This window comes from Clupea harengus, chromosome 4 (genome assembly GCF_900700415.2).
Source record: "Clupea harengus chromosome 4, Ch_v2.0.2, whole genome shotgun sequence".
In the NCBI taxonomy this organism is placed as follows: domain Eukaryota; kingdom Metazoa; phylum Chordata; class Actinopteri; order Clupeiformes; family Clupeidae; genus Clupea; species Clupea harengus.
This window is the reverse complement of record NC_045155.1, coordinates 1432317-1499488: the sequence shown is the minus strand read 5'-3', so window position 1 is coordinate 1499488 and position 67172 is coordinate 1432317. Positions and strand designations below refer to the sequence as shown.

The window sequence follows — 67172 nt, the reverse complement described above, 5'->3', positions numbered from 1 at the left end:
ATGGGTTAGAATACATGCCGCTAACAGAGACAACAACAGATACACCTCAAAATAGACATGGATAAGATTTCACGTATCTCAGTTTTAGTTCAGTTTAATTCATGACCCCAAGTAGTCTGTGAGTGTCTCAGGTCACAACCACTGGCTCACTTTTTCAGCAGCCTCAGACAACTCCTTTAAAGCTCCTTTAAGTGACCTTCCTCGAAAACCAAAATCCAACAGAAGTGTTTTGGTTGATTTAGCTACAAAGCCTCTAACACCCATCTCTACTGGTCTTGTGTGTGCTTCCCAACCTCGTTGCCTTGGTTTCGCTACCATTTCCGCATACTTTAGCTTCTTCCTTTCAAATGCTTCCTCAATCACATCTTTAAAGGGAATTCTTAACTCAATAAAGTAAACAATGTACAAGTACTTACACTTAGAATACAACACCATGTCTAGGTCTCAATGAATTCACAACAATACATTGTGGAATATGACGTGGTCTACTGCCACCCACCAGTAATCTCCAGTCCCACATGGACAAATACTGATGAAGGTCCTTACAATTTTAAGTTTTAAATCAGTCTAGTGTGTTAAAGGAAATACATGTGTCTTCATAATAGTGAAAAGACAAACAGACAGCACTTCAATCTCAACAGTTTTACAAACCGCTGAGACCCAGCAACTCCAGTTTGGGCATTTCTTCAGCTGTGTTTATTTGTCATGCAAGATGTGTTGAAATGGAGGGACACAGACCTGAGAAATGATTCACTCCTTCACTGATCTTCTACTCTACTTCTCTACTCTACCATTACTCTAGAATCTAGTATGGCAACCAATCTCTTCACCTGTTCACTTTTAAGAGATACTGTCTATTTTGGCTACAGGCCAACAGCTCCATGGAAGTGTAGAAAGACAACTGGCTACACACAGTCAAGCACTGCCCTTGAGGGGACCCTGGAAAGTGCTAACGAGCTGAACCAGTTTTTCAACAGGTTTGACCTCCCAACCCCAATGAGCTCAGCACGGCAGACTGGGTCCCCATTCATCAACTCCACCAGTGCCCCCATTCACACCTAGTACGGCAATCTAGACTATTGTCATTCGTAGTTCCACATTGGTGGAACAAGCTGCCTAGCACTACCAGAGCAGGGCCGTCCCTCTCTACCTTCAAGAAGCTCTTGAAGACCCAATTCTTCAGTTCCTAAATTGCACTTCTACTAGTACTTAACTTTAATATCATAATTGTCATTAGCTTATTATTATTTTTGGCATCAAATTACTGACAATAAGAATATTAATTGTTGTTTTTAGGAGGCTAAGTTAGAAAAAGGAAACATGAAAATTCTTTCAGAAAAAAACCCATCTTTTTATTAATGAGGACCCAGGAAAGATACAGAAATTTACTTGGTAACTAGATTTTGTAGTTATTTTCCTGCCAGCTACAACCCGCACATAACATGGCAGCAAGCTAAAGAACTACAATCCCTATGAAGAGTAGCCACAAGGTTATCACAAAAGGTTGGAATTCAAACCTGTACCTTTAACACTTGGGAGACCAAGTCCTGTTAGACTCTTTTAGGAAGCCTGACATGAATCACTGCTTTTATATATTTCACCTCACTAAAAACATAGATTCAAAAGTGGCATATATGATTATGTTCTAGAAGACCTCAACAATAATAACATTAGAGTAAAAGGAATGTAGTAAAATAAAATTGTATTTAAATCAAATGTAAAATCACCCTTACGAAAACCTTCATTCAGAGGTGCTCAGAATTTGTACAAAAAAACATTGTAAAGATTTCAGACCGAGACTTTTGAACTATGAACCTTGTAAACATAGGTGTTGGCTATACATATATGAGTTTAGCATTCAGAAAGTGTGTGTGGTTTCACTACTACATATTTATAATGCACTGTCTCGCTGATATATCCACATGGATGAAAAATCACCACCTTCAGCTGAACCTGGCCAAAACGGAACTGATGGTCTTCCCAGCCAAACAGGTCATCCACCACAACATCAATATCAATACTGACTCTTTATCTCTTGTTCCATCCAAAACAGCAAGAAACCTCTGGGTCATTATTGATGACCAACTGACCTTCACGGCCCACATCGCCTCTGTCTCCAGGTCGTGCCGCTTTGCGCTATACAACATCCGCAAAATCAGGCCGTACCTAACCCAGTATGCCACCCAGCTGCTGGTGCAAACCTTGGTGAGTTCCCGCCTTGACTACTGCAACGCCCTCCTAACGGGCCTGCCGGCTTGCGTGGTGAAACCACTACAGATGATCCAGAACGCGGCGGCGCGTCTGGTGTTCAACCAACCGAAAAGGGCACACGTCACCCCGCTACTCATTGAGCTCCACTGGCTGCCAGTAGCTGCTCGCATTAAGTTCAAGTCACTTATGCTTGCCTACAGAGTGCATGCGGGTTCTGCTCCCACCTACCTAAATGCTCTTGTAAGGGCAAATGTTACACCCAGGACGCTGCGCTCGTCTAGTGAGCGTCGTTTAGCACTGCCGTCTGTGCAAGCACGGCAATCCAGACTATTCTCATTTGTAGTTCCACGTTGGTGGAACGAACTGCCTAGTACTACCAGAGCAGGGGCGTCCCTCTCTACCTTCAAGAAGCTTTTGAAGACCCAACTCTTCAGAGAGCACCTCCCTTCCTAACTGGCACCTGACTAGCGCTTAACTTGCACTTCAGCAGTTACATTCCTGCACTTCTTTTTCCTTTTTTCTAGGTTGTTGTTTTCTAATTCTCATGTAAAGTAGTATTTATTGTTACACCATGCTTTTTATTGCTCTTAGCTTGACTGTTCTCTCCCTTGTACGTCGCTTTGGACAAAAGCGTCTGCTAAATGAATAAATGTAAATGTAAATGTTATAATTTCAGATTGCCCTGTGCCTCTCCAAACTTGTGTCCCTACAAATGCATATTGATGAGTTAGGTGTAAACAGACCTGGGACACCTCAGACAAAGACAATGGCCATTACGTAATGGCCCTGGAATGTCTTTGTGGCCCACTACCCCCACAGGTTTTCTCGCCACACCAAGTCCCAATAGAGATCACTGAATCACCATGCCCTTATCATATGAATAGCTGTCATTTGCTAATGGGTGAGTCCTTGGGAGCAGAAACCTCACTCAGAGAGTGAAATGTGCATGCTTAGACACTGTGTGCTTAATAGTGTTTTTGATATTATTATACTAAAGGAAAAATAAATTAAGTAATAAATCACCCAGGGAAAAAAATTACAAATGAAAATGACATACCTTTCAGTAAAAAAATCATTTCACCCAGGAGGAATGATCATTTTTCTTCTCTTTTTATTTTTGTAAACCAAGAGCAAATGTCTTCTGTTCTTGAAAAGTAGTTTCCCCTGATGTAGTTGTATTTATTACATTCTTGTCAGGAAAAGTAACTCATACTCCACTACCCCATTACTACAGTGAGGGCAGAGTCTGTTTTTCTCGAGGTAGCCATGTTTGTCTGTGTATACCCTTTTAAATGACAATGATATGTTCCCTCCCCCGTCCTCTTTCTTTCTTCCCCCATCTCTGACCCTCAACACTCATCTTTGAGGTGTAGATAATCTTCATATGAGGCGCTGTTTAGGCCATATATCTAGAAAGCTTGCACAAACACTATTGCTGCTTGTCGATTATATATTTTACACCCCCTCGCCGCACCCCCACATACACATACTTGAAAAAAACTCACTTTTATTTTTTTTTATTGAATTCATGTTTCTAACAAATGTTTCAAATGTGAAGGAATAAAGTTTTATCATGTACATCACATGTTGTTTTAAAACTCATCTAATCAAAAATATTTCAGTAAGTGATACTCAATCAGGTATTAGCAGGGCAGCACATCATTTGAATGGATCCTCTGGTGACTCTTGAGACTAGACATTTGGCTAAAGGCCTTTCCACACTTAGAACACTGATGTGGCTTTTCTCCAGTATGGATCTTCTGGTGTTTCTTAAGATTAGTCATTTGGTTAAAGGTTTTTCCACACTGAGAACAATGATAAGGCCTTTCCCCGGTATGGATCCTCTGGTGTTTCTTGAGGTCAGACATGATACGAAAGGCCTTTCCGCACTGAGAACAATGATAAGGCCTTTCCCCAGTATGGATCCTCTGGTGGTCCTTGAGACTAGACATTTGGCTAAAGGTTTTTCCACACTGAGAACACTGATGTGGCTTTTCTCCAGTATGGATCATCTGATGTTCCTTGAGATGAGACATTTGGCTAAAGGTTTTTCCACACAGAGAACACTGATGTGGCTTTTCTCCAGTATGGATCTTCTGGTGTGTTTTAAGATTACACATAAGGCTAAAGGTTTTTCCACAATGAGAACACTGATGTGGCTTTGCCCCAGTATGTATCATCTGGTGTTTCTTGAGATCACACATTTGGACAAATGCCTTTCCACACTGAGAACACTGATGTGGCTTTTCTCCAGTATGGATCTTCTGGTGTGTCTTAAGATTACTCATTTGGTTAAAGGCCTTTCCACACTGAGAACACTGATGTGGCTTTTCTCCAGTATGGATCATCTGGTGTTTCTTGAGATCACACATGTGGCTAAAGGTCTTTCCACACTGAGAACACTGATAAGGCCTTTCCCCAGTATGGATCCTCTGGGGTTCCTTGAGGCTAGATATATAATTAATGGTCTCTCCACATTGAGAACACTGAAGTGGCTTTTCTCCAGTATGTTTCATCATATGTACGGTTAGGTTTGATTGATTAGACTGATTGTGACATCTGTCTTTGTTTCTTTTTTCCTCAGTGTTCCCTTTCATATTAGATTGGATCCTTTGAATGTCTCCTGTAAGATTATAAAAAAAAGTTCAGCAATATTTTCTCTCTTCTCCTCTATCTGGGATGATTCTACAATACAATACATACGATACATACTTTTTATTTTTGTTTTGTCAGACACTTTCTCTCTTTTGAATGTAACAGACTGCAGATATTATCCCATAAGTAAGGTATTCCCACAGTATCTCTGTTCTCTGAATAGGTCTCACATTCATTGTGAAGCACAAATTAGCCAAGTTTCTCTAAAATTCAAGTAGTGTAACTATACATAACACATAACGATGAACAAGCAACTTACCTGTAGGAGAAGAGACATAGTGACCATATTCACTTAAATCAAATTCTTCTTCATCTGTAATTTCCATTGGAGAATTATTTTCTTCTTTCATGGTTGGTGACATGTACATTTCAGTCTTGATTTCACATTCCATTCCAGGCTTTTCTTCCACTGTCTGAATTGCAGACAAATACTCTTGTAGGAAATCATCAAATTCTTCTTCTTTTATCTCCTTCTTCACTGACATGAGCGGTTGTGATGGTTCAGTAAATCCAGGCATTTCTGACTTAAGTTCTGCTTTGGAAACAGAAACTCGGTCAAACTATCCTTCAATGCAACGATATGGTGAACATCTGCAAAGAAAGAACTACAGTATAGTTCCAGAGCAACCCGGTGCCATTAATCTGACTCTGTGGTGTTAATATAGTGCTTCTTCTGTCTGACCTATTAGCTTCCTGGATTCAAACCTAGCCAATCAGCTGTAAGAGATTTTAGAATTCAAACTAGCATGACAAAGGGTTATGGGCAGGTCTCTGAGCACCGTTTACACATCTGATGGTCCTCAGGTGGGCATGGCCATAAATCAGCCTGCTGAGACTACACAAAGGAGTGTAGTAGGGGGGTGGGGTGGATGTTTGAACTGAACGGTGATGGAGATAATGTACCTTCCTTCAAGGATGTAACACATAACAAATACAATTTACATGAATAAAAAAGGCTTTCTCTTTGGCAGTACTCCAACTAAACCTTGCCTGTACATCTGTTGTGACTAACATAGAAATAGTTTATTTACTCACAATTCTCTCAGAGATGCTTGCTGACTTGTTCTTGTACTGCACCTTTAATCTTTATGTTCATACAATAGGAAAGAAACCTGGGGAAGAGGTTGCGGGTAAAAAGAGAAAGAGAGACGGTTACCATAGATTTGCCTTTTTGCAATACAAATTAGTACACATATTTATTTTTGCTAATGTAAAGCATTAAAAGTTGTAGTCTGTGATTCTGGCAGGAGGTTGATGATCAAATCACACTGGCACTGATTGTTTCCCATTTGCAGGGCCAAGACCTTACGAACACCGGAATTATTTTGAGGACACACCCTGAACAGACAGCTAGAAGACTGTGAGGAGCAAGTTGCTAGATTTGACCAAAAGTGTACCTGAACCTTTAAGTTTCTTTTTCTTTCTGTGATTCAGTGATTTTCTTGACATGCACCAACAGGTCACTTTCACAGATACACAGATCAAAGCACCTGCCACAGCTTTGTCACATTAGTCCATACTTTTTTCTGGTAATTGTTCAATAACAATTATTTCCAAAGTGCGTTGTACAATTTATGTTTTTGAATTTCCACACAGTCATAATGAATCAGTAGTATTCATGTAGAAGCAGAAGACAGAGAAGGAGTAGTGACCAGACAGAGATTTCAAAGAATGCTATTTTCAGGGTTGTAATACCAAAAAAAGAACTTGAGGCCCAAATACTGGGGAGTTTGTGCTGATGACAATCTAGTCACATCCACAATACATTGGGTAATTTATCCAGATGTCATAAAAGAGGTTGTAAGAAAAAGGGAAGTTTCTTTTGTGGTTGATGCAGCAATCTGTATACATTCCAGTACAGTAACGAAGCACGTGGAACATACTCCAGATTCAGTGGTGCATATCTGAACAACAAGCATCTTATCTAGCCATATATACGGTTTAAGACACCTCCCAGGGTTTTTAATGTAAATGAGCTAGGCTTCTAATTCAAACAGGTCTGGCAACCTTTTGTTGTTCTGTATGATGATCAGGTTTCTCTGACCTACTGCCTAAGATGGTTCTCAAATGGCCTATCCCATTGACATACTATGATTAATTGCTCACAGCTCAGTTTGCTTCCTGACCCCAGGTGTCTCAGAAAATCCAGTGTGGGGACTTTTCCTTTGTTACCATGAACATTACCATTTTGGATAGCAGCTGCTTAATCATGAACTCACAGGATTTATTGTAATTTTTTACAAGGTGTTGCAGCTGCTTGATCATGAATCTCATGTTCACTCACATGATATACTGTAATTAGTTACAAGGTGTTGAAAAGAAGGCCACTGCTATGTCATATGGAACACCTACTTACTTACGTACCTGCATCCCCTTTCCAGTGCAATATTTTTCATGTTCATTGGGTATTACTGAGCCATTCACAAACACTGACAAGTAACTGGAAGAAAATCAGTTTCAGAAGAGTTTTCTAATTGATGTTGTGCTTTACAGAACTCGAACACAGAGAACCACTTTAACCCCTTTTGATTGAGTCTTCTTTTAGAAGATAGCCATTCATCATGAAACTAGCCAATAAGAAACTAGTGACTGTACTGTACTGTTTGTCAGCCTTGTCACACATAACTTAATGTCATTTTGGTTATACAAAGGAAAATATGTTCAATTCCTTGTGCTATTGGTTGGGGAATTCCCACAGTGGCTAATCCTCTCACTATCAGATGCAAGTACTCATAGCCAACAACCTAACCAATATAACAACTTCCCAACCATAGATACAAGTACGCAAAACTGGTTGGAGACAGCCACAACAGCCGCATGTTGTACCCAGGATCCTTAAGGCCCTCCTTCCCATAGTAAAACAGGCCCAGTCTGTAGCCCACAAGTTCTAAACACAACAACATGATTGCCCAACCATAGAACCTGAGTAGCAGGACACAACAACATCAACAAAGCTGCCTTTGTGAGCATTTCACTGGGGGTTTGAAGCAGGCACCTTCCTTCATCAGTGTTTCATTGAATTAGCCCAACGGTGCCTCCAGAAGGCTCAACAGTGATGTCTGGCATCCCAGATCCATCCACTACATACTCATGATGGGTTAGAATGTATGCCGCTAATAGAGACAACAACAGATACACCTCAAAATAGACCTTGATAAGATATCACGTATCTCAGTTTTAGTTCAGTTTAATTCATGACCCCAAGTAGTCTGTGAGTGTCTCAGGTCACAACCACTGGCTCACTTTTTCAGCAGCCTCAGACAACTCCTTTAAAGCTCCTTTAAGTGACCTTCCTCGAAAACCAAAATCCAACAGAAGTGTTTTGGTTGATTTAGCTACAAATCCTCTAACACCCATCTCCACTGGTCTTGTGTGTGCTTCCCAACCTCGTTGCCTTGGTTTCGCTACCAGTTCCGCATACTTTAGCTTCTTCCTTTCAAATGTTCCCCTAATCACATCTTCAAAGGGAATTCTTAACTCAGTAAAGTAAACAATGTACAAGTACTGACACTTACAATACAACACCATGTCTAGGTCTCAATGATGTTACAACAATACATTGTGGAATATGACGTGGTCTACTGCCACCCACCAGTAATCTCCAGTCCCACATGGACAAATACTGATGAAGGTCCTTACAATTTTAAGTTTTAAATCAGTCTAGTGTGTTAAAGGAAATACATGTGTCTTCATAATAGTGAAAAGTCAAACATACAGCACTTCAATCTCAGTTTTACAAACCGCTGAGACCCAGCAACTCCAGTTTGGGCATTTCTTCAGCTGTGTTGATGTGTCATGCAAGATGTGTTGAAATGGAGGGACACAGACCTGAGAAATGATTCACTCCTTCACTGATCTTCTACTCTACTTCTCTACTCTACCATTACTCTAGAATCTAGTATGGCAACCAATCTCTTCACCTGTTCACTTTTAAGAGATACTGTCTATTTTGGCGACAGGCCAACAGCTCCATGGAAGTGTAGAAAGACAACTGGCTACACACAGTCAAGCACTGCCCTTGAGGGGACCCAGTTTTTCAACAGGTTTGACCTCCCAACCCCAATGAGCTCAGCAGGGCAGACTGGGTCCCCACTCATCAACTCCACCAGTGCCCCCATTCACACCTAGTACGGCAATCTAGACTATTGTCATTCGTAGTTCCACGTTGGTGGAACAAGCTGCCTAGCACTACCAGAGTAGGGGCGTCCCTCTCTACCTTCAAGAAGCTCTTGAAGACCCAATTCTTCAGTTCCTAAATTGCACTACTACTAGTACTTAACTTTAATATCATAATTGTCATTAGCCTATTATTATTTTTGGCATCAAATTACTGACAATAAGAAAATAAATTGCTGTTTTTAGGAGGCTAAATTAGAAAAAGGACATCTTTTTATTAATGAGGACCCAGGAAAGATACAGAAATTGACTTGGTAACTAGATTTTGTAGTTATTTTCCTGCCAGCTACAACCCGCACATAACATGGCAGCAAGCTAAAGAACTACAATCCCTATGAAGAGTAGCCACAAGGTTATCACAAAAGGTTGGAATTCAAACCTGTACCTTTAACACTTGGGAGACCAAGTCCTGTTAGACTCTTTTAGGAAGTCTGATATGAATCACTGCTTTTATATATTTCACCTCACTAAAAACATAGATTCAAAAGTGGCATATATGATTATGTTCTAGAAGACCTCAACAATAATAACATTAGAGTAAAAGGAATGTAGTAAAATAAAATTGTATTTAAATCAAATGTAAAATCACCCTTACGAAAACCTTCATTCAGAGGTGCTCAGAATTTGTACAAAAAAAACATTGTAAAGATTTCAGACCGAGACTTTTGAACTATGAACCTTGTAAACATAGGTGTTGGCTATACATATATGAGTTTAGCATTCAGAAAGTGTGTGTGGTTTCACTACTACATATTTATAATTTCAGATTGCCCTGTGCCTCTCCAAACTTGTGTCCCTACAAATGCATATTGATGAGTTAGGTGTAAACAGACCTGGGACACCTCAGACAAAGACAATGGCCATTACGTAATGGCCCTGGAATGTCTTTGTGGCCCACTACCCCCACAGGTTTTCTCGCCACACCATGTCCCAATAGAGATCACTGAATCACCATGCCCTTATCATATGAATAGCTGTCATTTGCTAATGGGTGAGTCCTTAGGAGCAGAAACCTCACTCAGAGAGTGAAATGTGTGCTTAATAGTGTTTTGATATTATTATACTAAAGGAAAAATAAATTAAGTAATAAATCACCAAGGGAAAAAAATTACAAATGAAAATGACATACCTTTCAGTAAAAAAATAATTTCACCCAGGAGGAATGATCATTTTTCTTCTCTTTTTATTTTTGTAAACCAAGAGCAAATGTCTTCTGTTCTTGAAAAGTAGTTTCCCCTGATGTAGTTGTATTTATTACATTCTTGTCAGGAAAAGTAACTCATACTCCACTACCCCATTACTACAGTGAGGGCAGAGTCTGTTTTTCTCGAGGTAGCCATTTTTGTCTGTGTCTACCCTTTTTAATGACAATGATATGTTCCCTCCCCCGTCCTCTTTCTTTCTTCCCCCATCTCTGACCCTCAACACTCATCTTTGAGGTGTAGATAATCTTCATATGAGGCGCTGTTTAGGCCATATATCTAGAAAGCTTGCACAAACACTACTGCTGCTTGTCGATTATATATTTTACAACCCCTCGCCGCACCCCCACATACACATACTTGAAAAAAACACTCACTTTTAATTTTTTTTTATTGAATTCATGTTTCAATCTTTACCCTAACAAATGTTTCAAATGTGAAGGAATAAACTTTTATCTTGTACATCACACGTTGTTTTAAAACTCATCTAATCAAAAATATTTCAATAAGTGATACTCAATCAGGTATTAGCAGGGCAGCACATCATTTGAATGGATCCTCTGGTGACTCTTGAGATTAGACATTTGGTTAAAGGCCTTTCCACACTGAGAACACTGATATGGCTTTTCTCCAGTATGGATCTTCTGGTGTTTCTTGAGACTACACATTTGGCTAAAGGTTTTTCCACACTGAGAACACTGATGTGGCTTTTCTCCCGTATGGATCTTCTGGTGTTTTTTAAGATTACACATAAGGCTAAAGGTTTTTCCACACAGAGAACACTGATGTGGCTTTTCTCCAGTATGGATTTTCTGGTGTTTTTTAAGATTACCCATTTGTTGAAAAGCCTTTCCACACTGAGAACAATGATAAGGCCTTTCCCCGGTATGGATCCTCTGGTGTATCTTGAGATGAGACATTTGTCTAAAGGCCTTTCCACACTGAGAACACTGATGTGGCTTTTCTCCAGTATGGATCATCTGGTGTGTCTTGAGACTACACATTTGGCTAAAGGCCTTTCCACACTGAGAACACTGATGTGGCTTTTCTCCAGTATGTAACATCTGGTGTTTCTTGAGATCACACATTTGGACAAAGGCCTTTCCACACTGAGAACACTGATGTGGCTTTTCTCCAGTATGGATCTTCTGGTGTGTCTTGAGATCACACATTTGTTTAAAAGCCTTTCCACACTCAGAACGCTGATGTGGCTTTGCCCCAGTATGGATCCCCTGGTGTATCTTGAGATGAGACATTTGTCTAAAGGTCTTTCCACACTGAGAACAACTGATGTGGCTTTTCCCCAGTATGGATCCTCTGATGTGTCCTAAGTTGAGACATGTGGCTAAAGGTTTTTCCACACTGAGAACACTGATAAGGCCTTTCCCCAGTATGGATCCTCTGGGGTTCCTTGAGGCTAGATATATAATTAATGGTCTCTCCACATTGAGAACACTGAACTGGCTTTTCTCCAGTATGTTTCATCATATGTACGGTTAGGTGTGATTGATTTGACTGATTGTGACATGTGTCTTTGTTTCTTTTTTCCTCAGTGTTCCCTTTCATATTAGATCGGATCCTTTGAATGTCTCCTGTAAGATAATAAAAAAAAGTTCAGCAATATTTTCTCTCTTCTCCTCTATCTGGGATGATTCTACAATACAATACATACGATACATATTTTTGATTTTTGTTTTGTCAGACACTTTCTCTCTTTTGAATGTAACAGACTGCAGATATTATCCCATAAGTAAGGTATTCCCACAGTATCTATGTTCTCTTGCGCACATGCAATCCGCTACAGTATCTGGCCTTTCTAACAACCTTACTTCCACTGTGTCAGGTGATTCAAAATGCACATTTGCTAAATGAGGCTGAATTTGCTGCTATACAAGAATGCAGAGTTCATTAGCCTTGTTCAGCTGTCCAGTGGATGAACCACTACTATCCTAACTGATTTTCGAATTTTTAGGTTGACTAGACGGGTCAATGCCATCATGGTAAGCTTGTTCTCAAACATTATACATGCTATGGCCAATATTATTTCCCCAGTAATGTGCAATTTTAGTAATTTCAGTATGACTTTTGTTCTTCTGATCTGCTGAAGCCAGTTTTTCTGCCCTTCTGCCCTTTTTTTTACAAACTTGTCAGTTGGTCAAATAACCCCTGCCTTATTAATTTACATCTGTGTGTTTCTTTGCAGGAACTGACAATGTAGGAGGACGCAGGAATCAGGTTTGAAATGAGATGTTGCGGATTTAATCTACTCTATTATTTGTACACTTTATACCCAAGGGAAATAAAGGTGTGGTTTGGCAAAAAGTGAGCAGCCCCTTCAGATGATTTCTTTTGGATATAGCTGGTCCTCACAGAAAGTGATGTGTGTGTCACCCTCCGGTCTGAAAGCCTGCGCTGATCAGCTGGTAAGCTGATAAGCCTGCGCCCACATTTTTACACGGATCTTCAACAGATCTCTGGAGCTGTGTGAAGTCCCCTCCTGCTTCAAACGCTCCACCATCATCCCAGTCCCTAAGAAACACTCCATCACTGGACTGAATGACTACAGGCCCGTCGCCCTGACGTCTGTGGTCATGAAATCCTTTGAAAGACTGGTGTTGACCCATCTGAAGGGTATCACAGGCCCCCTGCTGGACCCTCTGCAGTTTGCCTACCGGGCAAACAGGTCAGTGGATGATGCAGTCAACATGGGGCTGCACTACATCCTGCAACACCTCGACTCCCCAGGGACCTATGCCAGGATGCTGTTTGTGGACTTCAGCTCGGCGTTCAACACCATCATCCCAGAAGTCCTCCTCACCAAAACTCACCCAGCTCACTGTGCCCACCTCCACCTGTCAGTGGATCACACACTTCCTGATAGACAGGAAGCAGAAGGTGAGGCTGGGTGAAATAACATCCAGCACCTGGTCAGTCAGCACTGGTGCACCTCAGGAATGCGTGCTCTCCCCACTGGTCTTCTCCCTCTACACCAATGACTGCACCTCAGGAGACCCATCTGTTAAACTCCTAAAATTTGCAGACGACACATTTGTCATCGGCCTCATCCGTGATGATGACGAGTCTGCATATAGGCTGAAAGTTGAACAGCTGGCCCTGTGGTGCGGTCACAACAATCTAGAGCTGAACACGCTTTAAACCGTGGAGATGACAGTAGACTTCAGGAAGAGCCCCCCAGCACTGCCCCCCTTCACCATGCTCAACAGCACTGTGTTGACTGTGGAATCCTTCAGGTTTCTGGGATTCACAATCTCCCGGAACCTGAAGTGAGAACCCAACATCAACACTATCATCAAAAAGGCCCAGCAGAGGATGTACTTCCTGCACCAGCTCAGGAAGCACAACCTGCCTCAGGAGCTGCTGATCCTGTACTACACTGCAGTCATTGAGTCTGTTCTCTGCACTTCCATAACTGTCTGGTTTAGATCGGCCACCAAACCGGATAGGAATAGACTCCAAAGAACAGTCAGGTCTGCAGGAAAGATCATCGGTGCCAACCTGCCCTCCATCCAAGACCTGTACACCTCCAGAGTCAGTAAACGGGCAGGAAAAATCATTGCAGACCCCTCACACCCCGGACACAATCTATTCAAACTCCTCCCCTCTGGTAGACGTTACAGATCACTGTTCGCCAAAACCTCCAGACACAAACACAGTTTCTTCCCCCTCGCCGTCTCACTACTGAACAGCTAAACCACTGTGGCACTGTGCAATTGTTACATGGTACATTCGGCTGGCACATTCAGCTATTATGATCCAAACATCGATTTAAATTGAGCTTTAAATGTTTGTTAAGGTGTTTGATACACTGCTGTACTGTGTGTGTGAGCTTTAAATGTTTGATTCAGGTTTTTGATAACATATCAACATATGACACAGATGGAGCACAGCATTAGAATGAGAATTGACATCTGTTTAGCGGTGATGATAATACTTCTTTATTTGTTACATGGTAAAAATGCAAATAGTTGGCTTTTCGAGAATGCTAAATGTTTAAATGGTCTTGATGTGCCTTAGATATTTAATTCATTCCGCCAATATTATATTTCTGATAAAGTCATCACTGGTTTAAGCTTCTCAAGCAATTGTTAAAATTTTCATACAGGGTCCTTTAACTTTGAATCCCTGGGTTGAGGCTCATTAGGCACATTCTTATTGTTAAATATCATAATTTATCCACACCTTTCATGCTACCAATTCAAATCTGCATATTCTATTTATCCATAATATAAAATCCTTACCATTAGCCCAGGATCTGCCATGTTTGCCTTTGAGACAAAGGTGAAGTGTGTCTCAGCTTTCTTCGGAACGTGCATAGATCTCTTCAGTTTGGCCAATGGTTTGTATCTGATTTTCCCATGACAACCTTTCAAGGACGATGGCATGTCTCTACATTGTCAAATATGAACAGCGCATATTACAATTGAGAACCATTTCGTGTTTTCAGACTAGTTTATCAATGGCTTATACGAGACACATTGACGTTCAATTCCAATATGATTTTTAACAAACCTGGACTATGTTTGGAGAGCATTCTTTCAACGCTGTACTCAGAGGTACTGTATGTTTTGTTTATATATTTATACTGGCAACATACTGTGGAAAACCTTGCATCATCAACTCAACTGGTCATACCAGTCATTCTCAGCAGGTGTGTTCCAAAGCTGTACAAGCCTCACAAGCTGAATCCTTAATTTCTTCTTTCCTATTCCCATACATCCACAGATAGCAAGTGTTATATAATATTAACTTGTTTGTATTATGTATGTTAGTTGAAACATTACTGGTTTTAAGGTTTGTAATTATAGCATTCTCTAAGGATCCTAATGTATCAATATTTCCATATTTGTCAGTTTAAAAGTTTATAGGTGCCAAAAAATCACTTAAAACACAAATTATGATTACCAAATGTTTCATGACTCAATCTCATCTTACTTTAAATAGAAATTAATTTGAGTGTATATATAAAAAAGCTCTTTGTACAAATGTGTACTTCACTTGAAAGTGACTCTTCGTTTTAAAGTTTCCCATCACCCAAGGCCCCCTTGCAGCTCTCTGATGCCCCCTTGTGGGCCCTGACTCCCCTGTTGACAACCACTGATTTAGAGTGAGCAAATTTAGTTGGCGAGCGAATCACACAGACACAGATTCAGTCAGATTAGGTCAGTAATTTACTTGTTGGGAACCTGGAATGTGAATGGGTACACATGCCTTCCACGTCCAAGATCAACAGCCCCTCTTAAAGTGAGATACATTATCAAGAACCACAAAGAACAAACTCTATTGATAAAATAAATTAATGTCATGACCCTACAAAACTTAATTGATTAGCTTTCTTATTTATCACTACAGCATATCCAAGTTACAGGGATCTACCATAAATCCTAACTGATTTAACTTAATAATAAGATAATTGTACAAGGTACATTCATTCTTATTTCAATAACAAAAGACTGCATACTAATAACTTACCATCGGGACTTTGGCTCTCCTTCAGTAAGTACTGTTCCTGGGAAAAATATTTGTCTTTATCATGGAGTACAACTGTGGTCTGATGGTGATGTTCACTCCAGAGCACACCCGCTTTACCCTTTGCCTTGATGGTGAGTGACTGGATCCCTGTTGGACTTGAAACCTCTACAGTAATTCGTCCACTTATGTAATCCCCCTTGGAGAAAGTATTGCGTTCATTTATGGCGTCAAAATCAACACAAATGCTTTGGATTCCCATTATCTTCCCTCCTCAAAAGTATAAAATATGATGATTAATACAGCAAAGTGTCATGAGCCTTGATGACTTCCTCTTCCTGGTACTGAGCAATGTTACACTTAATAAGGTGACTGCAGCTGTCAAACCTGCTGTACCAGTTTAGCAGCAGAGCAGAACAGAAGACAGCAATAATAACATGAGGGAATGAAGTAAAATATTTCTTTATTTAAATCAAATGTAAACATACCCTAACAAAAACCTACCTTTACCCTAAGGGTTAACTGGTGTTTAACATCAACCTTAAAATGCTCTGCTTCTGTAGCTAACAAAAAGATCAACATTAATGAACTAAAGACCTGATATTTGCTGTGTATGGTCAGAACAAAGGATGTTTTTTCTAGTGTATGTTTCTTGATGTGTTTTGAGATTTTAGCTACACCTACAGCTAATGGGAAATAAAAAACCAACAATAAATGTTAATATTTTATTTATTATTGATAGTCATATGGTATTCTATCTCAATATGTGGCAGGAGTGTAGATACTGGGACATAAGATGTATGCATTGTTTCACCCAGGAGGAATGATCATTTTTCTTCTCTTTTTACTTATGTCAACCCAGAGCAAATGTTTTCTGTTCTTGAGAAGTAGGTTTCCCTTATGTTGTTATATTACATTCTGTCAGGAAAAGTAACTCATACTCCATTACCCTGTTACTACAGTGAGTGCAGGGTCTGTTTTCCCGAGGTAGTCATGTTTGTGTGTGTGTCTACCCTTTTCAATGACAATGTTATGCTCCTTCCCCCCTCCCCCTGTCCTCTTTCTTTCTTCCCCCATCTCTGACACTCAACACTCATCTTTGAGCTGTAGAGAATCTTCATATGAGGCGCTGGTAAAGGAATATATATCTAAAACTGCTGATTGTCGATTATATATTTTACACCAAAACACACACGCCCCTTCACCCCATCCCCATCTACACATACTTGAAAAACACTTACTTTAGAAAAACAAATGTATTCAATCATGAAAAAATAATACTTCATCATGTACATCACATTTTTTTTAAACTCATCTTATCATAAATATTTCAGTAAGTGATACTCCATCATTTATTAGCAGGGCAGCACATAATTTGAATGGATCCTCTGGTGTCTCTTGAGATGAGACGTTTGGCTAAAGGCCTTTCCACACTGAGAACACTAATGTGGCTTTTCTCCAGTATGGATCTTCTGGTGTGATTTAAGATTACACATAAGGCTAAACGTTTTCCCACACTGAGAACAATGATAAGGCCTTTCCCCGGTATGGATCTTCTGGTGTGTCTTGAGATCAAACATACGGCTAAAGGTTTTTCCACACTGAGAACACTGATGTGGCTTTTCCCCAGTATGGATCTTCTGGTGTGTATTGAGGGAATACATATGGCTAAAGGCCTTTCCACACTGAGAACACTGATGTGGCTTTTCCCCAGTATGGATCTTCTGATGTTCCTTAAGATCATACATTTGGCTAAAGGCCTTTTCACACTGGGAACACTGATATGGCTTTTCTCCAGTGTGGATCCTCTGGTGTTTCTTGAGACTAGACATTTGATTAAAGGCCTTTCCACACTGAGAACATTGATGTTGCTTTTCTCCAGTATGGATCTTCTGGTGTGTTTTAAGATTATTCATTTGGCTAAAGGTTTTTCCACACAGAGAACACGGATGTGGCCTTTCACCAGTATGGATAATCTGGTGTCTCTTGAGAGAACGCATTTGGCTAAAGGCCTTTCCACACTGAGAACACTGATGTGGCTTTTCTCCAGTATGGATCTTCTGGTGTGTCTTGAGATGAGACATGTGGCAAAAGGTTTTTCCACACTGAGAACACTGATGTGACTTTTCTCCAGTATGGATTTTCTGGTGTGTTTTAAGATTACCCATATGGCTAAAGGTTTTTCCACACTGAGAACACTGATGTGACTTTTCTCCAGTATGGATTTTCTGGTGTGTTTTAAGATTACCCATATGGCTAAAGGTTTTTTCACACAGAGAACACTGATAAGACCTTTCCCCAGTATGGATCTTCTGGTGTGATTTAAGATTACCCATTAGGTTAAAGGCCTTTCCACACTGAGAACAATGATAAGGCTTTTCCCCAGTATGGATCCTCTGGTGTCTCTTGAGGTCAGACATGAGACGAAAGGTTTTTCCACACTGAGAACACTGATGTGACTTTTCCCCAGTATGGATCTTCTGGTGTTCCTTGAGGCTAGATATATAATTAATGGTCTTTCCACAATGAGAACACTGAACTGGCTTTTCTCCAGTATGCTTCATCATATGTACGGTTAGGTGTGAGCGATTGTGACATCTGTCTTTGTTTCTTTTTTCCTCTGTTTTCCTTCTCTTGTTAGACTGGATCCTTTGAATGTCTCCTATAACATTATAAAAAAAGTTCAGTAATAAAATTCACTCTTCTCCTCTATCCGGGATGTCATTTCTACAACACAGATGCATATTTTTGATATTTTTTTTATATATTGTTAATTTGCTAGCAATGTACATCACTTGGGAGTGACTTAGGATAAAAGTGTCTACCTAGAGACTACATGTAAATGTTAACAGAGATACATTCTCTAAAATTGTAAAATATACATTACGATAAACCAGCAACTTACTTGTAGGAGAAGAGACATAGTGACAATATTCACTTAAATCAAATTCTTCTTCATCTGTAATTTCCATTGGTGAATACTTTTCTTCTTTCAAGGTCATGGTGGGTGACGTGTACATTTCAGTCTTGATTTCACATTCCATTCCAGGGTTTTCTTCCACTGTCTGATTTGCAGACAAATACTCTTGTAGGAAATCATCAAATTCTTCTTCTTTTATCTCCTTCTTCACTGACATGAGCGGTTGTGATGGTTCAGTAAATCCAGACATTTCTGACCTTAGTTCTGTTTTGGAAAAAGAAACCCGTTCAAACTATCCTTCAATGCAACGATCTAGTGAAAATCTGCAAAGGAAGAACAAGAGTATAGTTGTACTGCTGGTGAATTATACATACAGTATACTTCCAGAGCATCCATGGGCCAGCCTTAAAAATGTGAGTTCATCTGACTCTGTGGTGTTAATATAATGCTTCTTCTGTCTGACCTATTAGCTTCCTGGATTCAAACCTAGCCAATCAGCTGTAGGAGCTGTTGGAATGCAAACTAGCATGACAAAGGGTTATGGGCAGGTCTCTGAGCACCGTTTACACATCTGATGGCCCTCGGGTGGGCATGGCCATAACTCAACCTGCTGAGACTACACAAAGGAGTGTAGCAGGGGGGTGGGGTGGATGTGTGAACTGAACGGTGATGGAGATTATGTACCTTACTCTTACGTTCTCTTTGGCAGGCCTCCAACTAAACCTTGCCTGTACATCTATTGTGACTGACAGAGAAATCGTTTATTTACTCACAATTCTCTCAGAGATGCTTGCTGACTTGTTCTTGTACTGCACCTTTAATCTTTTTCTTTATACGACAGGATAGACACCTGGGAAAGAGGTTGCAAGTAAAAAGAGAAAGAGAGAAGATTACCAAGGTTTACCCTTTTGCAATACAAATTAGTACACATATTTATTTTTGCTAATGTTAAGCATTAAAAGTCGTAGTCTGTGATTGGCAAGAGGTTGGTGATATTTTAGCTCTACAGCCAATCAAATCACACTGGCACTGATTGTTTCCCATTTGCAGGGCCAAGATTATAAGAACACCAGAGTTCTTCTGAGGACACACCTTGAACAGACAGCTAGAGGACCGTGAAGAGCAACTTGAATTTGACCAAAAGTGTACCTGTACCTTTAAGTTTCTATATCTTTCTCTGATTCAGTGATTTTCTTGACATGCACCTACGGGTCACTTTACCAGGTACACTGATCAAAGCACCTGCCACAGCTTTGTCACATTAGTCCATACTTTTTTCTTGTAATTGTTCAGCAACAATCAATCCCAAAGTGCTTTGTACAATTCATGATTTTAGAATTTACACACACATTGTCATGAATCATGTTATCAATGGTAAGGATAGCTATTGTATTTCATAGTTACAGGCACAAAAACAGTAGTAGGAGATGAAGACAGAGAAGGAATCTTGTTGGTGGAAAGAGGACCAGACAGAGAAAGAGGAGGACTCTCATTTCAACATCATTTCAGAGGGGGGGGGGGGGGGGTAGGGCAGTGGAGGAACCCCACAGGTGAGAGACTAAAACAGTCACACTTTATGGCATGAAACAATTTTTTCACCAAGTGTGGAGTTAATAATTAATGAGACATGTAGACACGTTAAATATTTTTGTATTGCAGGGTTCTACAACTTGATGTCTTCACAAAGAAGAGGTTTATGTCCATAGGTATGTATGCTTTCTATACTCTACTCCTAAAGTATTTGTAAGTGCACTTGATTACAAAAGCTTTTTTAAACTATTTTCAGTGTTTGCCCAAAGGTTAGAGAAACAGGGTGCTCAAAATGGACTGTTTTCAGAAAGAGAAATTGGATGGTGGTTATGGGTGATTATTATTATTTAATTTTTTTGAATTACATTGTTCTTATCATTAGTTAATCTGAAACCTATAGTGACGCCTATTCCATCCACGATCTACTTACACTACTTGCATTGCACATCAGCCTTCGTCCCCAATATTGCAGAATTCCATGTTTATTCTGATGGTCATGTGAATTGTAGGCTATGTTCATGTTCTACTCAGTGGAATGCTTGAGGGTGCTACAGGTTGGCTGCTGTTTGCCTACTAGAACCGGGTTCTCTGGGTGCTCAACAGGGTCTGGTACTGAATCAGACAGCGACGAGTCTGTGCCTGACCTGGAGAAACAGGATTCTGCACAGACACAGCAGGCTCAGCTCAGGTTTCATGTTTCAATTTTATGTTTTTACTCGTGCTGATGGTCAGCGCTAAAGTGCCGTTTTTGGTAAATGTTGCTGTTGAACACTTCAGATTGTTTTGTGATGTCTTGTGTGAATGAAAATTATATGAAATAGGGAGTTCCGGTGACGTCAGCACAGCGAATGGCTGCTTAAGAACACAGCTCTGTCATGGCAAAAGGTGTCCGGGTGCCAAAAGGGGTCCGGGTGATGTAATATTGGCTTTCGAACGACTCTTGAGTGACAGTTGCCTTATCAACACTAGCATTACGTAACCCGGACACTTTTTCCGAAGTGACAGACTTGCACTGCATTAAATACCTCAATAACGCTATTATACTTCTCTACCTGAGACCAGCTTGTCTGTATTTTACCTGCAAGAAACCAAGCAAAACAATCATGTGCTTGATGTTTGACAGTGTTAGGAAAGTTGTTGACTCGATAGTTTGTTATAGTATCAAAGTAATTCACGCTAGCATCTTGTTAGCGATTAGCAATTCCTTCGTTGTGTTGCTCTAAGAAAGTCCTTAATGTGTTGTGATTATTAGACATATCTGACGGCACCCACAATTACATTTTCACAAAACAGGGAATTGTTTGCAGCACCTTTAACTATAGAGCACAACAGAGTAATTGCTAATCGCTAACGAGATGCTAGCGGCGAAACCTGTTGAAATGTGCTAACTTACAGGATACAGGCAGGCAGGTGTAGCTAAAACTACAGCTGTCTCTTAATATTGTGCCTAAAAGGACACTACGTAACCTGGACTTTTGGCTATCACTTTTTGGCTATCAGTCAGATAGTCTCAAGAGTTGTTCGAAAGCCATCACATACTTTTTAGTCGCTTAATATTGGCTGCCGGTCTCCTGTAAGTAAGTACTTAGGTTAAGACGCTAGCATCTGGTTAGCGATTAGCAATTCCACCGTTGTACAACAATATTAAGCGACTTAAAAGTAGCTGATGGCTTTCGAACGACTCTTGAGTCTCACTGACCGATAGCCTAAAGGCGTCCGGGTTACGTAATGCTAGCGTTGGTAGAGCAACTGTCACTCAAGAGTCGTTCGAAAGCCATTATGACGTCGCCCGGACCCCTTTAGAAACCCGGACACCTTTTGACAGCTCCTCCAAAAATCAATATATTTCGCCCCAAAAATATTCAAATAATATTATTTTTTACTTATACACGGTCAAAATGTCGGGGCCGAAATCAAGAACAAGGGAAACAACAGGAAAAAAAGGTACTGAACAGCAAACCGAGTTAGTTGGCCGAGTAAATTCTAGCTCACCTCATGGAGATGCTAGCTCAAATCAAGGCACAGCAGCTAGCCTGGCTAAAGTATTAGAGGAGAATCGGGATTTTCGTCAAGATATGAATAAACAACTGAACAACATCAAATCTGAACTCACTAAAGTTGACCAAAAAGTTGAGGAAGTGGAGAATCGCGTTGGTGAGGTAGAAGACCGCACCCAGAATATGGAACAAGTGGTAACAAAACTGATAAAAGAAGTGACCCAGCTGGAGAATAAACTGCTAGACCTAGAAGGTAGATCCAGACGGAAAAATATCAGAATGTTCAATGTACCAGAAGACGCAGAGGGGACATCAATGGTGGAGTTTGTGGAAAAGCTCCTGCGTGATAAACTGGAAATACCCGAAGCAACGACAATTGATATCGAGAGAGCACACAGGGCACTTGTTCCTAAACCTACTGGGGAAGACAAGCCACGGTCAATAGTGATTCGATTCCTGAGATACAAGACTAAAGAAGAAATCCTACGGAAAGCATGGGGGAAGAAAAAAGTGCTTATGAACAATAAGAGGCAGATATTTTTTGACCAGGATTATCCCCCAGCAGTTCTACAGAAGCGCAAGGAATACTCCGAGGCAAAACGAGTTTTGAAACACAACAGTATTCGCTTCCAGACTCCATTCCCAGCCAAACTGCGAGTGCACTACCAGAAAGGGACACAGCTCTACCAATCAGCAGAGGAAGCGACGACAGATATGAAGAACAGAGGACTTCCCATCAACGTGTTCAGGGCTGAACTGAAGGAGGATTTAGCCGCGCAGCTGTCTCGCACTGCATGGGAGAGAGTGGAAGCCCGAGGACGGTGACGGGTGGACAAATAACAAGAGCCGGAGGACCCGTGAATGGACGGAAGATGCTGTAAAACGGTGGTAACTGTACCAATTAAAAAAAAAAATCACTATCTAAACACAAGTATATTCCCTTCCCTGACAAATGTAAAAATATAAAGTATAATGGAGGGATCAGACCTTAAGTTAGCCTTTGCACTGATGGACAAAGATTTTTTTTCTCCCTTTTGGGAAATTTCAGCGGAGGCCCTCAACCTATGAAAAGGATAGGCTTTCCTCCCAAGCTAGACGTTCCTTCTAGCTTAGTTAAGGGTCATTTCAGGACCTCAGCCTTGAAATCTATGTTATTGTGTTTTTTGTTTTATTGTGTGAAAATGTTCTTGATTGTTGTTTTTTCAGGGAGTAAATCATTTGAAATGTGTTTAAGCATAAAGATGCATAGACTTAATCTATGGCTAGTGACGAGGTTAAAATAATTTCTTACAATGTTAACGGGCTGTTAAATCCAATCAAACGCTCTAAAATTTTAACTAAAATAAAGAAAGAGAGGGCACATGTGGTATATTTACAAGAAACCCACGTAAATGATAAGGAGCACGAAAAACTGAAGAGAATGGACTTACTAACTTGTTTTTCTCATCATATAAGCTAGGACATAGGAGAGGCGTAGCCATTCTTATTTCTAAACAGGTCAATTTTGAAAAAATATCTGAAATCAAAGATAAGGAGGTATGTATGTTTTAGTTAAGGGAAATATAGATGGAAATATAATAACTTACTCAATATCTATGCACCTCCGGGAAGTGATATGGGATTTTTTGACTTGATTCCTATCATACTTCCTACACTAAACTGGGTCCTGGAAAAGGCACAAACACCTCCTAGTTGGAAGGAGGCCATTATTTCTGCCATTCCAAAGGAAGGCACAGATAAAACGGAGTGTGCGTCATACAGACCAATATCTGTTTTAAATATAGATTAGGGATGGGCATAATTAATCGACGATCGATTAATTGATCATTAAGAATTTCCTTGATGAAATTATTTTTTCATCGATTAAAACTAATGCATGTTCTGTTGCGTAGTGTGCGTGTAATTTATTTATTTTAGGGCTGTCAAAGTTAACGCGTTATTCTATGAGATTATTGTGGCGGAGATTAATGCAATGAAATATTTGAACGCAGTTAACGCAACTTTGTTTACTTCCGGTGCGCGTTGACCCGTGGCACGAAACCGCCCCTTGTCTGCAGTCAGTTAGATAGAAGAGACCGAGACGGTAGTTGAAGATGGAGAGAGCTGAGGGATTGTTGGGCGGAAAGTTTCTGTTTAAGAGGCAAAATGACAGAACAATCGACAAAACTAAAGTTGTATGTAGCATTTGTCAAGCTGAATGTAGCTATCACAGAAGCAGCTCGTGTTTAAGTTATCACCTTAATGCAAAGCAACCGACAGAAAGCAGTCCCAGGTTAGATGGTCGCCAACCCACACTCCACGACTTCTCTAGGAAATTAACTAGACCAGTCCGTGAAAAGGTTACCAACGCTGTAGCAGTTTAGGTTGCGGGTGACTGTCGGCCCATCAACATAGTTGAAGACGGCTGACTGAGGTGATTCGAATTGCTTCAGGGGACAATTCTTACGATTTACCGTCGAGGGGCACCATTGTGTCTCGCATACATTCCTTGGCTGATGGCGAGAGAGCACGAACAAAATACAATTAAACAACAGTGTCTAAAATAATGAATGAAGTGATTACTCGTTAATTTATAAGATTTAGTCTTTAGAAGAAAACAAACTTTTAATCACGATGAATCTAGATGAATGAATTTCAAAATGTGAGATTAATTAGTTAGAGAGAAAAAAAAACGAAGGTCAGTTGTGTTTATGAGCACCGGCTTCTAGCTGTCGGCTCCGCTGCTTAAGAGTACAGCAGCGCATATTTTCAAGTGTAACCATTGAACGGATAACGTTTAACTGCCACAAGAGTTGTCCATCTTGTAAGTTTAACTGCCACAAGAGTTGTTCATCTTGTAATAAATATCTCAATGAGGAAACACGCTGTGTTTTTTCTATTTTCACTGCATTTTAATATAGCCTATAAATAGTGAATTTTAATATAAAAATATTAATGATTAATCGAAAATCGATCGTTAATTCTCCCGACGATCGATTAAGACAATTTAATCGAATGCCCATCCCTAATATAGATTATAAAATGTTCACTTCTATTATGGCCAGAAGACTTGAAAAGTTTATGACTAAATTGATCCACAACGATCAGACAGGTTTCATACACCAACGTCAAACACAAGACAATATACGAAGGACGTTACATATTATGAATCATATAGCAAAGCACAAAATGGAAGCAATAGTAATTAGTATAGATGCTGAGAAGGCTTTTGATTCCGTCAATTGGGATTTTCTTTACAGAACTCTTCATAGATTTGGTTTCCATGCCAGGATTATTAAAACCATACAATCATTATACAATAACCCTACGGCAAGGGTCAAGGTCAATGGTTATTTATCAAATAGGTTTACCCTGGAAAGAGGTACAAGACAGGGCTGTGCATGGTCACCAATATTATTTGCACTTTTCCTTGAACCACTAGCCCAATATATAAGACAAAACAGAGAAATAAGAGGCATTCAACTTGCGGAAAGAGAGCATAAGCTAGCATGCTACGCAGATGATGTACTAGTTTATCTTAGCCAGCCAACACACTCTTTGCCCCAGCTGATGCTGGCACTTGAGAAATATGGGCAATTATCAGGATATAAGGTTAATGTGGGTAAAACCCAAGTGCTAGCGTATAACTATAATCCAACATCAGAAATGGAGAGCAAATACCCATGGTCATGGCAAGCCAAATCCTTTAAGTACCTAGGCATAACTTTTCCAAAAGATCTGTCAAAACTATCAGAATATGACTACTCACCTATACATAAAAAAATCAAAGAAGATATCACAAGATGGAACCTCGTACCTTTCTTTAGTTTCAGCTCAAGAATACAATCTATTAAAATGAACATATTACCCAGATTGTTATATCTATTTCAAACCCTACCAATAGAAGTTACTCAGGGCCAGCTTAATGAATGGGACAAAATGTTGTCTAGATACTTGTGGCAAGGCAAGAGACCAAGGGTTCGTCTCAAAACACTGCAGTTAGTAAAGGAGAAGGGAGGATGGGGTCTGCCATCCCTCAAGGAATACTACTATGCCGCCCAGACAAGAACTATAATATGCTGGTGCAATCCTTCGTATAATGCACAGTGGAAAGACATTGAAGAAAAAATATTTCCCATTCCAATACAAGCAATCATAGCTGACTCTAAACTGCAACACTACATAAACAGTTCTGATAATCCATGGGTCAAATTGACCCTTAAGCAGGGTTTTTCCTGCATAGAGAAAATTTGGGCGCGCGCCTAAGCCGTTTTCCCGAGCGCCTACAACAAATCCCAAACGCGCCTAAGGCAAAAAAAAAAAGTCTGCAATAAAAAATAAATAAAAAAAAGCTGTCATTCATGGCGCAATTCAGCTTAATGGTGTTTTGAGCCCTCACCGTCGTACTGCAAAATATTGATCGCGACCTGTTTACAAATCTGGTTAAAAAGATAAAGGTGAGCTGTTATTTATAGATATGAATTATTTCGCTCAGGGGGTGGGTGAGCTGCTGCCTTGAAGTCGACGGTGAGGGCTCAAAACACCATTAAGCCGCAATTCATCACGCGTGCAATGCATGTAAGCAAATATGGTCTCAATAGTTTGTTTCAAGTATAGGCTACAGCCGAAACCTCGTTCTGTTTTGATCAATAGTAATCGAGTTGATAAGCGTGTCTTCTTGTCTGAACAATACGCAACTGTGAGGTGCGCGAATGCACAGAGCGGCCAGCTGCCAATCACTCAACTTGCGTATGCATCCGGACTTCATCAGTCGGCGGTGATTTTGAACATAACATTCCATTTTCAGTATTCATGGCTTTCAATGTATTAAAATATCTGCTATGTTGAGGACCTACACAGGTGTAGGCTATTATTTGATTTGTCTACCCGTTTGAACGAGTACCAGTAGACCGCGGGCCGCATTGGTTTATCAATGAAAGCTCAGCTCGTTCGGAGGAGAGCGGATAGATTTGTGTTGCATCTCAAATATAATAATATTAATATTATCATTGATAAACCGGTACGGTTGTAAACTGTCGTTCTGCTGCGAGGGCCAGCCCGACGTGCACGAATACACCTGTACAAATGCAAATGAAATGTCCACTCAAAATGCTGGCAAAAGTTTGATTTCCAACGCAGCCTCCATTGGTGGGCCAATAGAAGTTAAACACACTATTAAACATATTTGTGGACAGTTTTAATAATAAAAACAAAAAGAATGGTATGTAGGTTTGTATAATAAAAATGAATAGTAATTAGGGATGCACCGATACCACTTTTTTACAAACCGATACGAGTACGAGTACTTTTATTCGTGTACTTGCCGATACCGAGTACCGATACCGATACTTCTTAGATTTGGTCTCCATGAAAGTGCAATTAATTTGGAGGCAGATTTTATTTTATCCTCTGCAGATTATGTCAAGCCTATAGTACAAAATCAACAGAAGGCTATCCCAAGCCAAAAATAAACAGAGCTTTCTGGTTTTAACACACAAAAAAGCCTTCAAACAGACAATATCATCACATGAGACAAAATGCAAATATAACCAGATAAAGGCAATTCAATTTGCTGCATAGTTAACAACACAGTCTGCTTAACAAAAAGTGAACAGAACTATTACTAGATTAGCACAAGAGCACATTTCAGTTACAAAAGGATCAGAAGAATCTCCTGCTCAAGTACACAAACAATCACTTAACCTATGTGGCACAGTCTTTCTCTCTACCTCTCTCTCTGTGTGTGCGTGCGCGTTTTTTTCTTTTGCAAGACGTCAGTTAAGATTGGTTGCTTCTGTCTTGCGCCACTAGCATCAGTGAACGCTGTGTACTAAGCACTATGGTGTGTCTTCAGATGTTTAATCAAATTGCTTGTGTTAAACAAAGTACTTTCCTTTCCGCCCCTCCACACCGTAGCAGTGCAGATCTTACACTGTGCCTTACTCCTGTCGTCGTCATTTATCTTAAATGAGCCCAAATCGCCGTTAAGGCAGCTCAACGGAATTGCTAATCGCTAACGAGATGCTAGCAGCTAAATTTAGCGAAACCTGTATACTGAAATACTTTGACACTATGACAAACTTTCCTAACACAGTCAAACATCAAGCAAATGCAACACAAGACGGCAAATAAGCTACTTACTAGTCTGGCAGAGAGTGGTAGGACAGGTAGGACAATAAATCACATTTTGTGTCAGCATAGCCCGGCCAGTTTGATGCAGTGAAATACTGATGAGTGGTATCGGTGCTTGGTATCGGCAATTCAAAACGAGTACGAGTACGAGTATTTTAACGAAGTATCGGCACCGATACCGATACTGGTATCGGTGCATCCCTAATAGTAATACTAGATAAACTTGAATTTTATATTTTGTGTGTTCCATTTCTGACCACTGGTTAGTTCTAGATTCTATTGATATACATTTCAGTAGTTTGCATATATATGTAAAGAGGTAAACCTTGATAATCTTTGAACCATACATGATAGCACCATGGGGCTTGGACTATTGTCAATGTATCAGCCTATCTATTTTAATCTAAAGTGGAAGCAAAATGATTTCCTGAAGCATATCCTCATTATTTATGAAATGGTAAAATGTAAGCTAATAAGGTGACATGGCAACACAGACTCCGCGCGCAGCGCGCAAATTTTTTTTTGGAGCACCGAAGACCCATTTTGACCCAGGAAAAACCCTGTTAAGGTGTGGAAAAATATCATTAGAGAATATAAACTAGAAGGAGATCTACTGTCCCTTAAATGGTGTGGATATGACTCAGACTTCACACCAAATAAAATGGACACCAGATTCAAAAAATGGAGAGATAATGGAATAACAGCTTTATGCAATAAAATGAATGGAAACATACTGTTTAGTTTTGAAATGATTCAAGAAAAGTATCTGTTAGAGAAACAGGACTTCTTTAGATACTTACAGTCGCGGCATTTTGTCAACGAAAATGTTAAAAAGGTAACAGAGGCAAACTCCAGTCTCATAGAACTGTTTAAAAGAGCATATAAGTCAAATTGCAGTAAAGGGTTGATATCAGCCATATATAAACGCTTTCTAGATCTTAAAACTCATTCAACAGCATACATTAAAGCAAAATGGGAAAAGGAATCTGGGATAGATATTTCTGAGGAAGAATGGACATTAATATGGGGGTATCAATGGAAATGTACTAGTTCAATGAGCTGGCGAGAGTTTAACTGGAAAAATTGTATAAGATATTTCATTACACCATCTCAGACATCTCATTATAGCGATAACATTCCTGTTTGCTGGAGAAAGTGTGGACACCAAAGTGCAAACCATTACCACATCTTCTGGGACTGTCCCATCATTAAAAACTTTTGGAAGGCGGTACACAATGCTTTACAGCGACATCTTTCGCGAGGACATTCCTTTGGACTTTAAGATTCTGTACCTTGGAAATATACCTCAAAGTTGGCTGAAAGGGGACAGACACTTGATAAATGCAATGCTGGTGGCCAGTAAAAAGACTATTACCAGAAAATGGTTATTGCCAGAGTGTCCTACAATTACATCATGGAGAGACATTGTAACAGAAATCTACAGAATGGAGCAGATTACAGCTCATGTTAACCAAAGAATGGAAACATTTCTTAAGCACTGGCAAAAGTGGTGCAACTATGTCACAGATAAATGGCCTGACTGTATTTCTTTACTCTATGGAAAATGATTTCTCCCTGCTTTATTTTTAGTTTTGTTACTATGGTATTGTTTTTGTTTCTTTATTTATATATGTGTTTGTTTGTTTTTCTTTTACTTCTCTTTATACACAGAATCTGAAAAATTGAAATATGTGTATGTGAGATTCTGAACACTAATAAAATATAAATAAAAAAATTATATGAAATAATATGAAATAATATGAAAACATATCATCTACTAATAGGTATTTGAAGAAAACTTACATGGCACTTTTCTTCCTCTCATAGCTTGCAACTGCTACTTAAATTCATGAGGAGCCAGTCAGCAAAGCTAAACAAAGCAGAATGTACTTGGTGTGTTGCAGTGTGTGTTGCAGTGGGCTAGTCATGCTATTAAACTTCATAATTTGTGTCTTTCTCTTGTCAAGCTTATCTAAAGTCTCTGCAATGTGTCTTTTGTGATTGCGGACAATTTGTAGAATTTTCATGGTGACCGTCATTGTAATCTTATTTTGAAACTTCAAGGTTTCGATTGGAGAACAGGGCACTGTTGAAACAAGACTGTAGTTTTTAGTGCCAAGAAAGGATGGACTAGACACAGTAAGTCGAAGCAAAATTGTTAAAAAGGCCATAGGAACTATTTGTTAAGTTGCCCAGTAGATAGGTTTATTACCATATATGGTAATTGCGTGGGTCATGTGACTTCACTCCACACGGTATAGTTTTAGTTTGTTGCTGCACGGCATAATTAGATGGAGTGGCAGTTAACGTTGGGCATATTTTCGCCTAGTTGAACGTTGCACTTGAACATTGAAACTCGTGTGCGTCCATGTAGAAGTAAGTTGACTTTGTACCTTGTTATTATGTGTTGTTATAGTTTAGTTATGGCTTGCTCATAATTGTTACGATTATGTAATTTAATTAAGCTTGCAGGATGGCACAGTTAGCGAACTAGCTTAGTATAAGCTGCTATTATACAGGTACTATTGTTGAAGTTGACCTATGCTAACTTTTGAGCGATCTTTCTTTTATTGTACATGCCCTTGTTAATTTAGATTAAGCTAGTAGCATGTCATTACTTAAGAAGTTGAATTGTTAGTTAGTTAGTTAGTTCCCTGTATAATTATTATTTAAATGTTACTACAGGGTTGTGGATTAATGTATATTCTGTTTGTACTTTACTTTCAGAACCACACACTTGCATAATCACACACTTGCACAATCACACTTGCACACGCACAACCACAATCACACACACATACAAACATACACCCACCTACAATTCATTCCATTTAATTGTGTGAACGCAATACAAAGTGCAAATAACCAAACTGGATATCCAAGTCTCCATTCTTTCCCATTCTCAGCGGATGCCCCTCAGTGATAACACATTTCCCGACCCCCCTCTATAACAAAAATGCAGTCCCAAGTTTGTGGTTACGTGTAGCACAGGACTTTGTGAATGTTTTAGAGGTTGTTGCATTTTCCCTTGATCTCTACCCTCCATTATAGTTTAGGCTATGTCCAAGCTGGGTCTCCGCCAGGTGACTGGTGTTACCAGGGTAACAATCTGCAAATCCAAGAACATCATCATCACCAAACTAGACGTGTACAAAAGTCCTGCTTCAGCTACCTACATTGTATTTGGTGAGGCTAAGGTAAGACAAGTAATCACAGTTAAGACACGGTTGAAAAGTCCATCCTAAAATATGGATGTTGCATTACATTATTCCATTCTGGTATTTCAGCTGCCCTCACTCGCAATATTGTTAGAATGAAACAAAGCATGAGTAGATGTCTTGCCCTTTGTGATGCTTGAACAGCACGACTTTCATTCTTCTGAGTCTGATGAAGACAAATGGATCTGTGCTGAGAGGGAATCCGGGGATTAAATGTGATTTTGGTAATGATTCCAACTCCCAAAAGGGTGTCACTTAAGCATTTTGCTGCTCTTCTCATATCTTCAAAAGATTGAGGATCTGTCAAAGTAAGCCCAGTTGGCCGCTGCAGAGAAGTTCAAGATCCAGGGAGAGGCTGTTTCAAACATCCAGGAGAACACAGACGCCCACCATACAGGAGGAGAGTGGTGGTTACTATGTAATTATACTGCCAGCTACAGGTCTTTCACATCCGTTTTAGTAGCTTAGAATTATTACTATGATGCCATTAACGTGCATCCTCGAGGTCGGAATAGAATCATTACTCACGCTACAAATAATAATACCAGGAAGGTGATATATATGCAGAGGTGTAAAGTAACGAATTACATTTACTCACGTTACTGTAATTGAGTAGTTTTTTTGTGTACTTTGTAATTTTTAAGTAGTTTTTGAAATCGGTAATTTTACTTTTACTTAAGTAGATTTTGACTGAAGTATTGTACTTCGCTACATTGGAAATTACATCCGTTACTGAGTAAAAAAAAAAAAAACATAGTTCAAGGTAGGAATCGCGCACGACAATTCTCGCTGCAGTGGTGGATGCTGCATAGAGTGGATGATGGAGTCGATGCAAGGCACCGGTGCCGAGTCACGAGAGATAGAGATGGAGGAAGATGATAGTGCGGACTGCCAACAAGCTGCGGTCAACCAACAAGCTGAAGCACCGAACTTTCCGCCAGTTGAAATTAAAGAAGATGAAGAAAACCCGTGGCCACGTCTCAGCAAGCAGTTTGCCTTCCAACGTAAAAGAGGCAACAGCTATATAATGCTGTGTAAACTGTGCCTAACCCGCCAGTCGGAACTTTCTGCTTATAAAAATTCATCTTCAAATCTGCGCAAGCATGTGTTGGTAAGTACAGTATTTGTCCCTTTCCATTAGTAGTTCAGACAGCATTTTTGTCGTTTAGTTAGCTTTGCTCCATTAAGCAAAATATGCGTTTCATGGCACTAGTAGCCTCATTTTGGCTAGCACTTGCAACCGCCCTGAGTATGCTAACGTCGACAGCCGTCATCCAATAGACTAATAATAATTCCATTCCTGTCTTCCATTCGTTTCAGGTCATAGCATTATTATGTTCAGTCTCTCATATTGTGTTAAAGACTGCAGATCAGTCATCAGCAATGAAATACACCTCATAAACTGATATTAGGCTAATCATTTGGCTGGCTCCCATGCCTTGAAACAGAGCAACGTGAATGCGCACACCATCGTTGTCAGACAGTTGGACAAGTCAATGTATATGTCGTTATCTGGAATTTATCACGATGTTTAGTCAGATAAGTGGTGGCTTTGCAACGTGCAGGTCTTTCATGTTCATGCTCAGGGGTCTCGGTTAGCAAGAATTGAGGATTATGAATTGTGATGCATGTAGAAATAGAAAATAATGCTATAATTCGGTATACTGTAGGTCTGTCATCTCAAGTAGCTATTTATAGCTATTTCTGTGTTATGATGCACTCTTGATAGCAGCTCAATACTTAATTGTCAGAAATGTTGTTTGTCATTCTACAGGTCTAGTCTATGTCAGACAACACCTTGACCAGATGTTGGAGGCTGGAGCAAGTCGGACAACATTCATCAGATGAAGATGATTTATTTTCCTCAATGAAGTCCAAAAGGTCAGAAGGTACAGGGGAGTTAGAAGGGTACCTAGCCTGTGTCTCAGTCAATATGGATCTGCTGAACGCCTTTCAGAATATCAAAAAACTGTCCCGGAAACTCAATACTGGCCTACCTGCCTCGGCCGCCTGCGAGCGACTCTTCAGCTGTGCTGGATTGCTGTTCAATGCAAAGCGAGCCCGGATGAACTCTACTCACTTTGAAAATCAGCTGCTGCTCAAACTCAACAAGAAGTTTGTAGACTACTGTTCTAAAGGTGGACATAAGTAAAGTAACCAAAGTTTACAGTGGGGCAGCGGCAGAGGCATTTTAACTTTTTATTTTAGCTGTCATGTGGTTCATGTCCTCCCAAAAGTTCTTAAATGTTGTGTTGACATGTTTAATGTTTAACATGTTTAATGTCATTGCACCTATATTCCTAAAGATTCTCCTTTAATTAAAAATAACTAGTTTTTGTATTGGATTTATGACTCCTTGTCCTTTTTTGCACTATATAGGAGCGGCCCCCATCAAGTTGTTGAAAGTAACTAAGTAACTTTTACTTAAAGTACATTTTAAATGATACTTGAGTAGATTTTTAGATGGGTAATTTTACTTGTACTTAAGTAAAATTTCATCAAAGTAATTGTACTTTTACTTGAGTACAACATTTCAGTACTTTTTACACCTCTGCATATATGAAACAGGTCTAACATACCCACTAACATCAGTAACAGTTCGCCACAACTGTTTTTGGAGTAGCCAGACACATAACTATCATCTCCACATATTAACAAACATTAACATACTAGCTGCTAACCAAACAACGTCATTAGAGTACGGAATTCTTGCGTACATTCATATGATAAGAAAACTGACTTACAGTTCGTCTGGGACGCACAAACATGTCGGAAAGGAATAGGAAACAGGGCTAACATCCACTATTAAGCTGTAAACAAACAAGCAAACTATTGCCGTGCAGACTCCTCTGGTGATTTGCCGCGAACTGACCTAATCACGTGTGGCTGCCAAAAAAAGATCTCCGCATATGCGCACAGGCAATCCGCTACAGTCTCTGGCCTTTCTAACCATCTTTCTAACAACCTTACTTCCACTGTGTCAGGTGATTACAAATTTAAATGTACCAAATGAGGTTGAATTTGCTGCTATACAAGAATGCAAAGTTAATTAGCCTTGTTCAGCTGTACAGCGCATGAACCACTACTATCCTAACTGATTTTCGGATTTTTTTGTTGACGAGACGGGTCAATCATAATAATCACCCATAACCACCATCCAATTTCTCTTTCTGAAAACAGTCCATTTTGAGCACCCTGTTTCTCTAACATCCAGGAGAACACAGATGCCCACCGTACAGGAGGAGAGTGGTGGTTACTATGTAATTATACTGCCAGCTACAGGTCTTTCACATCTGTTTAAGTAGCTTAGAATTATTACTATGATGCCATTAACGTGCATCCTCGAGGTCGGAATAGAATCATTACTCACGCTAGAAATAATAATACCAGGAAGGTGACATATATGAAACAGGTCTAACATACCCACTTACATCAGTAACAAGTCGCCACAACTGTTTTTGGAGTAGCCAGACACATAACTATCATCTCCACATATTAACATACAAACTGCTAACCGAACAACGTCATTACACTACGGAATTCTCGCGTGCATTCATATGACAAGAAAACAGACTTACAGTTCGTCAGTGACGCACAAACATGTCTGAAATGAATAGGAAACAGGACTTACATCCACTACTAAGCTGTAAACAAAGAAGCTAACTATTGCCGTGCAGACCATAGACTTGTGGCTCTGGTCCCAGTGCTCAGGAGATCCACATTTTCCCCTTACCTTTCATTTTCCCCCTTGATGATTCAATATTTCTTAGACTATAACGTTTTGTGTTGCGTGGTTTATGAGTCTACCATCGACTCCATACAAGGTGAATAATGTTGATTAAACCTGACAGAGTAAAGGTTAATGGGGTATTAACATAGCATAGCTAACAGTAGGCAAGCCTATATAGTACAAACTACGGCTCGTTAGCGAACTAAAACTATTTACACCATCACTCACGTATGAAAAAGACGGTTTAGAAAACAAACATGTTTTAAAACGGCCTTATACTGATCAAATTATTACTTACAACACGTCTCCGTTTCAATGGGTTGGAGCTGTCGCGGCAGCAGTGAAATAGGTAAAACTTATTAAAGCAGCGTTCAGTGAGCAACTATAGGCAAATGAGCTCGAGCGACTTCCGGTTACGATTTTTCAAAATAAAAGTCCCTTATTAGCCCCGTGTTTTCTTAACTTGTTAGTTCAGACACGCCCCCTAGCGGGAGCATCGGCGCAACCGGGCTGATAACATCTTAATTACGTGCATGTAGCCACAAAAATAAAAAACATTTTACCATAAACAGACTTTTTTTCTGAAAAAGCACTAAAACTGCCACAGGCACACGTAATATCAAATGCCTGTGTTCAACAGTTCATTAGAAACGACCAAAAGAAAAACGTGGTGTGCCCCCTGCTGTGCCCCACCCCCTGACGCCTCCTCAAACTAATCGTCCATTTAAACATGCTATCTTTGCCAAAATGTCTTGTTATCTGCCATGAAAAAATCGTTATCTATCCAAACAACTAAATGATGACACTGAATAGTTTACCTGAGGATATTATTGTGGTTTATTTATGTACTCACATCACAGCACAAAACATGCCTCCATTTCCCATATCATATGATCTCAATCTTCTCGAGCTCCTCGTGGCCATGACAAATATATATTTTTTTAAAACATACCTGAATAATCAAAGCCATATATCTCTTCTACGAAACTGTGTAGTTTTTATTGGCCACAGTACATTTTATTCCTTGTTCTACCGTAATTTTCATGTCTAGTGCCCACAAACCAACCACTTCCTGTAACAGATGACCGCATTCAAAATGCCTGTTTCTCCAATCCAGTTACTACAAACTGATTGACACATATTCTATCCAATAGTACTCATTCTCATGTTTACAATGGTATGCCCATTGCCTGTCTTTGAATAATATTACGGTGTGATTGGTCCACGCGTAACCGAAGGTTCTCTGGTGCGCTTTCCATGCGCCAGAGAAGTCATTCCGAGCACAGGCTTTGCGCATTCAACACAAAACGTGGAGTTTGCCCATGGACACAATTGGAACAGCTGGATTGTGTCCTAGACATGACATGTAAGTATCTATATCTGCATTTATGTTTTCAGACACGCATAATACTATTAGTATGCACTTTGGTATGTTCTCACAATATTGGCTTGCCTATGTATTTTTCTGGCAAATTAGCCAGCCTGCTAGCATGCTCGCTAAAGTTAGCTACATGGTATTTTTGCTGTGTTGTGTGCTCGTAATGTAAACTATGTAAATACATATCTGTATGGATGGTTTCACACATGCATAATACTATTGGTATGCATTTTTGTACGTTTCCAAATTATTGGCTTGCCTATGTATTTGTCTGGTAAATTAGCAAGCCTGCTAGCAAGTTCGCTAACGTTAGCTACATGCTATTTTTGCTGTGTTGTGTCCTGATGTAAACTATACATGTCTGCATGTATTCGTTCACACACGCATAATACTATTAGCATACATTTTGGTATGTATGGCATGTTATATTTCTCCTGTTGTGTACTCTCTATGTCTGCATCTTTCTTGTTTTTAGTTGCATATTGTGTTTGGTTGTTTTACAATGTCTTTATTTTTTTTGCTGGATTGCTGAGTTGTTTGTAACATTTGCCAATTGATTTATTTTTTCCAGAGAGATGTCCCTGCAGGAGATGCATCTGTCCGCTCCCCACTCATTTCATCTCATCTGAACAGATCTCATCTCATCAGAACAGAACTCATCTCATCTTATCCCTCCACACCCACACCCCACTACACCACCACACACCTCCACACACCACTACACCACCTCCACACACCACTACACACCTCCACACACCACTACACCACCTCCACACGCCTCCACACACCACTACAACACCTCCACACGCCTCCACACCCCACTACACCACCTCCACACACCACTACACCACCTCCACACCCCACTACACCACCTCCACACACCACTACACACCTCCACACACCACTACACACCTCCACACACCACTACACCACCTCCACACCCCACCACACACCTCCACACACCACTACACCACCTCCACACACCACTACACACCTCCACACACCACTACACCACCTCCACTACACCACTACACACCTCCACACACCACTACACCACCTCCACACACCACTACACCACCTCCACACCCCACTACACCACCTCCACACGCCTCCACACCACCTCCACACACCACTACACCACCTCCACACACCACTACACACCTCCACACACCACCTCCACACCCCACTACACCACCTCCACACGCCTCCACACCACCTCCACACACCACTACACCACCTCCACACACCTCCACACACCACTACACACCTCCACACACCCCTACACCACCTCCACACACCTCCACACCCCACTACACCACCTCCACACCCCACTTACACCACCTCCACACGCCTCCACACACCACTACACACCTCCACACACCACTACACACCTCCACACACCACTACACCACCTCCACACCCCACTATAACACCTCCACACACCCACTACACCACCTCCACACCACCACTACACACCTCCACACACCACTACACCACCTCCACACCCCACCACACACCTCCACACACCACTAACCACCTCCACTACACCACTACACACCTCCACACACCACTACACCACCTCCACACACCACTACACCACCTCCACACCCCACTACACCACCTCCACACACCACTACACCACCTCCACACACCACTACACACCTCCACACACCACTACACCACCTCCACACACCACTACACCACTACACACCTCCACACACCACTACACACCTCCACACACCCCTACACCACCTCCACACCCCACTACAACACCTCCACACACCACTACACCACCTCCACACGCCTCCACACACCACTACACCACCTCCACACACCACTACACACCTCCACACACCACTACACCACCACCACTACACACCTCCACACACCACTACACACCTCCACACACCCCTACACCCCACCACACACCTCCACACCACCTCCACACCCCACCACACACCTCCACAAAACATACATGATGTACTTTTGGGTACAAAACCACGAAACATACATGATGTACTTTTATATGGATCTGGATAGGTTTTTGGGTATATTTTGGAGAGGCTATAGACCATCATATGTGTTGTCACAATAAATTACAATATATTACACTGAAATTAATTCAGAATGGTTTGCTGTAGTACAGAAAGCAAGAAAAAAGTATGAATTCTTGATGTACAGTGACAGGTACTGGATGTTGTATTTGGTGAGGTTGGAGAGGTTATGAGACACTTGGAGACGTCTAAAGGTACCATATGGAAACTGATGTGTAACACTTGTAAACTTTTGTCTATCTGCTTCAAATTTTTTACACACACTGTCAAGATGTTGTTGCATCAGGAAATGTAAATGTTAGTTTCCTATGACATTCAAAACCCAGTTCTACACTGAAACATAAAAAAAACACTAGGCGTTTTATGTTTTTTTCTGACAAAAATGTTGGTTTTGCTGCTCTGAAATGTAAACTAAAATGACATAATAAAACACTTTAACTGATTGCATTTGATGGGCCAGGTGTCTTCTTTAATTTAAGCCATGAATGGTTATTATGCAATGTTTAGAACCATAGATATTCAAGTTTTAAATGGGACAGTGCAATATAGGCGGAAATTGTCAAAAATACCCTTCTGAATTAACAGGTTAAACTATCAGAGATATTAATTTCATACTAACATCAAAATGGGTTAAAAACGATTCACTGATGTTACAAAAGTAAGGTTTTCTTGTTTTAATATAATGAACACTGACTAAACAGGCAATATTGTATTAAGAAAAAGTAAAACACACCCCAATATGCTGATAACAGGATTATGCCTTCATTAAAGTTGGTTGAACTTGTTCAGAACACTGTAAAGAAAGGGTAAAATATGTTTAGCAGTCATTATTCTGGTCATTCACTGTGAAAAAACACTTGACACACAGATCACACAGGTGAAAAAGGATTATCTCCAATGCCAGGGTATTGCCATGTGACACCTATCACACTTTGCTGATGAAACTAAAGATTGTGTCTCAATGAAAGGGGGGTGGAATATGTTCAGGACACTCCAAACATTAAATAAAATGTGTGAAGTAGTTGAGATTTACGTCCCTGAATGCTCCACAATACTTTAAACATAGGTGATCAGACAGGCGAAAATGCATTAGCTTCAATGGTAGGGCCATGTGACATGTATCACTCTTTGCTGATGAAACTAAAGATTGTGTCTCAATGAAAGGGGGGTGGAATATGTTCAGGACACTCCAAACATTAAATAAAATGTGTGAAGTAGTTGAGAGTTACGTCCCTGAAGGCTCCACAATACTTTAAATATAGGCCTACACACAGGCGAAAATGCATTGTCTTCAATGGTAGGGCCATGTGATACGTATTACACTTTGCTGATTAAACTAAAGATTTTGTCTCAATAAAAGGGGGGTGGAATATGTTCAGGACACTCCAAACATTGAATAAAATGTGTGAAGTAGTTGAGATTTACGTCCCTGAATGCTCCACAATACTTTAAACAGAGGCCTACACACAGGCGAAAATGCATTGTCTTCAATGGCAGGGTGTCTGATCACCTATGTTTAAAGTATTGTGGAGCATTCAGGGACGTAAATCTCAACTACTTCACACATTTTATTTCCGTTATGTTGTATTTTATAATTCAGCACTTTTTCCACCTTCTGTTTTTATTTGTAGTTTCACTCCATTCAATGTTGTCAATAAAGGAGCAAGAAGGATCATTTTCCTGGCTCTTGAAAAAGGAGTTTGGCTCGCTGCTTAATCTATATTAACGCTGGGAAGCATAACATATAGACAGAGCAGCACAGTTTTGACTAAATGTGCAACGATTTTCGCTGACAACAACTGGTTTATCGTTAGAAATAACATAAGTACCTCAACTGGAAAAAATCAAGGTTGTCCCATTTTAAATTACAAGTTGAACAGAAACGGGGCTTCGGCCCACCACCTGTGTGGCTGCGAAAACAGATCTCTGCACATGCGCACAGGCAATCCGCTACAGTCTCTGGCCTTTCTAACCATGTTTCTAACAAGCTTACTTCCACTGTGTCAGGTGATTCAAAATGCAAATTTGCCAAATGAGGTTGAATTTGCTGCTATACAAGAATGCAGAGTTATTTAGCCTTGTTCACTACTACTATCCTAACTGATTTTCTGATTTTTTTATTGACGAGACGGATCAATGCCATCATGGTAAGCTTGTTCTCAAACATTATTCATGCTATGGTCATTGAAAATTATTTTTAGATTATCTTTTCCACCAGTGAAGGTATACTAGAAGATCCTACATGAGATACTATCATGAGAATATTATTTCCCCAATAATGTGCAGTTTGAGTTCTCTTCTGTGATGACTTTTCAGTATGACTTTTGTTCTTCTGAATCTGCTGAAGCCAGTTTTTTTGCCCTTAAAAAGAGCTTTCTTTCTTTCTTTTACAAACTTGTCAGTTGGTCAAATAACCCCTGCCTTATTCATTTACATCTGTTTGTTTCTTTGCAGAAACTGACAATGTAGGAGGACGCAAAAATCGGGATTGAAATGAGATGCTGATATAATCTTCTCTATTATTTGTACACTTTATAGCCAAGCGAAATAAAGGTGTGGTTTGGCAAAAAGTGAGCACCCCCTACACATGATTTCTTTTGGATATAGCTGGTCCTCACAGAAAGTGATGTGTAAGGACTCTAGGAGTGGTCAATACTGCATCATATGTCATGACAAAACTAAATCCAGAGGATAACACTGTGTGCTTTGTTAGATACAGTATGATAATGGTGCGATCATATGAGTAGACAGTCTCGTGGCCTCCATTTTGAATTAGGCATTTCTGCTGTTCTTAAAGGTATGGCCAGTGTTCACTGTTCTTTTTTTTATTAAAGCTATTTACTCCACATTTCAAGTCCTTCAATGGTAGTAAATTGTATCAATATCTTGAGGGTTGTGAAGTCGTTGAAAGTATAGCCCTTAGGTAAATGCCATGAATTGCTTTATGATAAGATCCACTACTTACAGTTAAATCACTGTTATATAACATTTTAGATGACTGAGGTGGTATTGGTGGTCATTTATGCCAGGTATTGTCTCAAGCAGACTGAGGAGAAAATTGCATACAGAAGGAAACCCATTAATCGGCAGGCCACATCCTCCCTATATGTCATGTGGTAGGACTGCATCTTTTACAGGCAGGACATGCAACTGTATGCTATCTGCTGATTTTTGTTAACAATTTCTGAAACGCTTCAACATGGGGAACTAAAATGAAGTATTCAGATTCTCAGATTCTATTTTTAATTATTTATTGGTATTAACCTCTTTTAGAGTCCCAGCCTGAATCCTCCTTCTTCTTCTCATCTTTCCTCCTCTTCTCCTGATGACTCAGGTGTTGTTTTTATCGCTTCTCAAAAAGATTGAATAGCTTCTTCTCCTCTTTCTTCTTCAACTGCATGTCCAGAAAAGCCCTGTGGCTTCCTATTGTTTCTTATTACCTGGTATTTAGTGACTTTCTCTGCTTGGTTTTCCACTGCCTTCTCACTGCTTTTGTTATCAGTTCTTAGTTTAGTTGTTGTTGTTGTGCGGTGTCTCTGAGAGGTGTATTGATTCTCAGTCTTGTCTGCTGCATGAACATACTTCTGCTTCTGAGAACACAGGGTAAATATGGTTTTACTTTATTTCAAACATATAACAAATACAGGCCTACACAATGACAAAAAGTACCATAGTTGGAAAACAGCTAGTGCCAGTATAATTTCAGATGAACATACATGGCACAGAGACGAGAGAAATCTGAAAGACACAGCAGACACCAGCCCTTAAAGAAATTCACTAGATATCACTTAACGAGGAGTAATATGGACAATCTGCCATGAGTATTAGAACTGTGAACTTTGAGGCTTCAAGAGAGGAAGCTATTTTTCACCTCATCGAATGGTGCAGGCTGCCTTTGCAGCTCTGCCCTCAATGACTTTGTTTGGAGCTCATGGTCCTTCCTCAGCTCCGACACCATGATCCAGAGCCTCCAGCCCAGCCTCCTGTTTCTCTCTGAGATTACTGTGCTCCTACTTCTTCTCAAAGATGAGCTCCAGGAGAGCGGCCAAGCCCTCCCTGAGTACACTCACCATTTGGCTCTCATAAGAGCAGTTACCCATAACTCTGTCAGTGTCTGGATGAGCTTCTGAACTAAAGAAAACCACAAGTAATGAGCGTTACTGTTTTATAGGGACATTGCCTAAATATGAAATAGATATTTTCCCACCCAGATTCAGAACCGTTCTTGGCATATCATGATTAAGGTCTTTTATTTTTTTGTCATTTGTCAATCAGGTCTGAATTTTTGTTTTATTTTATCATTTCAGTGACCTCTTGATATCAGGTCAGCAGTGTATTGTCTGATCTCATTTGTCTGCACAACATGTGTTGTTCTAAATTGTGGCCAGTAAATGTTGGTTTCTATGCTCCCAGCATTTTTAAGTTCTCATTTTTAGCATTATGTTATCAATCTATACCTCTTATAACGAAAGTAGTGGACAACAACTTCACAGATATTAAAAAACCTTTCATTTCATGCTATTGCATAACTTAAGAAAGGTTGCTCTTAGCCATCTAAACTATAAGAGAACCTACCATGCTGCACTCCTCGGAAGGAGTACTCTCCTCTTCCATAGTCCCCTTACAAACATATAAATAGACATTTTACATTATGGTCAAAATGAGCTCTGCTTGTAATAGATAATCAAAATTGCTTGTTTCACTTTGTGTTAGCAGTGAGTTAATGATTACACACCTTAGTGGAGTGGACCTTCGTCCCGTTGAAGAAAACCCTTTTTGGAAAAAACGTAGTTCAGAAAAAGCTGGAAAAAGAACAGTGGACAAACGCAGAATAAACTTGTCATTTAGAAAGTTTCTTTCGCATACATATTGAAATATATCCTAGCTCGAATTGATATTCTTGATGACAGACATACCAGTGAAATGTTAAACACCTTCTTTTGTCACATAATAATTACACTCAAAATCATATAGTTATCCAAACGCTGTAGACAACGTGTCTGTCTGATGCTGATAACCTTTAAGAATTATATGACGTCTTCCTGTGATGATTAGAACTGCTCAATTGTGACATAATGATGTTTGGGTGAAAGAAAATTGGTATATAAATAATAGTTCTACAATGAATAAACTTAAATAATAGGCTACTATAAGTTTGTGCACATTTCCATCTTCTGTGTTATGGCAATTAAAAATGGGCACGCTCCTAAAGAAGGGAGGGGTTGTGAATAGTAACGGAAACACATAATACAATCTCAACAAATGCGATTGTGTGTCGTGTTTTGAATCTTCATTGTCAGTAATAGGTTGCTGTGAGTACGTGATTGAGTAAAAACACCTGTATGTAACGAACAGAATGGGAAAGAAAAAAACCAACAAATAATGTTACATTTTTTATTCATTATAGACAGTCATGTAGTATTCTCTCTCAATATGTGGCAGGAGTGTAAATACTGGGAGGTTAGATGTATGCATTGTTTCACCCAGGAGGAATGATCATTTTTCATCTCTTTTTATTTTTGTAAACCTAGACCAAATGTCTTCTGTTCTTGGGAAATAGGTTTCCCTTATGTTGTTATACTTATTACATTCGGTCAGGAAAAGTAACTCATACTCCATTACCCTGTTACTACAGTGAGTGCAGTCAGTATTTCTCGAGGTAGCAATGTTTGTCTGTGTCTACCATTTTTAATGACAATGCTATGTTCCCTCCCCCACACTCATCTTTGAGTTGTAGATAATCTTCATATGAGGCGCTGTTTATTGTTTACTACTTTTTCTTGTCCAAGCGCTAACTGCTGCTTGTCAATTATATATTTACACCCCAGCCCTACATACACATAATTGAAACATTTATACAATTCATGTTTCAATCTCTACCCTGAAACATGCATCAAAAATAAAGAAATAATACTTCATCATGTACATCATGTTTTGTTAAAACTTATCTTATCCAAAATATTTCAGTAAGTGATACTCAATCATGTATTAGCAGGGCAGCACATCATTTGAATGGATCCTCTGGTGTCTCTTGATACATATGGCTAAAGGTCTTTCCACACTGAGAACACTAATGTTGCTTTGCCCCAGTATGGATCTTCTGGTGTTTTTTAAGATTACTCATTTGGGTAAATGTTTTTCCACACTGAGAACACTGATGTGGCCTTTCCCCTGTATGGATCCTCTGGTGTTTCTTGAGATGAGACATTCCGCTAAAGGCCTTTCCACACTGAGAACACTGATGTGGCTTTGACCTAGTATGGATCTTCTGGTGTGTTTCAAGATTAGCCTTTTGGGTAAATGTTTTTCCACACTGAGAACACTGATGTGGCCTTTCCCCTGTATGGATCCTCTGGTGTTTCTTGAGATGAGACATACAGGTAAAGGCCTTTCCACACTGAGAACACTGATGTGGCTTTGCCCTAGTAAGGATAGTCTGGTGTCTCTTGAGAGAAGACTTTAGGGTAAAGGTCTTTTCACACTTAGAACACTGATATGGCTTTGCCCCAGTATGTATCTTCTGGTGTGTCTTGAGATTTGACATTTGGCTAAAGGCCTTTCCACACTGAGAACACTGATGTGGCTTTTCTCCAGTATGGATCATCTGGTGTGCCTTAAAGTCAGATTTGAAATAAAAGGCCTTTCCACACTGAGAACACTGATAAGGGCTTTCCCCGGTATGGATCCTCTGGTGTTTGTTGAGGCTAGATATGTGATGAAAGGTCTTTCCACACTGAGAACACTGATGTGGCTTTCCTCCAGTATGGATCTGCTGGTGTATCTTGAGATGAGACATACAGGTAAAGGCCTTTCCACACTGAGAACACTGATGTGGCTTTGCCCTAGTATGGATCCTCTGGTGTTCCTTGAGGGTAGATTTGTGATTAAAGGTCTTTCCACAATGAGAACACTGAAGTGGCTTTTGTCCAGTATGTGTCATCATATGTACAGTTAAGTGTGAGCGATTGTAACTTCTGTCTTTGTTTCTTTTTTCTCAGTGTTCCCTCTCTTGTTAGATTGGATCCTTTGAATGTCTCCTGTAAGATTATTTAAAAAGTTCAGCAATATCTTTACTCTTCTCCTCTATCTGGGATGTAATTTCTACAATACATATACATATTTTGGATTTTTGTATATATTGCTTATTTGCTGGAAATGTACATCACTTGGAAGTGACTTAGGATAAGTGTCTACCTAGAGACTAAATGTAAATGTTAACAGAGATACACACACATGAATTACAGAGCTAGACATTTTTTTTGGCAGACACTTTCTCTATTTTGAATGTAACAGACTGCAAATAGTATCCCATAAGTAAGATATTTCCCACAGTATCTCTGTTCTCTGAATAGGTCTCACATTGTGAAGCACAAGTTAGCCAAAAGTTCTCTAAAATTCAAGTATTGTAACTATACATAACACATTACGATGAACAAGCAACTTACTTGCAGGAGAAGAGACATAGTGACCATATTCACTTAAATCAAATTCTTCTTCGTCTTTAATTTCCATTGGTGAATACTTTTCTTCTTTCAAGGTCATGGTTTGTGGCGTGTACATTTCAGTCTTGCATTCACATTCGGGTCCAGGCTTTTCTTCCACTATCTGAATTGCAGGCCAATACTCTTGTAGGAAATCATCAAATTCTTCTTCTTTTATCTCCTTCTTCACTGACATGAGCGGTTGTGATGGTTCAGTAAATCCAGACATTTCTGACTTTAGTTCTGTTTTGGAAACAGAAACTCGGTCAAACTATCCTTCAATGCAACGATAGTGAAAATCTGCAAAGAAAGAACTACAGTATAGTTGTACTGCTGGTGAATTACACATACAGTATACTCTCAGTGCCAGCCTTAAAAATGTGATTACTTTAATTTGACTGTGTGGTGTTAATATAATGCTTCTTCTGTCTGACCTATTAGCTTCCTGGACTCAAACCTAAGCCAATCAGCTGTAGGAGCTTTTGGAATGCAAACTAGCATGACATAGGATTATGGGCAGGAATTCCATGTCTGTGAACACAGTTTACATGTGATGGTCCTCGTGCGGGCATGGCCATAACTCAACCTGCTGAGACTACACAAAGGAGTGTAGTAGGGGGATGGGGTGGATGTGTGAACTGAACGGTGATGGAGATGATGTACTTTCCTTCAAGAATGTAACACTAGTAAATACAATTTACATGAATAAAAAGGCTTTATCTTTGGCAGTACTCTAACTAAACCTTGCCTGTACATCTATTGATACTGACATAGAAATGGTTTATTTACTCACAATTCTCTCAGAGATGCTTGCTGACTTGGTCTTGTACTGCACCTTTTATTTAATCTTCATACAATAGGATAGACACCTGGGGAAGAGGTTGCGAGCAAAAAGAGAAAGAGAGAAGGTTACCATGGGTTTACTTTTGTGCAATACAAATTAGTACACATATTTACTTTTGCTAATGTTAAGCATTAAAAGTTGTAGTCTGTGCTTCTGGCAAGAGGTTGATGATATTTGAGCTCAACAGCTAATCAAATCACACTGGCATTGATTCTTTCCCATTTGCGGGGGCAAAGACTATACGAACACCAGAGTTATTTTGAGGACACACCCTGAACAGACAGCTAGAGGACTGTGAGGAGCAACTTGCTGAATTTGACCAAAAGTGTACCTGTACCTTTAAGTTTCTATATCTTTCTGTGATTCAGTGATTTTCTTGACATGCACCTACGGGTCACTTTACCAGGTACACCTGTAGGTGTAATTGGTACCAGTCTCACATGGGAGTACCAGACTATGTAGATACCTTACATTGTGAGCAGGCGGCGGGTAAATGTGGGTGCAATAGTGTGTAAATTGTGATACCGTCTTCACAAGGGCCACCAAGACACATTGGTACTATCCTGACGACAGCAATATGTTGGTAATCTCATACGATTGGATAGGCATCAACCATTCAACACAAAGGCAGATCAATTAAGTTGAACACCTAGGGGGGTGCCACACAAAGGGTCTCAATCCACAAATCAGTCTCAATAAATATATTAAACTATCAATTTGAAACTCTGATTAATAATTATAATAATAACTACAACCAAAGTTACCTTAATAGCAAGGTTGAAGGTCATTAGAGTTCTGGATAGAAGAGGTTGGCAGCATTAATTCTTGTGTAACATTAAATAGACCAGCGTATATAATCAAAGTATATATTTACACAATGATAAGAAATAACACACAATATGCAATCTAGCGAATGAATTGAAGGAGTGTACGTGTGAGCTTGTGTACTCGGGTGTTCGCTCTCGGTTGTGTGTGTGTGTGTGTTCCTTTAACCGATCACCGCAGTTCCGCGTGCATGTGTGTGCACGTTCGCGAACATACATGTGATGTGAACAAGGACGAGCCTATGTGCAGCGCGAAGTTCGAGTGTTCCCTTCGCGTGTGTGTCAATGTGAATGCCAATGTATATGTAATTGTGTATGATTACGAAGATAAGAGGAAAATGGTTAGTGATGCATGCAAGACCCTATGTGTCTTAGAAGCAATCCTAACGATAACCCTTAGATGGTGTGGCGAAGCCAACTACCAAATAACCACCCAAATATACATCAACAATTATGTTCGGTGAACAACACAGATCAAGTACATAATAAACCATGGCAAATGTAAACAGTCATATGCTTAGCAAGGTTGTGAGTAAGCTAAGAGAGCTAAATGTCCAGTTACATTGGAAGTTACCAGTCCATGGGTGAAAAGTCTTTCCGATGTTTTGATTAGGCAGAGAGGAGTTGATAATGTCTGTAGATGGAGAAGGTTGTCCTTGCTGCGATGTCGTCTTTGTTAAACTGCGGTTTAGGTCGGAGGATTCGATCGCTCGTTCCGTTGCAGTTCGTCTTCTGTTGTGGTGCTTTGTTCGTTTCCGTTGCAGTTGACTAGCAGTTCTCTTGTTAGCTGCTTGGGCGGAAGAGGGAGAGGAAGTAGGGCAGTGGAGGAACCCTACAGGGGAGAAAAAGTAGGGCAGTGGAGGAACTCTACAGGTGAGAGACTAAAACAGTCGCACTTTATGGCATGAAACAATTTTTTCACCAAGTGTGGAGTTAATAATGAATGAGACGTCATCGTATATTTTTGTCTTCGACGTGATGTCTTCGCAAATAAGTGATTCTTGTCCACAGGTGTTTATGCTTTTTATACTCTATTCCTAAACTGTTTGTAAGTGCACTTGAGTACAAAAGCTTTTTGAAACTATTTTCCAGTGTGACTATTTTTTTGCCAAAAGGGTAGAGAATCAGGGTGCTCAAAATGGACTGTTTCAGAAAGAGAAATTGGCTTGTGGTTATGGGCGATTTAAAAAAAAATGTTTTGATTTCATTTTTCTTATCATTAGTTCATCTGAAACCTATTGTGACACCTATTCCACCCACACTCCACATACATTACTTGCATTGCACATCAGTCTTCGTCCCCAATATTGCAGAATTACAAGGGCGTAGGTTTGCATATGGTCCATAGGGACACGTCACGACCAAAGTTTGGGAAAGACACAATTGTCCCCACCAATATTTTGATCATTTGAATCGCCTGTTATAAAATTTTGCACAATATATTTGCAAACTCATTTGTATTATTAACTAGACCCTCGGTTCCCAAACTGGGGTACGCGGGGAGAAAATTTCCGCGATAACGGAAAACGGACGGAATTACCCTTTGAAACAGAATTGCAACTTTCAGACGGAAACATCATTTTGTGCATCAAAATCGCCCAAATTCCCCTGTATTTTGCCCTGCAAGGCTGTAGTTCTTTCTAATAAACACAACAACGATCGCAACGATGAACAAGCATAATTAAAAAAAAAAAACACTGAGAAAATGTCACGTCTGTGCTGAACTCCGCTCTGGCCACGCCCCCTGTCCAACGGCCTGTACAATTAATTCGCTCATCTTCCCAATCGCCTGCAAATAATGTTTTTTTTTAGTCTTCTGTTCTGTTGATGGCTGGAAAACAACAACCTTAGAAGGTTTGGGTCACTTGTGGCACATATTATTCACTCATTTTAAGCCATCAATCTACCTCATGTTGAACAAAATGAGGCAAAACAAACGGGAAAAAACGGAATTCACCTAAAAGGTAAAAAGGAAAACTTTTTTTTTTCAACAGGGGGGTGGGTACGTAGCTGGAGATTGAATGTCTGAAGGGGTACGGGACTGTAAACGTCTGAAACGTGTTTTATTTTGAAAAACGATCGGATTTTCCCCGACGGAACATTCGCCTGTGCCTCTTGACACGTCAAGACGCTTGTCTCGGTCACGTGATACGTTACTTAAAAAATAAACCAGCAAACTAGCGAAAATTAGTAAGAAACAAACGTCCTTGAGCTTCTTTGTGAAGGGGAAAAGGCCTGAAGAGACGTGTGCACCATCCACAGACTCCACAGCAACGCGAAATCAACTTCAGACTGATCAAAATCATGTCAAAGCGGACCTAACTTCACCAGTGCAGAGGTGGAGGTATACTGTTGCAGAATGTAGATGTGTCAATTCTATTCCAATATGGTTATATCCACGCGATTGAGTTTAATGCTTATTTATTTATTCAGTTACATTTGCAGTGTTCGTGTAGTGCTTTTTTAGAACATTACGATGCCTCTTAGAATCATGAATTTAAATGTGAAACGTAATTGTTAATGATTAAAATATTCTCATATTTTTTTTTTATAATTGTTTAAGGATGTCTGTAGAATTGACATGAACGCAATCGCCACGGTTTCTCACAAATTAAGCCCTTAAGAACTTTTTTTCTCCGTCTGTGACATTGCGCGCCCCCGCCCCCCACTTTGAGAACCACTGATTTATAGGATAAAGTACAAGTCAGTACAATGGTGAGTTGTATTTTTCATGCACTTAACATTCGTTTTTATGCCGGTCGCGTTATTTTATTTTTGCTGTATTTATCTGCCGGTCCGTGAAAATAATGCCTACCTTAAACCGGTCCGTGGTGCAAAAAAGTTTGGGAAACACTGATCTAGACTATGTCCAATGCGCCCTCGAGCCTGAGAGACAAGATGCTGTAATTTCATTGGCTGAAGAGGCTCACCTTCTCAGCACTACTAAAAGCAACTAAATACGCCAGGAAATAATAAAGACACATATTAGTATTTCGTTTGGTCTCAGCATTGATATTTGTTGACCCTTTTGAGCTTTGTAGATAGGAAAATGCCACCAAAAAAGAAAAGAGACATCCGAAGTTTTTTCACCACCCAGAGATTAAGTAGCTATCAAGAAGCCCAGGTCGTTGTTTGTTACCGACACAGTGCAAACCTACCCACACAGTGCAAACCTGCCCAATCTTGTTTGGCAAGTTGTTAGTGTAGACTGTAAAGCATGTAACTTTTGCTTGTATTAAATCTATCCCTAGCGTCTGCAATCTTTCGACCAGTGTGTAAGCAGCAGCTAGTCTTGTTGAAGCCAGAAGGATAAAGCTAACCTGTCCACATAATGGGACCATGCTAATTTAGCCTAGTACCAGCAGGCTATCAACTCAAAAGGGATATTAACTGGTGATAAGTAGGCCCTTATGATCCCTTGGATAGTAATAAGGCTTTCTCTGTTCCCTGTAATCTCTCGATCAATGTTAGCAGTCAACTAAGCATGGTTAGTGTCTATTAAATTGATGAATTACTGTTTAGGAGAAACAGCAGCCTGAAGCTACAGATGTAGAGCAGGGTGATGATAAATCAGCATCAGGGGTTCAGGTGAGACGTTGAATGGTCCATTTTGGTAAAGATTGCATTAAATTGCTGTTTTTTAAGGGATGTTTAGATGATGTTACCCATTAATGTTATCGTTCACACTGGCTATTTTGAGAATAAATGTTATACTTGTAGGTAGTAAAAATGTGCTATATATTGGGGTGCCCAAATGTATGCATCATATAATTCATGAATACATTATTTCATTGCTCAGAAACGCTCTGTAGCTGCATCCGGTACAGATGAATTAATATAATGATGCCATTAACGTGCATCCTCGCGGTCGGAATATAATCATTACTCACGCTACAAATAATAATACCAGGAAGGTGAAATATGACACAGGTCTAACGTACTCCCTACCATCAGTAACAGTTTGCCTCAACTGCGTTTGGAGTAGTATAATATATACAGTATAACTATCATCTCCACATATTTACTATCACTAACATAGCTGCTGACCAAACAACGTCATTACAGTAGGCTATGTAATTCTCGCGTAAATTAACGTAACAAGAAAAAAGACTTCAAGTTTGTCAGTGACACAGAAACATGTCGTAAAGGAATAGGGAACAGGACTAACATCCACTACTAAACTGTAAACAAACAAGCAAACTATTGCCGTGCAGACTCTGGTGATTTTCCGTGTAGGTACTGACCTAATCTAGCCTGGATACCAGACCGAACTTAGCCCCGCCCACACATTTTTCGGTTGGGAAGTTCGGTCTGGCATTACTCCATTGAGGAGAAATTATCTGCGGACAGACATTGCCGTACCAATCAAATTGTCAAGGCGGGCTTTATACGATGATGGACAGATGATCAACCGTAACGTAATCAACCACGTCACCAAAGAGCTTTTGGGGTGAATTCGTTTTCAACAAACATGGCTGCCGTTGGAGAGCTGAAATGTGGTGATTCGAGTCTGTTTTAGAAGACATTGACAGCACATTCATTTTGAAAGAGGAACAGAGAAACGCGATCAAGGCATTTGTCGATCGAAAAGATGTTTTTGCCATCCTTCCTACGGGATCCGGTAAAAGTTTAATGTATCAGCTGGCCCCATGGTCTACGTTATGGTCATACTACGTTGCTCTGATTGGTTCTAGATATATCCAATTGAGCGAAGAGGCATTTTTTTTCCTGGTTCGGTTGAAACACGCCCCATAATCACAGCCCATTGGAGCGGTATCAGACTCATATTCTGACTAGAATTATGAGTATGACATCCTCAGGCTAGACCTAATCACCAGCTGCTGCGAAAACAGATATTTGCGCATGCGCACAGACAATCCGCTATAGTCTCTGGCCTGTCTAACCATAGACATATATACATATATATATTTACGTACGTACGTATATATGTCTATGTCTCTAGCAACCTTACTTCCACTGTGTCAGGTGATTCAAAATGCAAATTTGCTAAATGCAAACGGCTGAGGCTGAATTTACTGCGATACAAGAATGCAGTGTTCATTAGCCTTGTCCAGCTGTACAGTGGATGAACCACTACTATCCTAATGGATTTTCAAATTTGTAGGTTAACGAGACGGTTCAAGGGGAATGTTGTGATGTCCCAGGCCAACGTATCATGTATCGCAACGGAATCGTCAATACCATCATAGTAAGCTTTTTCTCCAACATTCTACCTGCTATGGTCATTGAAAATTATTTTTAGATTACCTTTTCCACCAGTGAAGGTATACTTGAAGATCCTACATGAGATAATATCATGAGAATATTATTTCCCCCAGTAATGTGCACATTGAGTTGAACTCTTTGTTTATGACTTTTCAGTATGACTTTTGTTCTTCTGAATCTGCTGAGGCCAGTTTTTCTGCCCTAAGAAGAGCTTTCTTTCTTTCTTTCTTTTTTTTTTTTTTACAAACTTGTCAGTTGGTCAAATAACCCCTGCCTTATTAATTTACATCTGTGTGTTTCTTTGCAGGAACTGGCGGTGTAGGAGGACGCAAGAATCGGGATTTAAATGAGATGTTGCCAATTTGATCTACTCTATTATTTGTACACTTTATACCCAAGCGAAATTAAGGTGTGGTTTGGCAAAAAGTAAGCACCCCCTCCACATAATTTCTTTTGGATATAGCTGATCCTCACAGAAAGTGATGTGTAAGGACTCTAGGAGTGGTCAATACTGTATCGTATGACATGACAAAACTAAATCCAGAGGATAACACTGTTTGCTTTGTTAGATGCAGTCTGATCATACTTCACACAATCATCTGCACCCCCTGTTATCACCTCACCCCTCCAGCTCTTTCAGAGACAGAAGACAAGGAAGGCATCAGCCCCAGACGGTGTGTCACCCTCCTGTCTGAAAGCCTGCGCTGATCAACTGGCCCCCATCTTCACACGGATCTTCAACAGATCTCAGGAGCTGTGTGAAGTCCCCTCCTGCTTCAAATGCTCCACCATCATCCCAGTCCCTAAGAAACACTCCATCACTGGACTGAATGACTACAGGCCCGTCACCCTGACGTCTGTGGTCATAAAATCCTTTGAAAGACTGGTGTTGACCCATCTGAAGGGCATCACAGGCCTCCTGCTGGAACCTCTGCAGTTTGCCTTCTGGGCAAACAGGTCAGTGGATGATTCAATCAACATGGGGCTGCACTACATCCTGCAACACCTCGACTCCCCAGGGACCTATGCAAGGATGCTGTTTGTGGACTTCAGCTCGGCGTTCAACACCATCATCCCAGAAGTCCTCCTCACCAAACTCACCCAGCTCACTGTGCCCACCTCCACCTGTCAGTGGATCACAAACTTCCTGATAGACAGGAAGCAGCAGGTGAGGCTGGGTGAAATAACATCCAGCACCCGGTCAGTCTGCACTGGTGCACCTCTCCACACTGCTCTTCTCCCTCTACACCAATGACTGCACCTCAGGAGACCCATCTGTTAAACTCCGACACATCAGTCATCGGCCTCATCCGTGATGATGATGAGTCTGCATATAGGCGGGAAGAACAGCTCACCCTGTAGTGCGGTCGCAACAATCTAGAGCTGAACACGCTTAAAACCGTGGAGATGACAGTGGACTTCAGGAGAAGCCCCCCAGCACTGCCCCGCTTCAACATACTCAACAGCACTGTGTTGACTGTGGAATCCTTCAGGTTTCTGGGATCCACAATCTCCCGGAACCTGAGGTGGGAACCCAACATCAACACTATCATCAAAAAGGCCCAGCAGAGGATGTACTTCCTGCGCCAGCTCAGGAAGTACAACCTGCCTCAGGAGCTGCTGATCCTGTACTACACTGCAGTCATCGAGTCTGTTCTCTGCACTTCCATAACTGTCTGATTTGGATCGACCACCAAACTGGATAGGAATAGACTCCAAAGGACAGTCAGGTCTGCAGGAAAGATCATCAGTGCCAACCTGCCCTCCATCCAAGACCTGTACACCTCCAGAGTCAGGAAACGGGCAGGAAAAATCACTGCAGACCCCTCACACCCTAGACACAATCTATTCAAACTCCTCCCCTCTGGTAGGCGCTACAGATCACTGTTCGCCAAAACCTCCAGACATAAAGACAGTTTCTTCCCCCTCGCCATCTCACTACTGAACAGCTAACCCACTGTGGCACTGTGCAATAACCCTGGATCAATATAATAACCACTCTACAATTACTCCCGCAATCATATTTATTTATCTTATCCTCAAATACAATTTATCCCACCCTTACTGTATAACCGTTATACTCTTACTGTCTAGAATTTATCCCTGCACTTCTTGCACGCTCCACTTCTTTGCACTATTTGTTTTGTTACAATTCACAGCTCCTGTATATAGCCACTCCTCCTTGATTATACTTTCTAAGACTTTCTAAGATATTCTGTGTAAGCACACCGAGAGCCACTTTACCAAGTCAAATTCCTTGTTTGTGCAAACTTACTTTGTCCATAATACCTGATTCTGATTCTGATATGATTCTCATGATTCCCTGGCGTCCATTTTGAATTAGGCATTTCTGCTGTTCTTAAAGGTATGGCCAGTGATCATTGGTCTTTATTTTATTAAAGCTATTTATTCCAACTTTTAAGTCCTTCAATGGTAGTAAATTGTATACATATCTCGAGGGTTGTGAAGACGTTGAAAGTATAGCCCTTAGGTAAATGCCATGAATTGCTTCATAATAAGATCCACTACTTACAGTTTGATCACTGTTATATAACATTTTAGATCACTGAGATGGTATTGGTGCTCATATATGCCAGGTATTGTCTTAAGCAGACTGAGGAGAATATTGCATGCAGAAGAAAACCCATTAATCGGCAGGCCACATCCTCCCTATATGTCATGTGGTAGGACTGCATCTTTTACAGGCAGGACATGCAACTGTATGCTATCTGCTGATTCTTGTTAACAATTTCTGAAACGCTTCAACATGTGGAACTAAAATGACGTATTCAGATTCTCCGATTTTCTTTGCTTATTATTCATTTGTATTACCTCTTTTAGAGTCCCAGCCTGAATCCTCCTTCTTCTTCTCATCTTTCCTCCTCTTCTCCTGATGTCTCAGGTGTTGTTTTTCTCTGTTCTCAAAAATATTGTGGAACCTCTCTCTCATCATTCTTCTTCAACTGCATGTCCAGCAAAGCCCTGTGGCTTCCTATTGTTTCTTATTACCTGGTATTTAGTGACTTTCTCTGCTTGGTTTTCCACTGCCTTCTCACTGCTTTTGTTATCAGTTCTCAGTTTTGTTGTTGTTGTTGTTGTGCGGTATCTCTGAGATGTGTATTGATTCTCAGTCTTGTCTGCTGCATGAACATACTTCTGCTTCTGAGAACACAGGGTAAATATGGTTTTACTTTATTTCAAACATATAACAAATACAGACCCACATAATGCCAAAAAGTACCAAAGTTGGAAAACAGCTAGTGACAATGTCATTTCAGATGGACATACATGGCACAGAGAACAGAGAAATATGAAAGACACAGCAGACACCAGCCCTTGAAGAAATGCAAGCCCTCGCTGAGGACACTCTCCATTCGGCTCTCATTAGAGTAGTTGCCCAACTCAGCAATAGTCTGGACCAATTTCTGAACCAAAGAAAACCACAAGTAATGAGCATTGCTATTTTATAGGGACTTTTTAAAAATAATTTCAGTGATCTCTTGATAGCAGGTCAGTCGTGTAATGTCTCATTTGTCTGCACAACATGTGTTTTCCAAATTGTGGCCAGTGAATGTTGAAACTGTGTCATTTCACCACTGATTTTGACACTTTCTATTCTATTTTATTTTATTCAGACGTTGGTTTCTTTGCTCAAACTCCCAGCATTTATAAGTTCTCATTTTTAGCATTAGTTATCAATCTATATGTCTCATAACGAAAGAAGTAGACGACATTTTCACAGATATTATAAAACCTTTCATTTCATGCTAATGCATAACGTAAGAAATGTTGCTCTTAGCCACCAAAACTATAAGGGAACCTACCATGCAGCACTGCTTGGAAGAAGGAACACTCTCCTCTTCCATAGTCCCCTTACAAACATATAAATAGACATTTTACATTATGGTCAAAATTAGCTCTGCTTGTAATAGATAATCATAATAGCTTGATTCACTTTTTCTAAGCAGTGAGTTCATGATTACACACCTTAGTAGGACGAAACTCCACCTGGGTGAACAATACGTTAATTTCCCTCTTTGAAAAAGAAAACGTTCTTCAGGAAAAACTGAAAAAAGACCAGGGGCCAAACACAGAGTAAACCTTTCATTTAGACCGTTTCTTTTGCATACATATTCAAATATCTCTGAACCTATATCCAAAAAATTAATTTGAGGATGTTATACTGGCTACCGACAAAAATGTATCTCATGAAATTAAATAATTACATCATACTGCTCTATTATATAAAATATAAATTTTATTTCAATTTAATTTAGCCTTTTGGTAACTGCATCGAAGAAACTCAAAGATGAGCTTGCAATGTTAAGTGTATTCATAGTAATTAAACTTGCTCGAAGACGTAAGCTACTGCTTTAGAAAACGAGACCTTACAGTTATTGTGGTAAAACCTAACAATAGGTTAAAATACTTTTATTAATTATACTTTTTCAGTCTTCCCTTGTTTGGTTGGCTTTCCCGTGCACTCATTTATTATTAGTTAGTACTGTAGCCTACACTTATCTTACATCGGGCCAATGAAAGCAGGCAGTTAAAATAGGCGACTCGCTGACACTGCTTCCGTTTTCCACAAACCCTACACATGACAGTAGCCTTGTATTAAAGTCCAGAATAACCACAGGCGCCAATCAGAAACGATCAACACAAAAATATGAGCTAAAATAATTAGTATCCACGTCCATACATACCTGGCTCATTCTTGACCGTAACCAGACCACAGCAGTTCACCATGTTGACGCTTCAGCTCTTCAATATTAAAGTGGAAGCAAAGCCTACAAATTTAGCAAGGGACCTTTTATTTCACATACAACAGTGGGCATGAGCATTCCAGTCTAGCACCACCCCTGCATTCCAAATACTGAGGAAATAGCCTGCTAAACTCGATCAGGCGCTAAACTCGATCAGGCGCTAATCTAGTATTGGCGTATGTGCTCGTCTCCGGGACAAACCCGTAATAAACAACAAAGATCAACAGTTTCTTGATTTAATCAAGATTATTTTGATAAATTACAGTGGTCGTTCTTTCATTACAGTAACCAGGAGCTATAGCCTACACTTGCAAATGGAATGACCACGCAATTCCCCTCACCGAAAGCAAACGTGAAATAAAGCAGAGCAGAAAGGAGAAATAATTGAATCTAAAAGAAATACAGCCGTCAACAAGTCAACAACTGCATAGACATCATACTTAAAGCTGCAGCATCCCCCTCAAGACCGTTTGGTAGGCTATGGAGGTCCAGTGATTTGGAATATAGGCTTACTGTGGAATACCTTTAACTCTTCAAGGATCTGCGCCACACCCATTTCATTGAGGATGACCAGAAGAACCATTTTGTTTTATATTAGTCAACCAAAAATGACACATAATATAAATCAATACAAGTTTAGAAGTATTTTCATGTTCCAACAACAAAACAAATGGTTACTGTACCTGGTGATCCCGCCAGCAACCAGCTGTATCCATCTATGGATTCGAAAATGAACAGTGTGCAGACCTTTTACTCCAGTGTTGTAAGGGTATATACCATTAATCTAAACACCTCCACCACCACCACCACCGAAGACCATCTTAACTCACCCATCCAGTTTACCAAAACCTTATGATCAATAAACAATACTAGGCCCACTCATTTAGAATTATGAGATTTTGTTGTTTTGATTAGTTTGACATAAAAACAGCATTCATATAAAGTACAAATAAATGGTTCCTGTGACGGAGCGAAATATGCACCGTCACTATAAATAGCACACGGAAAGACGGAAGATTGTTACGGTTAATTAATAAGTGTGCAGCGAACTTTATAGAGTGAGTGCTTGGTGGACTATGAGCCTGTGAGAATGAGCACGCATGGGACAAAATGGAAGTGCAATTAACAGACATCCCAACCTGCAAAAAGTCATTTCAGGGAGGTCATCACTTCTTGTTAGCTATTTAAGTTTTGGAAAGCTTTATGAACTGCAATGCTTATTTGCGGTGCTGTGAGTTGGTTTAATGATAACTGAATCCAACTAACGTTGGATTGCTTTTTGTAATGTCAGATTTAATTGTTTGGTGTGCTATAATTGCAATGAAGATTGATAACTATACTATGCATTGTTAAGAAAGTGCTATTAATGTCGTCATCTACTGGTTGAAAGACGTAGGCTACTTGGCAGGCTTCTGACTTGTTTTTTGGGCGAGTTTGATTAAATAAATACATAAAGCTTGATTTGTTTGTACATGTGCTCGTGTTCTCCTTTTCTGTGTAGATTATAGCAGATTTAAGTCTGTATATCCTCCGTAAGTACCATATGTACTTCAACTTCAAAACTGCAGCAATGCTGTAGAACCTCCTATACATGTATACATTTGATATTCTTGGTGATAGACATACTAGAGAAATGTTAAACAGCTTCTTTCCTCAAATAATCATATCATATAGATATAGCTGTCCAAAGCCTGGAGACAGTAACGTTTCAGGTGTTGCGTAGCAACCCATTACTTCCTAACTTCAAGTGACTTTCCGTGACGTTAAATGACCGGACTTCTTGCGGAATGATATGACAGATGTGAATGCTGAGGTGGACCATTCAAATCAACGGAACTTTTTGGAACATTCTGGGGAGCTGTATAATAAATACACTTAACACGTTACTAATAGGCTACTATAAGTTTGTGCACGAAATTCATTCGGAGCCAGCCAACCACCTCAGAATTATCGTATTCACAGGAAAAACCTGTGATTTCTGAACATTTAAAAAAAAAAAAATGAATAATGTGTCCCACATTTTTAGGGAGAAATTTGATTTTGGACCTGTTGGACACATGGATAACGTGCAAAAGCCAGTAGCTCTCACAAAACGCTCATTTTATGCCTCAAAATCAAGTAAATACGTGCGTCATTAGTTAGCACGTTATTAGTGCCACCAAAATGCAAGTCATTTTGTCATATTTTCAAACCAAGACAGACAAAATATTTTGAAAGAGACTTCCAGCATATAATTTTAGACTGACAACAATTACATTACACTAATGTATCACCGTACCAGATTATTGCATGTTTCCAACTAACTGTATATTATTTTCTAGTAAGTTAGCATCACAGACAACAGTTTCAATTCAATAAGGCTCCAAGGGGTTGTTCAAGAATATTGTATCAGGATGCAGAAAATCAGTTGAGACCGGACAGTATAGCAACAAATGTAACCTGTTGTAGAACAATGGGACAATATTCCCAATCTGCACATTTTCCCACTCTGGCTTGGTGGCCTATGAGGTTTTCCCTTTCAACAAATGTAATCAACCCTCATCAATCTAGATACTAGTTTAATCCATTTGCAGGTTATATACACAATTAATAGATACAGTACCTAGATGTTTTTAGGAGCATGACTAAACAGCAGACGATTTTACGATTGTAGCCTTTTGCGTGAATGTGCAAAAGTATTTCCAAAATGTTCAAAAGAATGAGAAAGTGCTGTTATGGTGCACAAGTCAATACATGATGTTGAGGTTGAACAGTTTTGAGAACTTACAGAAAAACTATAAGTATCTCAATATTTGGTATGTACGTTCATGTTATAAGGCCAAATACAGTTATTAACTTTAAAGGAAAGCTTTCATTGTGCGTTTTGGTTTTCATATTGCATTTTTACCATACCATTACCATCTGGTTCGCTGCCTCTACTGCAAAAGACAAAGGCAGACTGCAGCGGATCATTCGGTCAGCCGAGAAGGTCATCGGCTGCGACCTGCCGTCTCTCCTAGACCTGTTCCACTCCAGGACCAGCAAGAGAGCATGCAAGATCATCGCTGATCCTTCCCATCCCGGTCACCACCTATTCCAGAGACTCCCATCTGGCAGAAGGTTCCGGGCTATAAAGACCAAAACCTCGAACCACCTGAACAGTTTTTTCCCCACGGCAGTGGTGCTCACAAACAAGCCCCCTGCATCACACTGACTCTGGGTTTGCCAATTCCAATTCGCAATTATTTATTATTACTTAATATTCTGTATTTGTCTTTTATTCTTGTTTGTGCTATTTTGTTGTTATGTTATGTGTTTTATGTCCTATGCACCAACCACCAAGATAATTTCCTGTATATGTAAATATACTTGGCCATTAAAAGAATTCTGATCAGAATCAGAATCTGATTCTGATTCTGATTGCAAAAGTCTGTTTAAAGTGGTACCAGGCAACTAATCTATGCTGATATTGTATTGTAATAGATAAATGATGATAATACAGTACATGCTTTAAATTCCTTAGATATAGCTATGCCGTGTCCTAAGCAGACTGGATGACATGCAGCAGATGAGCATTACAACCAAGAGGTTTGTGACCAAAGATCTCTGACTTGGCTTGGACTTGTGCTCAAAGACTTGAGACTTCGCTTGGACTAGTATGGACACGGACCAAATGAGCCACCTTCAGGGCAGAGGCGGCTCCTAAATCTTCCAGGGGCAACACACTCTTTCTACCGCTTCTAGGCCTAATCTCAGACAGGGGGGGGAGGCCAGAAGGATACAGGCTCAGTGTTAGGGAGAGGAGGAGGAGAGACCAGGAGGATACAGGCTCAGTGTTAGGGAGAGGAGGGGAGACCAGTAGGATACAGGCTCAGTGTTAGGGAGATGAGGGGAGACCAGGAGGATACAGGCTCAGTGTTAGGGAGAGGAGGAGGAGGCCAGAAGGATACAGGCTCAGTGTTAGGGAGAGGAGGAGGAGAGACCAGGAGGATACAGGCTCAGTGTTAGGGGGAGAGGTGGTTGTTTGGACCACATGCAACAGCACGAGCTGCAGTGGACAACATCAACAAAGACCTACCCATAACATAACCACATTTATACTGGGAGCTGAATTGATAAATATCCATACAACAGTGTATTTATGACCCTAATACCAAATACAAAAGAAGTTAGATATTAAGTAGTAATTCAAAGCTAATTAATAAAAAAGTTAAAGTAATAATAAAAAAAAAAAAATGATTGTTTTCCAGTTTCCCTTATTTTATGATTTGTTAGTGTAAAAAATTGCATGCCAATGCAAAGAAAATGTCAGGTGACATGAGAAGATCATAATCAACTGTTCCAAAATGATATGAATAAAATAAATCCCTGAGTCTGCGTTTGTATCTTCACATCCTTGCATTCCAGATATGAAGTGTGCTTGTGTCTGAATATACGCTGTCTAACTTTGAAATAGAGAAGTGAACTACAGACAGATGGAGCAAATTCTAGAGAAAGGCAAATGTAGTACATTCTTCTGCTGACCTTTTGTTTGTGTTAGATATCATATTTATCTGCAAAGTACTGTTTTGTTGTTGTCAAGCAGGCACATAATGTATTCCCCCTTTTGCATCTTTATTTATTTCCTTTTCTCTCTCTCTTTCTCTCTCTCTCTCTCTGTCTCTCTCTCTCTCCCCCCCCCCTCTCTCTCTCTCTCTCCCTCCCTCTCTCTCTCTCTCTCTCTCTCTCTCTCTCTCTGTCTATTACCCATATACCCATGATGAGTACACAGCAGCACCTGGCAAATCACCAAAGTGGATGGTTTGTCAAGACAAGGTCTAACTAAATATGCTGTCTTAAATTTCTCCACCTCCACCTCCACCTCCAGAAAATACCCTTTTCCAGAGGTTTTTGCCGTAGCTCGAGTCCTGATATTTGAATGTCAGTAGACTACAAATCCCTGTATCTTTTTAATGACCACTGCCAGCTTGGAGTTCGAATCTCAGAGGTTGTCCACATGACCACGATAACTAAAAAAACATATTTTTGAAAACGGGTCCCAGAGTAGAACACTTTGAAAACTCAGCCCTTGTGTCACTGTGTGGACAGAAGAAAACCGAGCTTTTTGAAAAACAATGACAACACGGCCCCAACTCTATCCAATCAATCACCTCTCATTCTCCTTGAAGGTTCAAGCTCATCTCCGCCCTCCAAAACCTCCACCACAACTACCCTCTCCACTATGCATTTTGCCTGTATTGACTGAAATGAGCTGTCATCTGTGCACGCTACGCTTTTAATGCATCTAAAGTTCCAACATGCAATATGTGGCATCTACATGTGGAGACTTTTGACAATGTGGACATTTCTGACAATCACATCTCTAGGCTATGAAAGAACATGTCTGTATGTGGTAAGGAAATATGAAGGACAGAAATGAAATTCAGACAAATTTAAGCATGTAATTTTGAAATGACTTGATGGCAACAGCATTTCCACTTGTTTCTGCGTGGGTGCGAATGAGCTCTCAAAACATCTTTTGGAAAATGCAAAGGAAAAACATCACGTTGACGTGTGGACGACATTTCAGTCAATCCTCTCAAGATCGTGCACCTGCTACCCCCTGATTTCAGTGGAAGAGTGAGTCCGTCATTGCTACAGACACAACATCCACATGTCTAATGTCCTGTGACATTTCTTTTGTGGAGGTTAGACGGTTAGCTCGGTTAGCTCATCCGCCCTGAGCTCAGGTGCGGACCCGGAGAGACGGGGGAGGCTGAAGGCGACCCAGGAACTCACTGCCTGCCAGTTCACTTTCATTAGCTCACCTTTATAAGAAGTGTGTTACGCTACACCACGTCCACTTCCTCGCGCTTGGGGACTGTGACACCACCACAGGGCACACACCATTATCTACCTCTATCCTGCACATCTGCGCTAAGCAGGTAGTCAAGTATAATTGTCTTGCCACAGACTGACAAGAACTGTGCCACACTGAGGTTTAACACGATCCTTCTCTAAATGATTGAGGCCTGCACAATGTTGGCATTTTTCTGTGTCTCTCCAGAATATCTGTGGGTTTGCTGCAGCAGGAGTGCAGAGGTGGGGGGGGGGGGGGAGAGGAGCGAGACTGAGGGGAGAAGACACCTGATGTTGCCAGGCAGCACCACTGAGGAACGCTGTCTGGAGCCCACTTGTGTAGACAGCTCGCAAATATTTTTTAGAGAGACACAAATATGGCACCAGAAGACACCCATCGCTCACTTAAATACTTCATAATAATGTATAAAGTAGGCAACAGTAGATGAACCATGTACTGAAATACATAGTGAGAGAGCAAAGGCAAACAGAACACTTGAGATGTAATTTAATGACATGCTACTTTTTTTGACATGTCACCATTCTATTTCATATTATTGCTAGCTGCATATATATACAGACGACTGAAACGTCCTTTGGCAGCTTTTACAGTTACTGTCTCATATAGAGGCAAGTTAGTAGCCATCAACCCCAGTGATGGCAAATACTCTTTCACAAAAGCCTGTCATTATTTCTGTACCATTGAATAAAGTAAACAAAGGAAGAGAAAAGTAATAATACAAAGAATAAAAAGAAGAAGAAGAAGAAGAAGAAGAAAAAGAAGAAACTGTATTTGTATAGCATGTTTCATACAGGGAGTGTATCTCAAAGTGATTTTACATATCAGCAGACACAAGGAATAAAGAACAGCAATGGGTAAACCACACAATAATGAACAATAAATAAAATTAAATCAACCCAAGAGGTATTGTTGTGTATTCATATTGCCACTACAGCTCCCATGATCCTTCAGGTCATGGGGGAACTATAAAGGGGCTGCGCTCCCCTCTTCCACCCTCTTGTCCTCTGACACTGCCTTCACTCCACTCTGCCTTCACTCCACTCTTCCTTCACTCCACCCTTCCTCCACTCCACTCTTCCTTCACTCCACTCTTCCTTCACTCCACTCTTCCTCCACTCCACTCTTCCTCCACTCCACTCTGCCTTCACTCCACTCTTCCTTCACTCCACTCTTCCTTCACTCCCCTCTTCCTTCACTCCACTCTTCCTTCACTCCACTCTTCCTTCACTCCACTCTTCCTTCACTCCACTCTTCCTTCACTCCACTCTTCCTTCACTCCACTCTTCCTTCACTCCACTCCACTCTTCCTCCACTCCCCTCTTCCTCCACTCCACTCTTCCTTCACTCCACTCTTCCTCCACTCCACTCTTCCTCCACTCCACTCTTCCTTCACTCCACTCTTCCTTCACTCCCCTCTTCCTTCACTCCACTCTTCCTTCACTCCACTCCACTCTTCCTCCACTCCACTCTTCCTTCACTCCACTCTTCCTTCACTCCACCCTTCCTTCACTCCACCCTTCCTTCACTCCACCCTTCCTCCACTCCACTCTTCCTTCACTCCACCCTTCCTCCACTCCACTCTTCCTTCACTCCACTCTTCCTCCACTCCACTCTTCCTTCACTCCACTCTTCCTCCACTCTCCTCTTCCTTCACTCCACTCTTCCTTCACTCCACTCTTCCTTCACTCCACTCTTCCTTCACTCCACTCTTCCTTCACTCCCCTCTTCCTTCACTCCACTCTTCCTCCACTCCACTCTTCCTTCACTCCACTCTGCCTCCACTCCACTCTTCCTTCACTCCACTCTTCCTTCACTCCCCTCTTCCTTCACTCCACTCTGCCTTCACTCCACTCTGCGCTCCTGATGAGCCAGGGCAGCATGTAATTAATACTTAATAAATACCAGGTACATTAATGGCATCTCCAACGCCTCTTACTTCTTTAATGCGTGCCCCCACCCGGACACAACAGGGAAGATGAAAATGAAGTGAATACAAATGAGTCAAATAATAAAAACAATGTTTTTAAAAGCATAATTAAAGGAATGGATGAAATAAATAAATAATGAATAAAAAGAATGTTGCTAATTAAAAGCTAGGTTAAAAAGGAATGTTTTAAGTTGCTGTTTAAAAATGTACACGGAGCCCACTAAGAGGCAGCGTTTTATAGTTTAGGTGCAAAGTGGACAAAGGCTGCATCCTCAATTTTATTTTGGGGGACGTTTGGGGGACGTTTGGAATGTTTAACAGACTTGTAGAGGACCCAAGAGCTCATAAAGGGATATCAAGTGACAGGGACTCTGTGATGTAAGAGGGTGCTTAACCGGTAAGAGCTTTGTGTTCAAGTAGAAGGACTTAAAAATCAATTTTAAAAGACTGTAGGAGCCGGTGCAGTGTAGTAGAGTAGTGTGCTCTCTCTCTCTCTCTCGTATTGTTTCGGTTAAAAGTCTTGCAGCAGAGTTCTGAATTAGCTGTAGTTTATTGATTTACTTTTGAGCAAGACCAGTTACAGTAAGAGCATTACAATTGTCCAGTCTACTTGAAATACAGGCATGAATGAACTTCTCAGCATCCTGTTGAGTTAAATACTTTGGCAATATTTCTCTGGTGGAAGAAAGCTGTTTTGGTCACCTTGCTTATGTGGGATTTAATACTTATGTCAGGTTCTAAAACTACACCCACACTACACCCACACCCACACTACACACACACTACACTACACTACACACACACTACACACTACACACACTACACTACACCCACACTACACCCACACTACACACTACACTACACACACACTACACTACACACTACACTACACTACACTACACTACACTACACTACACTACACCACACCACACCACACCACACTACACTACACTACACTACACTACACCCACACTACACTACACTACACTACACTACACTACACTACACACTACACACTACACTACACTACACTACACTACACTACACACTACACACACACTACACTACACTACACTACACTACACTACACACACACTACACTACACTACACTACACTACACCACACCACACCACACTACGACAGTGGGCGACAGTGGTACAGTGGTAGAGAAGTCGTTTAGTAATCAGAAGGTTGCTAGTTCGATTCCCTGTCGAAGCGTCCTTGAGCAAGACACTGAACCCCTAATTGCTCCTGATGTGCAGTGTGCCATCAGTGTAAATGTAAAATGTTAAATGTGTATACATACATTGTAAGTCGCACATATGTAAGTCGCTTTGGATAAAAGCGTCTGCTAAATGACTAAATGTAAACTACACTACAACACTACACCTACACTACACACCACACTCTTCCTAAACACTACACTACACTACACACACTATACACTACTCTACTACACACTACACTACACCCACACCTGTTACTACACACACACACTACACACTAAACTACACTACACACCACACACTACACCCACACTACACTACACACTAAACCACACCACACTACACTACACTACACACACACACTACACA

At 40.4% G+C, this 67172-nt stretch overlaps 1 protein-coding gene, 2 long non-coding RNA genes and 3 other non-coding genes across 7 annotated transcripts; 3 read left to right on the top strand and 3 right to left on the bottom strand.

The window, feature by feature from the left end:
- Positions 1-15415: 15415 nt before the first annotated feature.
- Positions 15416-18785, bottom strand: LOC122128501 (zinc finger protein OZF-like). The gene is made up of 2 exons (XM_042707560.1): positions 18637-18785; positions 15416-18393 (listed from the first exon to the last, which is right to left on the bottom strand). The coding sequence occupies exons 1-2, from the start codon at positions 18773-18775 to the stop codon at positions 17174-17176; spliced, it is 1359 nt and encodes a 452-aa protein (XP_042563494.1). The 5' UTR covers positions 18776-18785; the 3' UTR covers positions 15416-17173.
- Positions 18786-18851: 66 nt separating this feature from the next.
- On the bottom strand, positions 18852-35639 carry LOC116220254. The gene is made up of 3 exons (XR_006152361.1): positions 35536-35639; positions 19425-19501; positions 18852-18974 (listed from the first exon to the last, which is right to left on the bottom strand). It is a non-coding gene; the product is annotated as an uncharacterized LOC116220254 (long non-coding RNA).
- Positions 31631-31706, top strand: LOC116220402. Its single transcript, XR_004163642.1, has one exon. It is a non-coding gene; the product is annotated as a small nucleolar RNA SNORD59 (small nucleolar RNA).
- A 5325-nt stretch (positions 35640-40964) lies between the features above and the next one.
- On the top strand, positions 40965-41040 carry LOC122132878. The gene has a single exon (XR_006152398.1). It is a non-coding gene; the product is annotated as a small nucleolar RNA SNORD59 (small nucleolar RNA).
- A 5288-nt stretch (positions 41041-46328) lies between these two features.
- Positions 46329-48719, bottom strand: LOC116220266. Of its 2 annotated transcripts, none has more exons than XR_004163523.2 (3): positions 48381-48719; positions 46944-47019; positions 46329-46450 (listed from the first exon to the last, which is right to left on the bottom strand). It is a non-coding gene; the product is annotated as an uncharacterized LOC116220266 (long non-coding RNA). The 2 variants fall into 2 exon arrangements; XR_004163524.2 differs by having other exon boundaries at positions 48393-48719.
- Positions 48720-53179: 4460 nt separating this feature from the next.
- On the top strand, positions 53180-53254 carry LOC116220401. Its single transcript, XR_004163641.1, has one exon. It is a non-coding gene; the product is annotated as a small nucleolar RNA SNORD59 (small nucleolar RNA).
- The last annotated feature ends 13918 nt before the right edge of the window (positions 53255-67172 follow it).

Excerpts from the sequence above, each read along its gene's own strand:
- LOC122128501 (XM_042707560.1), bottom strand. The coding sequence starts at position 18,775 with ATGGAATGTGAAATCAAGACTGAAATGTACACGTCACCCACCATGACC. Across the intron at positions 18,394-18,636 it reads CTATGTCTCTTCTCCTACAA|GAGACATTCAAAGGATCCAG; the intron begins GTAAGTTGCTGG and ends ATAATGTTATAG.